General features: G+C 35.7%; 1 protein-coding gene across 4 annotated transcripts; it reads left to right on the top strand.

Annotated features, from left to right (window-relative positions):
• The first annotated feature begins 13,576 nt into the window (after nucleotides 1–13,576).
• Nucleotides 13,577–65,433, top strand: LOC115218274 (post-GPI attachment to proteins factor 2-like). 4 transcript variants are annotated; one of them, XM_036508315.1, is made up of 7 exons: nucleotides 29,463–29,781; nucleotides 30,174–30,202; nucleotides 30,447–30,514; nucleotides 31,109–31,367; nucleotides 34,250–34,365; nucleotides 39,680–39,788; nucleotides 48,493–55,079. In XM_036508315.1, the coding sequence occupies exons 2-7, from the start codon at nucleotides 30,187–30,189 to the stop codon at nucleotides 48,639–48,641; spliced, it is 717 nt and encodes a 238-aa protein (XP_036364208.1). In that variant the 5' UTR covers nucleotides 29,463–29,781; nucleotides 30,174–30,186; the 3' UTR covers nucleotides 48,642–55,079. The 4 variants fall into 4 exon arrangements, with proteins under 4 accessions (XP_029643884.2, XP_036364207.1, XP_036364209.1 ...); XM_029788024.2 differs by lacking the exons at nucleotides 29,463–29,781; nucleotides 30,174–30,202; nucleotides 30,447–30,514; nucleotides 48,493–55,079 and adding exons at nucleotides 13,577–13,799; nucleotides 64,622–65,433; XM_036508314.1 differs by lacking the exons at nucleotides 29,463–29,781; nucleotides 30,174–30,202; nucleotides 30,447–30,514 and adding an exon at nucleotides 13,577–13,799.
• Nucleotides 65,434–68,446: the final 3,013 nt, after the last annotated feature.

Raw genomic sequence — 68,446 nt, 5'->3', positions numbered from 1 at the left:
TTCTACTGATATTAACCCTCTTCCACCTTCCTTTCTAGGTTGGTATAATCTTGCTACTCCTGCCCTTGGGTGGAGTCCTCCATTCATATTGAATTCCTTCCTGATTCTTCTGTCTAGTTTTGCTAATTCAATTTTTGGCCAATCTACAAAAGCTGCTGAGTATCTTAGTAATGATACTACCCAAGTATTTACAGCCTTCACTAGATTCAGATCATTTAGCTTTGACTTCATTAGCTTCCTCACCCTTCTGATGTACTTCTTCTCAACTTTCATTTTTATTTCTGTAGTTAGTAGTCTGTCAGATCCTAATACTCCTAGATACTTATAACTCTCTCCTCCATCCAATGATTTTCATGTCTGGCCATCTTGGTAATTGGATGCCTTCACTGTTGACTACCTGTCCCCTTCTCATGACTAATATTGCATGCTTATCTATGCCAAATTCCATGCCTATATCTTTGCTGAAGAGTCTCACAGTTTGTATTAAGGAATCTATCTCTTTTTCATTCTTATTAAAAAGCTTCAAATCATCCATGTAGAGCAAATGGTTAATTTTTCCGTTACTATTTCTGAACAGATACCCTGTCTTTGCATTCCTTAATACTGAGGGGGATCAAACATAGGACAAATATTAAAAGGGACAATGAGTCCCCCTGGAAAATTGCTCTTTTGATATTAACTTTTCCTACGAGATACAAAGGACAAAAAGTTGTTGAAGAGGTCACAGAATGTGTGATGAAAGAACTCTGACAAATAAACTAAAAATAATAATAAAGCTAAACATCAGATAAACAGCGCATGTGTTTACTGGCAAATATAACAATATAACAATATACATTCTAGAAGACAATATAGACACAATATAGACACTTTCTCACAGAAAAATGTATTTGAAAAGAAGTAACACTAGTAACACTCTAATTATATTCCTAGTAATATATCATATAGTATATGTTATATAGACACATATGAAGCTACGAATATGTATTGAAATGTAAGAATTGCTGAAACTTAACATGAGGAAAATAAGTCATATATGAACAAGCACAGGAGTGGCTGTGTGGTAAGTAGCTTGCTTACCAACCACATGGTTCCGGATTCAGTCCCACTGCATGGCACCTTGGGCAAGTGTCTTCTACTATAGCCTTGGGCCTTGTGAGTGGATTTGGTAGACAGAAACTGAAAGAAGCCCATCGTGTGTGTGTATATATATATATTATATTATATATATGTATATTATATATATATATATATTATATATATGTATATGTATATATGTATAGTATATATGTATATGTATATATGTATATGTATATATGTATATGTATATATATATATATATGTATATGTATATATATATATATATTATATATATATATATATTATATATATATATATATATATATCAAACCAAATCAAAATAGATGAACATCAATGGAATTTGTATCTTGTGGTTCCAGTACCGTGGCACACAAGAAAACCATCCGATCGTGGCCGTTCGCCAGCCTCATCTGGCACCTGTGTCGGTGGCACATAAAAACACCATCCGAAGACCCGGCGACGTAGTCAGTCCACCTGTGCATACCTTCCTACTTATGACACTTGTGAAGACCTGTTGAGGCAAGTGTGTGACACTTGTGTAGACCTGTTGAGGCAAGTGAAAATCAAATCAAATCAAATGTGTCGGTGGCACATAAAAACACCACCGAAGACCCGGCAAGACTAGTCAGGCCATAACCCGTGGCCCCTACTTGGGACGTAGTCAGTCCACCTGTGCATACCTTCCTTCCTTCTTGTGACACTTGTGAAGACCTGTGAAGACCTGTTGAGGCAAGTGAAAATCAAATCAAATCAAATCAAAATAGATGAACATCAATGGAATTTGTATCTTTGTGGTACACAAGAAAACCATCCGAACGTGGCCGTAGCCAGTACCGCATCAACTGGCCTCCGTGCTGTGGGCACGCAACAAACACCATCCGATCGTGGCCGTTCGCCAGCCTCATCTGGCACCTGTGTCGGTGGCACATAAAAACACCATCCGAAGACCCGGCAAGACTAGTCAGGCCATAACCCGTGGCCCCTACCTGGGACGTAGTCAGTCCACCTGTGCATACCTTCCTTCTTGTGACACTTGTGAAGACCTGTTGAGGCAAGTGAAAATCAATCAAATCAAAACAAATCAAAATAGATGAACATCAATGAAATTGTATCTTTGTGGTACCAGTGCCGGTGGCACACAAGAAAATCATCCGAACGTGGCCGTAGCCAGTACCGCATAGACTGGCCTCCGTGCTTTGGGGACGTAACAAACACCATCCGATCGTGGCCGTCCGCCAGCCTCATCTGGCACCTGTGTCGGTGGCACATAAAAACACCATCCGAGCGTGGCCGTCTGCCAGCCTCGTCTGGCACCTGTGTCGGTGGCACATAAAAACACCATCCGAGCGTGGCCGTTTGCCAGCCTCGTCTGGCACCTGTGTCGGTGGCACATAAAATCACCCACTACACTCTCGGAGTGGTTGGCGTTAGGAAGGGCATCCAGCTGTAGAAACACTGCCAAATCTGACTGGCCTGGTGCAGCCTTCGGGCTCCCCAGACCCCAGTTGAACCGTCCAACCCATGCTAGCATGGAAAACGGACGCTAAATGATGATGATGATGATGATGATATATATGTGTGTATGTATATATATATAATATATATATATATATATATATATATATATATAATATATATATATATATATATGTATGGTTTGTGTGTCTGTGTTTACCCCCCAACATTGCTTGACAAGCGATGCTGGTGTGTTTACGCCCCTGTCACCTAGTGGTTTGGCAAGAGAGACTGATATAATAAGTACAAGGCTTACAAAGAATAAGTTCTGGGGTCGATTTGCTCGACTAAAGGTGGTGCTCCAGCATGGCTGCAGTCAAATGGTTGAAAAAATAAAAGAAAGATAAAAGAAAAAAATTAGAACAGATTTTAATTTATATACACTTCGTATATTTATAGTATGTGTATACTGTATAAATTTAGTTTCCTTGCACAAAGAAAAATGACAATGTAGTAACCCAGTTTCAATTCACTTACTTTACCCTTAAAATGCCTACATATTACAATGTACAAATAGGTTTGTGACCAGGGTCAAAATTAGGGGTAGATCATCAAGGATTCCCTTTGGTTGATTAATTGGAACAACAAAACAACAAACGACAACGATGATGATGATGAATTGTTAATAAAAGCAATAAAAATATTGATTTATAAAAGAGTGACTTACCTGCAACAGGAATCATAGTGTCTTAAGTGAATGTTCTATAAAATATTAATGAAGTCCACATAAACTATTGATGAATGCTTTATGAATTGCTGTGTACAGAGACATCAGGTACAACATGATACTGTAGATGAGTAGTAATAGAATTTCTACTTTCAAATGATATGCTATGTTTACTGTGCTTTAGTGAGGGTAATGGGTCTATTATTTGGAAGTTTTTTTAAGACAATAGGGATGTCTCTTTTAAGATAGTTTTGGAACAATTTTCAAAAGGGATTATGAATATATGTAAGTTTTATGGTTGTTGTTTGCATTATGTGTATAGAGAGAGAGCACTCCGTCGGTTATGACGATGAGGGTCCCAGCTGATACGATCAACGGAACAGCTTGCTCGTGGAATTAACGTGCAAGTGGCTGAGCATTCCACAGACACGTGTACCCTTAACGTAGTTCTCGAGGAGATTCAGCGTGACACAGAGTGTGACAAGGCTGGCCCTTTGAAATACAGGTACAGCAGAAACAGGAAGAAAGAGTGAGAGAAAGTTGTGGTGAAAGAGTACAGCAGGTGTTTTCACTCAATAAACACTCACAATGCCCGGTCTGGGAATCGAAACCGCGATCCTACGACCGCGAGTCCACTGCCCTAACCACTGGGCCATTGCGCCTCCAATTATGTGTATAGGCATAGGTGTGACTGTGTAGTAAGAAGTTACTTCCTGACCACATGGTTCAGGGGTTCAGTCCCACCACATGGCAGCTTAGGCAAGTGTTTACTACTATAGCCTGAGACTGACCAGAATCTTGTGAGTGGATTTGGTAGACAGAAACTGAAAGAAGCCTGCTGTGTATATAAACAGTAGCGAGCAAAAAAAGGGAATGATTAATATTTTTTTTTAAATCAGAAAAGCTAGTAAACGTACAAATTCACAATTGGTTTCATAAATACGGTTAACAATTAACTAAATTCTCTGAAAAACCTAAGTTTGTACAATGGTCTTAATAAAAGTTAATAACACTAATACTAGTTTCGTCCAAATGTCTCATGTACAAAATTAAAGAACGATCAAACCAAAAAATGCTTCAATTAACTCAAAACCATTTTAATGATGGAAAGAAATGTAAATATAAACTTAATACAGTTAGTATGATGTTTGTGGACCTTTGTTGGAGATCACCTCTGCACATCGATTGCCACAGGATATTCTCTCTTTTACTCTCTTTTACTTGTTTCAGTCATTTGACTGCGGCCATGCTGGAGCACCGCATTTAGTTGAGCAAATCGATCCCGGGACAAACACAAACACACACACACACATACATATACATATATATACATATATACGACAGGCTTCTTTCAGTTTCCGTCTACCAAATCCACTCACAAGGCATTGGTCAGCCCGGGGCTATAGCAGAAGACACTTGCTCAAGATGCCACGTAGTGGGACTGAACCCGGAACCATGTGGTTGGTTAGCAAGCTACTTACCACACAGCCACTCCTGCGCCTATATAACAAGTTTCCTGCATAAGTCAGGTGTTACTTTCTTCCATTCCTCTTCTAATATCTCCCATAAATTCTTCATAGTTGGTGCCCTTTGTGTTTCTTTGTTTCCAAGTATCTTCCAAAGGTTTTCAATTGGATTTAAGTCTGGACTTTGTGCTGGCCACTTCATTACTTGGATATTTTGTTCACTAAAGAATCCGGTGACACGCTTTGTAGCATGACATGGGGCATTATCTTGCATGAAAATGCATGGTTGATTCGGAAATACTCGTATCGAGGGATTACATGCTGTTTAACCAAATTCAAATAGATATTAGCATTAATAGTCCCTTTAATCATCTGCACTAGAGGGCCAACTCCTTCAGAAGAAATAGTGAGGCCTAGAGTTCGAAGGTCGTGCTTCACCACCTCGTCCCAGGTTTTCCTGGGTCTACCTCTTCCACGGGTTCCCTCAACTGCTAAGGATTGGCACTTTCTCACACACCTATCTTCATCCATTCTCGCCACATGACCATACCAGCGCAATCGTACACTGGGTACATCTTATAGAGTTTCTACCTACACCTTTTCTACAGATCGAGCAGGGCCATCTTCCTGAAGACATTTGTGGATTGTCTACCTTCCTACTTATTAGTACTTGAGGTTGGGGTCCACCAGGGTTCAGTACTCAGACCCCTCCTATTTATCATAGTCCTCCAGGCAATTTACTTTTATTTTATTAGAAATTCCAGCCGCAGTTTCAAAAGGATCCTTCAGTGTGTACCATTTCATGGCTTCATCATCTCACATGGTGGTTTTGCGTGGTCTACCAGTTGCCTTTTTCGGTTCAAAACCTTTAGTTTCTTCTTAGAGCTTAAAAACACATGAAAACTACACTCTTAGATCTCCTTATAATATAATAAAACATAATATAATATAATATAATAAAACATTGTATACAGTGCTCAGGTGCACTACAACTCATCTAAAGTGTATGTATAGTACATAGGGTAATGTACAAGCGTCAGGAAAAGAACAGTGCATGAGTCATGACATACACATATGTGTATGAGTATGGAAGGGGGACAATCAGGTGTAGTCTCAGCGGATTTCGGAAAGCATGAGGGCCTTAAAGGATGCAGTGTCATGGCAGTCAACAACTGACGCAGGCAGTTTGTTCCATGCTTCAGCAACTCTGAGCGTGAAAAAATGTTTCCGAAAGTCATAGGAGCTGTGCTGTTTTCTGACTTTGTAGGCATGTCCACGTGTGTTGGACACATGGAGATCAAAAAGGTGTTCAGTGTTGTTGTTGGTGAGGTGGTTGATAACTTTGTGGGTGCTTACCAAGTCCATCGCCAGATGCCGGAGCTTCATGGAAACAAGGTGCTCAGAGTATGGTAGGTGTCTGATGGAGGGTATGCGTTTGGTTGCACGTCCTCCAGGAGGTCAATGTTCTGAGCAAGATAGGGGTTCCAAACTGATGATGCGAATTCCAAGTGTGGTCGTACCATAGCTGTATACACCTTTAAATAGATGGCTGGAGAGCGGCTAACAAAAGTCTTGCTGAGTGATGCCAAGACACCCTCAGCCTTCTTGACAATTTTAGAGATATGCTTTGTCCAACGCAAATCGCTGCTGACAGTGATGCCTAGGTCGCGCTCGCAAGAGGATTTCTTGATATCAGTGTTGTGGAGGGAGTATGTGGACGCAGGGTTTTTTCTCCCAAAATGCATGGTGGTACACTTGTCCACAGCCAGTTTCAGTTGCCAGTCTGTGATCCATTGCTGCATTGTGTCCAGGTCTGATTGCAGGAAAGAGTTGTAGACATCAGGATCTGTCCTCTTGATTTCAAGGTACAGCTTGATGTCGTCTGCATATTTCAATATTTCAATACTGTGGCATTCTTTAAATTGGCATCTATGTCATTAATGTATGCCACAAACAAGAGGGGACCAAGAACAGATCCCTGTGGTACACCCGATGACATCTCATATGGTGTAGAATGCTGTCCTAGAACTGTGACTACCTCCTTTCGGCTGAGAATGAAGGATTTCAACCAGTTAAAAAGATCATCCCTCACACCCATTGCAGAGAGTTTCACCATAAGCCTTTTGTGTGGTACAGAATTAAAAGCCTTAGCAAAGTCAAGGTAGACAACATCCACCCATGAGCCACTGTCAGTGATCTGAGTAATGTCCTCAAGGAACTAGACAAGCTGATCACTGCAGCTGGAGTTAGGGACAAATCCATATTGTGAGGGTCGGATGAGACTGTGAGAGCTCCAGAAGTTCCAAAGTGTTTCTCTGACACACGATTCCATCAGTTTTGCAATACAGCTAGTGAGACTGACTGGGCGATATGTCTCGTGAAATAGCCGAGTGAGTTATTCTCGAAATCTTCATCCTGACAATTTCTTTTCGGAGGCCAAGAATAACTTTAGCATGGTGTGCCATGTTCAGAAGCTAGCACAATACTGAGACAGTAGTAACGTTGAGCCTGCAAATGTAAACAGTGCTTGAAATTTTCAGAAATTTCTGAAGGAATCTAATCGTTCTCTTATTTTGCACATGAGACATTTGGACAAGACTAGTGTTGGTGTTATGGCGAAACTCTTAGCGGTATTTTGTCTGTCTTTACATTCTGAGTTCAAATTCAACCAAGGTCGACTTTGCCTTTCATCCTTTCGGGGTTGATAAATTAAGTAGCAGTTGCATACTGGGGTACTACAAGCAATACTCTGCATTGCATGTGTTACTAGAGAGTATTATTACATAGTAACACTAGAGACAGATCAGTTTGTCCAGAGCTTATTTTTTATTTATAATATAGACTTGACTTAAACATTCAGTAAAATTTCATATAATATCAACTTTTGAAAGTTATTGGGATTTAAAAACTTTGAATCACTCAAATACATGTAATATTACTCACATAATAAATGCAATTTTCAGAATTATTATATATGGGAAGGTGTGTTAAATATTATTGATAATGACAAATATTTCACAGACATGCAAGAATAATATTTAAGTATATTACTTTAGCAAAAAGTCTAAGAAATGAACAAAAATTCATATTTCTGAGCATTGTTACTATTGAAAGGCAAGAAAACATAAAACATAAATATTATATATATTTAGATTCCCTGAGTAAAAAATTTTGGGTATGGCAAAAAGATGTCTAATAAATTTGCTTTATAAAACATATTTATTTTATATTAAACGGTGGCAGATCCTGTGGGTTTGTTCATCCTTAGAAGGGAAACTTCCCCTGTTGCTCTGGGTTTTTGTGATCTCATGTGATATGACTAAGTTTACCATGGATATATTTGGGGATGACTTCACACATTCATATTCAAGGAGTTTGCCTGAAATAGTAGAACCATTATTATTATTTACATTTGATGGATATTTGTCCTCATCCTGTTTGTTGTTAACACAACGTTTCGGCTGATATACTCTCCAGCCTTTATCAGGTGTCTTGGTTCTCATTCCTAAGGTATTTTTTCAAAGTTATTATTATTATTATTATTATTTAGGTCACTGCCTGGAATCAAACTCGGAATCTTGGGGTTAGTAGTCCACGCTCTTAACCACTATGCTACATGCGCGTGGGCAATTATGGAATGAATTTTAGGGCTTATAAATCTAATATTTTCCTATCCTTCCTTAATTCCAATTTGCATATACTACTCATAACTGCTAGTTTTTCTTGAATCACCAATAGTGCTTCATTTGAGTTTAATGACTGTGATGTAAAGGATGAATTAGAAAAAAAACAAATCAAAAAACAAAACAAAATCAGATAATTAAAGTCATGGTCCTTATATATGTGCAGGCAAATGATTCTGTGATTAGAGCATTGGGCTCACAATTATGAACTAGTGAGTTTGATTCCTGGACAAGGCTGTGTGTTATGTTTTTCAGCAAGACACTTTATTTCACGTTGCTCCAGTTCACTTTGCTGTAGAAATGAGTTGTGATGCCACTGGTGCCAAGCTGTATTGGCTTTTGTCTTTGCCTTGGACAACATCAGTAGCACAGAGAGGGGAGGCGGTATGCATGGGCGACTACTGGTCTCCCATAAACAACTTTGCCAGGACTTGTACCTCAGAGGGGAACTTTTTAGGTGCAATCCTATGGTCGGTCATGACTGAAGGGGTCTTTTTGACCCTTATATATAGTTTACATAGTACTAAAATTTCAACCCTGTCTTCTTTATTTAAACTATTTCTATCAATGTGGCTTCTATATTAACAGAATTTATTATTCTATTACATACTGTATTAGTTATCACAGATTTTGCCTTGAAGTTTGGTGACTACCATTCTCCTCAAATCTCAAATTTTTTCTTTTGATTCTTGCACTTTTCTGTAGGTTTACAGTGCAAGCCTGTAACAACAGCAATGACAACAACAATAATAATTATTATTGTTGTTAAGGTGATGAGCTGGCAGAATTGTTACCACACCAAGCAAAATGCTTAGTGGCATTTTGCCTGTCTTTATGTTTTGAGTTCAAGTTCTGCTGAGGTCAGCTTTGCCTTTCATCTTCTTGGGGTTGATAAAATAAGAATCAGGTGAGCACTGGAGCTGATGTAATTGACTTATCCCCTTCCCCCAAATTACTGGCCTTGTACTAAAATTTGAAACGATTATTATTATTATTATTATTATTATTATTATTATTATTATTATTATTATTATTATTATCATTATAGCTTTTTGGATTTCAACTTTCATAAGGGTTGATTTTTCTTTTGTTAATTTTTCTCTTCTGGTCATTATTTCCAGATCTTTTAAAACTAAGTATCTGTAATTTACTGCTGTAAAACAAATTAAATTAATTCTTTTCTCTTCAGTGTGTCCTATGAATTCTTTAATTCAAATTTAGCAAATAAATAAATAAATATATGTGGCTTTGTGCCGAAGTTAGTGTAAAGCAAGTAATCAATAGCAACTAAAATATTGCAACCAAATTTGACTGAAAGCCAAGACAAAGAGAAAAGTGAGTCAATGTAATAATGCAAACTAGAATAATAAAATGGAAGAAAAGCCATCAAATATTTAAAAATAAAAATGCAACAATGATTTAACATAGATATACAAGGTTTCTTATTTGGGTGAATGGTGGGAGGTACAGTCAACTATATTGCGGTCAGGCGGCGAGCTGGCAGAAACGTTAGCACGCTGGGCGAAATGCGTAGCCGTATTTCGTCTGCTGTTACGTTCTGAGTTCAAATTCCGCCGAGGTCGACTTTGCCTTTCGTCCTTCCGGGGTCGATAAATTAAGTACCAGTTACGCACTGGGGTCGATGTAATCGACTTAATCCGTTTGTCTGTCCTTGTTTGTCTCCTCTGTGTTTGGCCCCTTGTGGGTAGTAAAGAAATATATATTGCGGTCAGGCTTGAACAATGTTGAGTTTATTGACCTTGATATAGAAGAAGGGAAAGTAAAAGCTGACTAATTTTGAATTTAGGACATAATGAACGGTAAAATAAATATGACTGTCACAAGGCCAGCAATTTTAGGGAAGGGAATTGTTGATTACATCAACCTCAACACTCAACTGGTTCTTATTTTATAGTACCTAAAAGGGTGTAAAATGAAGTTGACCCCAGCTTTGTTTGAACCTGGAATGTAAAACCAGAAAAAAGATACTAAACATTTTGTCTGACGTGCTAATGCTTCTGATAGCTCAACTCTCTCTCTCTCACACACACACACATGTGTGTATACATGCATATTTTGGCACTCTCTCACACCAACAAGGGTTCCAGTCGATCCGATCAACAGAACAAGCAGCTCATGAAATTAACACGCAAGTGGTTGAGCAATCTACAGACACGTGTACCCTTAACATAATTCTTGAGGAGATTCAGTGTGACACAGAATGTGACAAGGCTGACCCTTTGAATTACAGGTACAACTTATTTTTGCCAGCTGAATGAACTGGAGTAACATGAAATAAAGTGTCTTGCTCAAGGACACAATATGCTGCTGGGAATTGAACTTGCAACCTTATGATCGTGAGCCAAATACCCTAACCACTAAGCCATGCACCTTCACGGGCATGGCTGTGTGTGATTAGTTTGCTTCCTCGCTACATGGTTTTGGGTTCAGTCCCACTGCGTGGGACTTTGGGTAGGTGTCTTCCACTATAGCCCTGAGTCGACCGAAGCTTTGTGATTGAATTCGGTAGGCGGGAGTTACTGCCGTGTGTGTATGTGTGCGTATAGCTGCTCAGTGCCTCTCCGAAAGAGAGAGAGGGATATCATCATCATCATCATCATAATTTAACTGGCAAAGGTTGGATGGTTTAACCAATGTTGGCAAGCTGGAAGGTTGCACCCAACTCCAGTCTGATTTGGCATGGTTTCTATCGCTTGATGCTCTTCCTAAAGTCAACCACTCTGAGAGTGTAATGGGTGTTTTTACATGCCACTAGTATGGGTGCCAGTTGCATGACACCAGTATCTGCCACAACTGTGATTTTACTTGGCTTGATGGGTCAAGCACCACATCATGCCAAAGGTCTCTGTCATTTGTCATTGCCTCTGTGAGGCCCAACACTTGAATGGTGCTTATTATGTGCCACCAGCATGGGTGCCATTTATGTGACACCAGCATTGGCCATGACTGTAATTTCACTTGGCTTGACAGGTCTTCTCAAGCACAGCATATCGCCAAAGGTCTCAGTCACTAGTCAAAGATCATGCTTCACCACCTCATTCCATATCTTCCTTGGTCTTCCTCTACCACAATTTCATGCACCAAAATTACTGAATGGATCCTTATGATATTTGGAACTTAGCTTCAATGCATAAGGGTGGGTATAATGCAATATGTTTGGTTTGAATTTGAGATGGTTTAAAGGGAGCAGATCTCCCATGAAAATTCATAAATTTTTGATGTTGATGAAATTTCAATCATGGGTAATTGACACACACCAAGAAGTGTTCTCAAAGTTTCCACTTCTCATGAGGATTCTAAGACCCCCTATTGGGGGCCTTAACTCCGAAATTTTTTTTATGATCCAAAAGTAGGTCAAAAGTACTGAATGGATTTTTATGAAATTTGGAAATTATATTCTATGCATAAGGGCCATAACCCCCATGAATATTCATATATTTTTGCTGTTGATGAAATTTTAACCATAGACATTAGACACAAATGAAGTAATATTTCTAAAATTTCATCTTAGAAGTTAGAAAGACCCCTTCATGGGGACTTAACACCCACAATTTAATCATTTTATCTAAGCAAAAACGAATACAGTTGTACTTTTGGAAACTGTAAGGTCATCTGAGCATAAAAGATGAGCATTATTTGTAATTCAATGGTACAACAGTGTAAGAGTTTACTTTCAGATATACTTAGATTGTGATTTCTGCAATGTGGTGCATAAATTGTCAAGAAATGAGAGGCATCTTTGCCTCCACTGAGTCAGTTGCAAAGTGTCTTTTTATTATCACTGGGTCACACATAGTCCTCAGATAGTACCATTGATTTCAAGGCCTTCCCAGATGAGTGAATGGTTATTCAAAGACATTCATAGATTGTAAATTTATTCTGTCCAGTTACGTATCAGTATAGTGGTGATTTGCAAACTCCAGAGGTGATACTTTCATTTCTCTTTAGCCCTCATGTCACACAGTTGTTAATTTTTATTTGAGTTGGGTCACACCCTTCCAATTGCTATTTTCTGAAAACTATTCACAGCTTTGTATTTTTTATCTCATTCTGTTAATTCATATACACACACACACACACACACATATATATATATATATATATATATATATATATAGCGTTATATATGTATATATATATATATATAACAATACATATATATATATATTATATATATATATATATATATATATATATATATATATATATACTCTCTCTCTTTTACTTGTTTCAGTCATTTGACTGCGGCCGTGCTGGAGCACCACCTTTAGTCGAGCAAATCGACCCCGGGACTTATTCTTTGTAAGCCCAGGACTTATTCTATTGGTCTCTTTTGCCGAACCACTAAGTGACGGGGACGTAAACACACCAGCATCGGTTGTCAAGCAATGCTAGGGGGACAAACACAGACACACAAACACACACATACACACACACATATATATATATATATATATATATATATATACATATATATATATATATATATATTATATATATATATATATTATATATATATATACGACAGGCTTCTTTCAGTTTCCGTCTACCAAATCCACTCACAAGGCATTGGTCGGCCCGGGGCTATAGCAGAAGACACTTGCCCAAGATGCCACACAGTTGGACTGAACCCGGAACCATGTGGTTGGTTAGCAAGCTACTTACCACACAGCCATTCCTGCGCCTATATAGAGTTATCCACATAGTGGATAACTCTCTAATAATTATATATATATATATATATATATTTTTATTTTATAGAAGGAGCTTCTACAGGACTAGAACTGTTTCATTCAAAAGAAATCATCGATTTCTTTTGAATGAAACAGTTTTAGTCCTGTAGAAGCTCCTTCTATAAAATAAATTAATTTACTCTATGTATTGAGTACCTTATTTACTGTGGTTAACCCCGACTCAACCCGGGACCTACATATATATATATATATATATATATCGTGTAAAATTAAAAATAAGTACAAGGCACCAAATATAATTGTGTGTGTCTGTGTGTGTACGCATGTATATGAATGTGTAATGTATGAATGTGAAACCAAAAGTAAAACCAAGGGACATAACCTCTACGTTAAGCCATTATTCTCCTTCTCCGGTGTGAGAAACCAGATAAAACCTCGAGAAGTCGGTTTTGAGTCAAAAATGGCAGACGCTACAATTTTAAGCCGGAATGATAGATACCAACAACAACAACAACAGCCACAAGTTTACATCAGGTTGACGGCACCGGTTATTGCCAGTGTTGTTGCATTTCTACCGGTCTTTGGAATAGTATTTTCTGTCACTTGGTCACTCTTATACGACTTCGAGCGATCGACGCGCACCCATTGCGGAGTAAGCATTGTTATTTAATTTTTTGGCCAATATTTTGAAATAGTTGTCCTTCGAAGTCACTTATTTCATGGAAGAAGGGAAGGAAAACAGTACGGAATTAGAGAGCAAAAAAGTGAAAAAAACTGAAATTTTTGGGAAAGATTTCTTTTTCAGTATCGTAATTTCGATTGCATGAATAAATAAATTAATAAATAAATAAATAAAACTTCGAAGGCAGCTATTCCAAAACCCCGCCTTATTTTTTAATGCATATAAAAAAATTTAGAAGAAAACTGCTGAGATTCTCTTAAGAACACCCTCCCACTTCACTTTCGCGCGCGTGTATATATATACATATACATATATATACACATGTGTCGGTATTTATGTAACGATCTTCCCACATATTTCTGTTTCCGTCTGTAAACCTCAGAATATTGTATTTCGTTCAATGTATGTAATGCCTTGTATATCTTTCTCACCTTTTTCCTTAAACACACACACGCACCCACACACACTGCTATATGATGGCAATGATATGGCCCTCTTCATGATCACTCGAGCGTTAAAAATAGCAGCCAAGTCTCTTAATAATACCCTACCGCTTAAAAAACATAATAAAAAGAAATATGCTTGATAATGTGTTCCTCTGTTCCGTGCACACAGGGCAAAGGCGGGTGGTCACGGTTGGTATGTCTTTCATCTCTCTCTCCACACCCACACACACACACACACACATATATATATATAATATATATATATATATATATATAGATATACAGACACACATATACATATATATATATATAGATATACAGACACACATATACATATATATATACACACATACATATATATATATATATATATACACACGTATATATTGTAAGAAACAATTATGAACTTTTTTAGTACACTTGACTTTTAAAAATATTTTTGATAAGGTTTGTTTTTTCAAGAAGAACCGAAACATGTAAAATCTCTAAGAAAATTAAAATTTATCTTATATAGTGGCGTTTTCAAACTTATATATATATATATATAATATATATATATATAATATATATATATATATATATATATATATATATATATATATATATATATATAGAGAGAGAGAGAGAGAGAGAGAGAGAGAGAGAGAACAATAAGAAAATGGAGGGGATCAATAGGTGGTTCATGAACTTTTAGACATTCTATTATGTCAACTTATATATATATATCTGGATGCTTTGTTGTCCCATTTTTGTATCACCTAGCTGTCCGGGTGTTTGCGTTCTTGTCCCATTTTGTTATATATATATATACATACATACATACACAGAGAGAGAGAGAGAGAGTCTTTCGGTTTTAGTAGACGACATCATTCATCCTCTTTCCCAAGCCTAGCCTCTTAATCTGTCATGAAGGAACGTTGTGTGGATGAATGACGTCGTTTACTAACACTGAAAGATTGCTTATATATATATAATTTCATTTTAAAAGATACCAATTTTTTAAAGTCGACTTTTAACGAAGTTGATTCGTATAAATTATCTTAAGCTCTCCTTCCCCACCATCAATTTTTTTTTTCAACAGATTCCGATACAATCGTAATCTATACCATCTGAAAGGTATTTGTAGAAAATTTTATGAAAAATCCATTTTTCTAAACGTTATGAGGAAACAAATTCGGAATAGTGGGAGGGGTAGTACTTGCGTTGGCATACCTCTCTCTCTCTCCGTATATTATATATATATATATATATATATATATATATATATAAAAAGTTTGTTATGTTTCAGAGTTACTTTTCATTGATTTGTGGTGATCCTTGCATGTAAGGGTCCACTTTCACTTTTACAAACTGCTGCTGCTCCGTATCGTTTCGTTTGGCGGCCGGCGACCCGGCCTAAGCAGTTAAATATTACTATATATATCACCTGTAATAAGGTGGCTTGCTGGCAGAAACGTTAGCACGCCAAGCGAAATACTTAGCGGTATTTCGTCTGTCAAATTCTGCTGAGGTCGACTTTGCCTTTCATCATTTCGAGGTCGATAAAGTAAGTACCAGTTGCGTATTGGGGTCGATCTAATCAGCTGGGCCACTCCCCCCAAAATTTCGGGCCTTGTACCTAGAGTAGAAAAGTATATACCACCTATGTTCATTTAGTGTTGAATTTAAAGAGTGATTAAATTAAAGTCTACGAAAAACTAAGCACATATGAGCAATAATTCTTCTGTAATAACAAAGCAAAAGCAATGGTCATTCATTCTTATTACTTTTGTAAAGAGATTTTTTTCTTTCTTTCAACAGTTAGCTTTTAAAAAGCAACAACAATACTAACTGGTGTTTAAGCCCATAACGCCAGTCGTCAAACGAAGTGGTTGTATCAGCTGTTTGACTGAATGGGGCCTCTGTATCACTCAGTATATAAGTTGTTTAATATTATATAATATATCTAAGTATCATTATCGGTTGTTTGAGGAAAATTAAAACGATTTGCACACCTTTCATACATACATTTACACATATACACACACAACCAGTTATATATATATATATATATATATATATATATATATATATATATATATATACAAGATAAGAAAATGGAGAAATACATCTAAATCAAATATCAATTACCAGATAATACTCAATCACATACTTTATTAGATCACCACATAAGAGACTGTAGGGTTAAATATAAAAAGCAGAACAAATCAGTGTACATAAAGGAATGTACATAAATTGAGGGAGGGGAACAGATAAAATCCAGGCTACCTACGTTTCCTATCTAGCAGATCCTATCTCAATTTGTATATATATATATATATATATATATACATACATTCACACACATGCTTGTTAGACATGCATGAGTTACTAATTCCGTGCTAAACGAGTAATCAACCCAATTAAACTATTAGCTCTAATTATAAATAATAGCTAGAACTCTCTCTCTCTCTCTCTCACACACACACACAAATGTTATGTCCAAACACGTACATGCTTGCATATTATATGAACATTCACTTGTGTATTACACATGAATGCATCCACTCAAATACAGGTCACACACAAACATAATCAGGATATTTCAAAAGTCATCTTTAAAACCCCCAGTAATAGAAGCTGTAAGGATATCTTTCTTTTGATAAGCAACCAATGAAAAACCTTTTTGCAGTCCCTCAACCTACTAGAAATAGCAACCAAATTTCTCTCTAAAAAAACATCCTACAGTCTTCAAAGGACCAAAAACACATTGGATAATATGGTCCTATATATTAAAAAAAAACCCAAGAATGACATTGCTTGAACGTCTGCTCTATCAGAAATGTGTTAGGCTGAAATATATATGAATAAAGCTAACTTAAATTGTTGGTTTTCTTTTTTTTCTGTACTAAAATTGCAGATATAAACTAGATTCTTCTCGTCTAGTATAGTGTGTGTGTGTGATTGGATGTACAAAATACTTTTAGCTCTAAGAAAGAATTCTACTCTTAAGATTCTCCCTCTGAGTTGAAACTACTGTTCACTGTCAGATTTTGAACCCTCCTTTACTTATATATATATATATATATATCCAAATTGAAGGAGTGGAACAGATAAAATCCAGGCTACCTACATTTCCTATCTAGCAGATCCTCTGATGTAATTACTCAACGAGGAGTACCCAAATAGTTACTTATCAGGTCGAAAATACCCTAATTATATGAAGGTTGATTGTTGTTAAAGAATCCCAAGTTAATTCAGCAAAGATATAATGTAGACCCAACAGAGGAGCTATCCATCCAAGTTGACAGCTGTATTGTAGATTGAGCAATCAAGAAGATGAAGATAGAGAAAGCTGCTCGTCCATCAGGGACTGTTGCTACAATGTTTGAAATATCTGGTGATGTAGGGAATAGGTTAAATACTTGAAGAATAAATATAGATAGTACAGAGGCATAAAATTGTTGGATCAGGCAATGAAGGTCACAGAAATGTAGCAGAATTGATTTGGAGAAAGCCCAGGTGAGATGCAGTTTATTTGATGTCCACTTTCACATGAAACATTTAAAATACTTAGGAGCAGGCCACTATACCTAGCATTTGCTGACTTAAAGAAAGCATGTTTCACTGGATGTACAGTGTTAACCTGCATGGACAGTGGAGTTCAAATGAGCTGAGAGAAAAACTGAGTATAAGAGGAATCAGATTTAATGTAGAGAAGAAGAGATGGTGCTGTTATGTGCCTGTAATGCATGTGAAGGAGGCTGATAGGCTATGTATGGAAATGCTGAGCACTCAAAGTAATGAAAGCTAGCCTGAGGAAGATATGGAGTAAAGTGATAATGATTGATCTTAAGATATATCTCAGCAGAGATAACACAAAGCCATATTGACTGGCAATATGTAGTGCTGGAGAAGACTTGACAATCTCTGAAAGCTTGGTTAAATGTACATTAAAATGAGGGGTGTTGCAATGGCAGAGGTTGGAATTTATAATACATTTATTTGGGAGTTTCTCCCTTTTGTACCTGGAATCACCATTTATTGACCCTCTTACCTATTTGATGCCCTCTCATCTCTCTGTCATCCCTTCTATTCACTGCAGTATGCTACCTGTGGAGTGATGTCCATCCATATTTAATTTCCCCTCTATCACTACTCGTATTTATCTCTCACTCTTTCCAAATCATTGAGTAATGAATAATTGCAATGGATTTTCTGACATCCTATGGACAGCTATTAGATCTCTCTTACTAGTAAACATGTAGCTCTCCTTCATCTCCATTCCTCTCAGTCACCATTTTATTATCCATCACTCTCTTACCATACTATCTCACTTTTCATCATTTCATATCTCTCTCTTACTTGCGAGCATCATCCTTCTATACTTCCTAGCCATCACTCATTCTTCTCCAGGACACTAATTCACATTTATTACACTCTCTTACCACCAACCAATACTATATCTACCACTAGTTTTCTCTCCCTCTTATGCCCTACGACTACTACTACTATCTCTCTTTTATCACTCCTAGCATTGTCTCTTTCATCACACTGCCATTAATGTCTCCTTTCTATCACTTCTGGCACTGTTGCTCTTTCTCTTATTTCTTTCTCTTCTTTCCACACTCTTATACCAGTCACTGACTTCCTCCACCATCCAACCTTCATTCATCTTCTATAGTCATCCTCTATCTTGCACACTCTATTGGTCATGTTGCCTTGAATTGAGAAACATACTGGGATGATGACGGCTTTTGTTTTGTTGGGTACAAGGCAACAACTCTGATGTTGGTGCCATGATAAAATTCATGTTGCACTCTTAATAGTGAACAAGTGGGGACAGTAGGGTTGAGAGGTCTCTTGAGTCCTGTCTTTTAAGTGTTAGGTGGGGGGGGGGGGCACGATAAAATGCACTCAGTACATTCTGTAAAATGGTTGGTATTAAGGAGGACATCAAGCCAGAGTAACAACACCAGAATAAAAGGTACAAGTGGAAAGTGGGAAGTGCAGTAGCTTGAAATATGAACTGACTTGGATGATAATGACCTTTCTAACCCATGGCAGCTTAGAAAGTGGATGTATAACAAAAATGAAGTGTGTGTAAATATGTGTACGTACGCACGCACACACACACACACACACACACACACACATGTATGTGTATACGTGTGTATGTCCCATTTGTGAACAAGTTTTACTCTTTAGTAAAATACATTAACTACTTAGCTATTAGCATTACAAAACTCAAATACCATATTAACACTAGTTGATATAATCGTTGCATTATTGATCATTCACTCACCTACCTAGCTATACATGAGTAGAAGGTAAAAGAAGTGAATGAATCACAAACTAATGCTGTTAGTGTTTCCTCTGACCTGTTTGTTTACATAGCAACATGACATGACCTTGTGGTGCTAGTAAATGACATTGATGCTACTTTCTGTACACAAAGCATTGGAATTTATGGATATGACAGAAACAACAGGTAGGAATCCTCTGTTGTAAGAGGAACCTGTTTTGGTTTGATGACCATGATTATTGTAGTTCTTCAATTAACTGCACTGCTGACTCATTGAATTATTAACTAAGTGACTGAGTATCTCACAGACGCCTGTAACAGTCTGACATAGCAGTATGTGTAACAGTGTTGACTGTATAATCCGCAAGGAACTTGCTCTGGGTGCTGTGTGTTGGCCTCATCATTATGAAGTGACTTTCTTTATCAGTTGGCCAGTGATACATAAAAGGCATCTGGTACATTCTGCATTTGGAAGGACATTCAGCCATAGAAATCAAGCCAAAACAGACTGGAGCCTGGTGCAGCTCTCTGGTTTACCAGTTCCAGTCAAACCGGCTAACCCATGTTAGCATGGAAAACAGATGCTAAATGATGATGATGATATATGTATGTATGTACACACACACATACGGAGGCGCAATGGCCCAGTGGTTAGGGCAGCGGACTCGCGGTCGTAGGATCGCGGTTTCGATTCCCAGACCAGGTGTTGTGAGTGTTTATTGAGCAAAAACACCTAAAGCTCCACAAGGTTCCGGCAGGGATGGTAGTGATTCCTGCAGTACTCTTTCACCACAACTTTCTCTCACTCTTACTTCCTGTTTTTCAAGGGGCCGGCCTTGTCACTCTCTGTGTCACGCTGAATATCCCCGAGAACTACGTTAAGGGTGTACGTGTCTGTGGAGTGCTCAGCCACTTACACGTTAATTTCACGAGCGGGCTGTTCCGTTGATCGGATCAACCGGAACCCTTGTCGTCGTAACCGATGGAGTGCTTCCACCACACACATACATACACAAACATGCAATACTTTCTCTTTCCATCCTTTCTATCTGACTATGTGTCAGCTAGAAGGGGTTATAATCCAAGCTGTATGCTCATGATGGACATCTACACATTCCAGTAATAAAATGCATGTATGTAGGATGTTTTACTTTAGATGAGTCATCTATACTAGTTGAAAGTCCTGATGAATTATAATGTCTGTAGAGTAAGTATATATTAAAACAATGACTGGAAAATTTGGTATATTTTTCAATTCCATGCTATACATGTTTCATCACAGTTAGAAACTATATTATGAATATAAAAATAATATGAATCATAATGATAACATTATTATTATAATAACTAGTAAAACGCCCCCCCCCTCCAATGAACGGTGCTGAGTTGTCAAACATTTAAACCAAATTTTCTCAAAACAACTTGTCTGACCGTCCCATAGGCCTCCCCTTTGAGAAACACTGATTTAACCAAAATTTGGGACACCAGCAAAAGAAGAAATAAAGATAGGCTTTTTTTCTATCCCAAAGTAAAACAATTTTATTCACACAAATAAGCAACCAAAGAGTTTAAAGTACCAGTAATGATAAGGCTGTTGACTGGGAGAACACAAACATGGTTTAAACAGTAAACTTGGCAGGAAAGAAATGTACCTTTAAGCAGTGCAAAAATGACAAAAAATGGAAGGTGTAGTTATGTACAGGTTGACAGAAGAAAATCAGGACAAAAACGGCTTTATCGATCACATTCTCACCTGGAATCGATTTTTTCAAGACTTATACATACCCTGATACATATTAATACATATTAAAATTTGAGCGCAATCGGATGGAGGATGCCCAAGATCCGAGAAGACACACAGACAGACAGACAGAATGGATTTTATATAAGAGATGATATAAATATAATACATTCACAATAGTTATATATATGTAATGAACATGTATAGGACCTTTAACAGACTACATCAATTTAAAATGTAGAGCAATCTTCAGTGCCTAAAATTATAGAATTTAGTTAAATTCGAAGGACTCATATGTATAATTTTTTTATCCAAAATCACCAAGAGGATAAGGAGTTACAACTGTGATTTTGTTGGTAAAACATGTTCTTTGTCTATTTCCTTATCCTCTTGGATAAGGAGATAGACACCAAATGTAACAAGTACTTTGCAACTTTGCAAGAACTTCTTGATATGCCCTTTTAAGTAGTGCCATGGATACTGCCTCACTTCAGCTAGCAAAAATATCTTCCTCCCCACTTCAGCCTAAATAATGGTGACCTGCCTTTATGCCAAGTTGCATCAGATTACCATTCTGCAGCTATGGTCCTAATCCCTCTCTATATTGGTAAAACATGAGTAAGCCACATCACAGTGTATCCGACTCGGAGTCAATAACTCTGAATACGAATTGATATGTAGAAGGGACTCTGTTGTGGTTGGTGATAGAAAGGGCAGTCGGCTGTAGAAACCATATCCCAAAATAGAATGAATGAGTGAAACATTAAATCCACAAGCTGCATTAGTGAGTACTTGTCTAAGAGGACAGTAATTCCAAACAGGAACTCTGTAAGAGTAGAGGAATTCTTTAGTTCTCTTGTAATGGGACTACCTCTCAACGGCTAGTAATGTGATAAAATACATCCATGAGACATGCAAGACTAGTTTAAACTCTGCTCAAGCTGATTTTACTTCTTATTTGTCTGGTGTTAATAAAATAATTATCAGTCACGTACTGAGGTCAATACAATCACCTCGTGTATGGCATTGAGCCATGTGAGAATTCAATGTTGAAAAGATACCTAAGATGGTATGTTTTCTTCAAATGATTCCACTTGGAATTATGGGAACAGTTAGTCAATATTTGGCAAAATTTCCATATGATTTTCTGTTGCCAAAATATTTCACTACTGTTTGTGTTGATGGTGGAGAGCTTTGGTGTCTTAGTCTTGAGTAGGTCCATGTTGGTATCTGATTCTTGGGATTATCAAAAGTAGTGTCATGTAGTTCTGATATTAAGTGTCATTGAGATCAATGTTTTTACTTTCAATCCTTTCTGGGTTTGATGAAATTAAAACAGTTCTGGTAACATGCAAGGAATTGAACTAACTAACTCTGTTGTCTTATACGTACAAAATAAAGCACAAAGAAAAATTAAGAAAACAAATTTTGCATTTATTGTTTGCATGGTACTTTTTTCCCTGTTATATTAATTGTTTTTGTAATAAATATATTGAAAGAGGATAGAGAGTATGAAACCTGAATTGAAACAGTGTATGTTACAATCTGAATAGAGATAGTATATAAGTAATAGATTGCTGGGATGGAACTAATTTTTCATCATTGAGCTCAATATTATCATCATCATGTTTTTGTTACAGTTGATCTCCCTTCAAGGTGCAATGTCAAGAGGGCTCATAAACCCTGTTTGCTCTCAAACTCTGGCCCCACTTGTCTGGTAGTTGAGCTGCCCTTGTGAGAGTGATCCATTGGGAGTGCATATCTTGTGGACCCAAAAGAAATAGACAACATGAGGATGAAATATCAGGGGTTGCTCAAAGATCAACTGCAAATCATTTAAAAAAAAATTCTTCTCTTCCTCCTTCTTCTCCATCACCACCACCACCACCATCATTACCTATTTATCTATACTGGCATAGTTTAGATGGATCTGCAGTGCAGCTTGTTGCCTGTTTTCTTTATTCTGTGTCATCACGTCTATGAGGTCAACATCCTGAGATCTTACCTTCACCACTTCCTCCAAAACTGCAAATTTTCCCCTTAATTTCATTTTGAATTCTAGCACCTCTCTCTTCTCATAGCTAAAAAAAAAAATACTTAACTCTTTGATTATTTCCTTTAGGTCTGATTGATTATTAGTTGGATTTGGAAGGCCACTGCTTTCTCTCCCTCTCTACTCCTGCCTATCTCTCACACTGTCTTTCCTTATCTATTTCTACCTCTACCTTTAATTTTGTCTCTCCACCCCACTCTCTACCTTCCTCCATCTCCATTCTTTCTCTCTCACCACCATCTTCATCATCCCAAAGCTCAGTCTGAAGCACTGACTTGACTAAGTCTAATGATAAGTTGGTTAATTTCCTGCTATTCCAACCAACAAAGTGATAAAAAATAATTCTCTTTTGTTGTAGATGCTGAACAACTGGAATCATTCCAACCATTACTCTGATTCTTTTTCACTTCTTAAAAAGTCCTTCCTTCCTTCCCACCCTTGCTTTAACTACTCCATAATATCTCATAATGATTTCTCTCTCTTCATCAATTTATTATCACTAATAATAATTATTCAATTATTCCCAAAGTAGACATGTCTAAGCTGTTTTTTTCACAGAACACCTCTCAGTGTGCTGTAAATATCTACTGTAGATTTCTATGCATAATGCTATAAAATATGTATGTGTATATATGTGTATATTTATGTATGGATGGACAAATACCATTGATTCTGGATATTAGTGTTGGTGAAAGACCAAATGATGCCATTCAGCTGCACCATTAGTGTTTCTCTTGGGACAGGCTACATTTTTTTGTGTATTTTTTTTAATAGGGTCCACATGAAGTAGAGCAACCACAGCATTTTTTAGTCAATAAGAGTGCCTCTATGCAGTTATTCAGCCTTATAGAAATAACAGCTACATTTCCTTCAAATTACACTCTGTCAAAGGAATGATACATTCAATAATGTAATCCAAGATGCATTATGCCTGAAATGAGATAGGATGGTCATGGCTAGATTGCCTTTTATCATAATTCTACTTGACCAAGGCTGACTAGAAGTTAAACAGCTACAACAACCGTTACATTTTTATCTACTTTGGCTGATGCTCCTGTTCGTCGTTTAACCCATTAGCATTCAGTCCAGCCATATCTGGTTCAAATATGCCTCTTGTTTTAAATTCATACTAGCCAGGTTTAGCCTCTCGCACCTACCTACCTTGCAATGTCTTCCTAAAAATAGACAATCACATCATCATCATCATCGTTTAGCATCCGCTTTCCATGCTAGCATGGGTTGGACGGTTCAACTGGGGTCTGGGAAGCCAGAAGGCTGCACCAGGCCCAGTCTGATCTGGCAATGTTTCTACAGCTGGATGCCCTTCCTAACGCCAAGTGTCCTTCCTAATGCCATCGAAATCTCAAAACTGAGACAATACCTAATTCAAAACAATATGAATAAATAAGCTTTACATTTGACAGGGTAATTTAAATTAAAGAGTTAAATTGTATCCTCGTTAGTCAGAGTTGTAGATATATTTCCTAAAGTTGGAAATTTACACTACTTCAATTTACAATTCCTGTTTCTTATACAGTTTCTTATAATTATGCTAATTCATTATTGTATTACATGTAGAGCACCCACTACACTCACGGAGTGGTTGGCGTTAGGAAGGGCATCCAGCTGTAGAAACACTGCCAGATCAGACTGGGCCTGGCGCAGCCTTCTAGCTTCCCAGACCCCAGCTGAACCGGCCAACCCATGCTAGCATGGAAAACGGTCGTTAAACGATGGTGATGAGGATAAGACTAACAGAATTGGTAGAGGAGTTACATTTCTTGACATCCTGGACACAGCTGCTGCCAAGATAATTTTTGTCATTCATCCTCTTCCTGGGGCCAATTAAATCTAATATTCTCTTCCTCCAAGTTTGTCTCAATGTTAAAAATTGAGTGAAAGACAGTGGTAAAGTGACAGACACACTGGTACAAAAAGCTTTAATGCCTTACACTCTTAGTTTTGTCTGGCTAGTTTCAAATCTAATCCTGCTGCATTCAGCTTTTATTTTGTATTCAATGAACTAAGTCCATACTTAGCTTAACTGATTATATCCCCTTTCTGTTTTATGGTCTACATCAGGGGTTCTCAACTGTTTTTTGTCTATGAACCCCTTTGATTACTATTTTATTCTGGTAGACCCCCCCACAAACATTTGATGTCTAAAAACTAGTCTCATGGAAACTTCTTTCCAAATTCATATTTTGTTTTTCACACATGAATTTGTGTAGGTTAAACTATGTAAAATGTTAGAGAAAGAAACCTAGCTGTTTCTTGCAATACATACATCTAAAGCAAAATTTTTTCAGGGACCCTTAAAATACTATTGTGGATTCTTAATTTACTATTTTGCTGTGTGGACCTTCAAAAAATCTTATATAGACCCTCAAGGCCATATAAATCCTGGTTGAGAGCCACTGGTCTTCATGGAAAGCAGGAATTGCATACCTTATACCGTCTTGTTTAGTACCTTAGTGTTCTGAGTTCATACCACCACAGGAATTTTTAATGTGTCTTTATTGGTAAAATAAATAGAAGCAGGAATAATATACTGTAACAGTCTGTTCTGTTGACTGTACCTCGCTCTTAAAATGGATGGCCTTGTCTTTTGGCAAGTGAAAAAATCCTCATCTAAAATGTTCAAAACTGAGGACTGGAATACAATACGCTTTTATGTACTGTACACCTGTACAAAGATGTGTGTGTGTGTGTGTGTGTGTGGCTGGTTTCTGTAGCTGGATGCTACTCCACAGAGTGTACTGGATTATTTTACAGGCATAGCTGCCTTTTATGTTTCACCGTCACTGGTGCTTTTTATATGTCACTGGCACAGGTGTCTTTTTTTATTATATGTCTCTGGCACTGGATATAACTCTGTTATAGCCTGGAGGACTATAAGGGGGTGTTGAGAACCAATCCTTGGTAAACCACCTCTAAACTGAATTCATTGCTACGCACGTTGCCAACTTTCACCTTATTGACAGCATCCTTGTACAACTCTCACCAACTGTTCGTCTATCCCTAGTTTCCACACTGATCACCAGATATGGGAGCAGGGGACCCTATCAAAGGCTTTCTCCATGTCAAGAAAAGCTAAGTGCAGAGGTTTATTTTTGGCTAAGTACTTCTGAAGTTCCCTTACCAGGAATATAGCAACAGTAATGCTTCTCTCTGGCACAAAATCAAACTGCATCTCTTCTAGATTAACTCTCTTCCTAATTAGTTGAACTATGACTCTCTTGGTAATTTTCATCCCTGGTCCAACAATTTGATACCTCTGTAATTATTTCTGTCCAAGGCGTCATCAGTTGAGTGAGTAACTAAAGTTTGTTGACGTTTACTTTCATTCTCCAGGAGTTGATAAAATAATGAGAACTAATTGACTGTACTCCTCTTCTCTCTGGCCAATGTAAGACATCAAACTCTTTAAACATTATTATTCTTTGGCAGAGTTGTCAGAGCACTGGAGAAAGTGCTTTGTGGCATTCCTTCCAGTTCTTTACATTCTAAGTTCAAATTCTGTTGGCGGTCAACTTTACTTTTTTGCCCTCTTCATCATCATCATCAGTATTTAATGTCTGCATTCCATACTGGCGAGTCAATAAAATAAGAACCCGTCAAGCACTGGGATTAATGTAATTGACTGTTCCCTTCCCCTAAAATTTCAGGCCTTGTGCCTATAATAAAAGGATTATTATTATTAAGGCAGCAAGCTGGCAGAATTATTAGCACACCAGGTGAAATGCTTAGCAGTATTTCATCTGCTGCTATGTTCCGAGTTCAAATTCTACTGAGGTCAACTTTGCCTTTCATCCTTTCAGGGTCAATAAAATAAGTACCAGTTGTACACTAGGGTCGATGTAATTGAATTAACCCCTTCCCCCAAATTGTTGCCCTTGTGGCAAAATTTGAAACCATTATTATTATTTATATGTAATAATGATAATAATTAAATCCTCAGAGCCAACTTTTTTAAACTGCATTAGTAAATACAATTCCTTGAACTTAGAGTGCGAAGATTGAATATTTGCATTCATGTATATGTGTGTATGAATGTGTGTGTGTGTGTGTGTTGTGTGTGTGTGTGTGTGTGTGTGGCTGGTTTCTGTAGCTGGATGCTACTCCACAGAGTGTACTGGATTATTTTACAGGCATAGCTGCCTTTTATGTTTCACCGTCACTGGTGCTTTTTATATGTCACTGGCACAGGTGTCTTTTTTTATTATATGTCTCTGGCACTGGATATAACTCTGTTATAGCCTGGAGGACTATAAGGGGGTGTTGAGAACCAATCCTTGGTAAACCACCTCTAAACTGAATTCATTGCTACGCACGTTGCCAACTTTCACCTTATTGACAGCATCCTTGTACAACTCTCACCAACTGTTCGTCTATCCCTAGTTTCCACACTGATCACCAGATATGGGAGCAGGGGACCCTATCAAAGGCTTTCTCCATGTCAAGAAAAGCTAAGTGCAGAGGTTTATTTTTGGCTAAGTACTTCTGAAGTTCCCTTACCAGGAATATAGCAACAGTAATGCTTCTCTCTGGCACAAAATCAAACTGCATCTCTTCTAGATTAACTCTCTTCCTAATTAGTTGAACTATGACTCTCTTGGTAATTTTCATCCCTGGTCCAACAATTTGATACCTCTGTAATTATTTCTGTCCAAGGCGTCATCAGTTGAGTGAGTAACTAAAGTTTGTTGACGTTTACTTTCATTCTCCAGGAGTTGATAAAATAATGAGAACTAATTGACTGTACTCCTCTTCTCTCTGGCCAATGTAAGACATCAAACTCTTTAAACATTATTATTCTTTGGCAGAGTTGTCAGAGCACTGGAGAAAGTGCTTTGTGGCATTCCTTCCAGTTCTTTACATTCTAAGTTCAAATTCTGTTGGCGGTCAACTTTACTTTTTTGCCCTCTTCATCATCATCATCAGTATTTAATGTCTGCATTCCATACTGGCGAGTCAATAAAATAAGAACCCGTCAAGCACTGGGATTAATGTAATTGACTGTTCCCTTCCCCTAAAATTTCAGGCCTTGTGCCTATAATAAAAGGATTATTATTATTAAGGCAGCAAGCTGGCAGAATTATTAGCACACCAGGTGAAATGCTTAGCAGTATTTCATCTGCTGCTATGTTCCGAGTTCAAATTCTACTGAGGTCAACTTTGCCTTTCATCCTTTCAGGGTCAATAAAATAAGTACCAGTTGTACACTAGGGTCGATGTAATTGAATTAACCCCTTCCCCCAAATTGTTGCCCTTGTGGCAAAATTTGAAACCATTATTATTATTTATATGTAATAATGATAATAATTAAATCCTCAGAGCCAACTTTTTTAAACTGCATTAGTAAATACAATTCCTTGAACTTAGAGTGCGAAGATTGAATATTTGCATTCATGTATATGTGTGTATGAATGTGTGTGTGTGTGTGTGTGTGTGTGTGTGTGTGTATATATATATATATATATATATACATACACACACACATACATTCATTCCTACATGTGCGTATATTGATGTTTTTGCTGCTGTTATTCCTGCAGTGTATGTTTCAACAGAAATAGAAATGTGTGAATCCAATAATATTTCTCATCTTCGGTTCTCAACTGTTATATTTATTGCTACATCAATAATATCTGACGCAGTGTACTGCAGTCTGCACTTGCTTAGCTTCTCTGTTGCCTAAAAACCTGTGTATGTGTGTGTGTGTGGATATATGCTTGTGTGCATCTGTGTATATATGCATGTGTGTGTATTATATTCATGGTGTACGAAAGTGTTTATGTGTATCAGAGTATAAATAAACATGCCAGTTAATTTTTGTTTAGTGTATAGTTATGGATATGTGAGCATGTGTGTCTATGTAAGCCTGTGTGTATGCATGAGTGTGTATGTGTACATGAGTGTATGTATGCATGACTGTATGCATGTATGTAGTGTGTGTGTGTAAATATACACATAATGTGTGTATGTATGTATGTATGTATGTATGTATGTATGTATGGGTGCTGGTGGAATGGTATTACCTTTAGTAAAAGGAAGCTGTGTATTGCAGTCTCCATAAATACACTGGTGCATTACACTGCACCCAGTTTGTGCTTCTATCCTGATGGAGGCCACTAATGTATGGTGATGGATTACACATAGGTAATGATCTCAAGTGATCAGCTAAATATTGAACTAACAGCCACCGATGATGTGGGCATGTTCCATCCCCCACACAATAACAAGTGGTCAGAGGTGGAATTCAAATTGAAGTTGGCGGACTGTGATAATTGATGCAGCCAGCTATGAGAACAGCCAACATTTTTTGGATGCTGGCCAGCTGTTGCACCTGTATCTGTCATCTGTATGTTGCAGCTTCATAACTGCAGTTAGCAAATGATTTTTTCTTGTTTGTGTTGGCTGTTGTAAATATTGTGAGTGGAGGCGCAATGGCCCAGTGGTTAGGGCAGCGGACTCGCGGTCGTAGGATCGTGGTTTCGATTCCCAGACCGGGCGTTGTGAGTGTTTATTGAGCGAAAACACCTAAAGCTCCACGAGGCTCCGGCAGGGATGGTGGTGATCCCTGCTGTACTCTTTCACCACAACTTTCTTTCACTCTTACATCCTGTTTCTGTTGTACCTGTATTTCAAAGGACCGGCCTTGTCACTCTCTGTGTCATGCTGAATATCCCCGAGAACTACGTTAAGGGTGTACGTGTCTGTGGAGTGCTCAGCCACTTACATGTTAATTTCATGAGCAGGCTGTTCCGTTGATCGGATCAACCGGAACCCTCGTCGTCGTAACCGACGGAGTACTTCCAAATATTGTGACCATGGATGGAAAGATGGGTTAAACTGTTTCCTTTCTTGATGAAACCTCATCAGCTTTGCTTTTAAGTGTCCATTAAACTGAGACACTTAAAGATTGGGAATTTTGTATTGATATAAATTTAATGAAATTTAGGTGGGAGTTGTTGGTTTGTTGGCTTGATTTGTGTTTAGGGGTTGACTCCTCAGTATTGCACTGACACTGTGGTAGTGGTGGTGGGGGAATGGTTGTTTGAGCAAGAATAGTCTTGGGAAAGGTTTCAGGAGTTGGTGAGACAAACACCACAGAGGAAGAACAAGGTGGCATGTCTTAAGAAGAGGAAGAACAGGATGGTAACATCTTAGGAAGGTTTAGTTCTTCATGTGTTAGTTGTTAGTTGGAGTCTCTTGTTTGCAATTTCTGTTGTATGTAGAAACCATGCCGAAACAGACATGGAGCTCAGGTAGCTCTTCAGCTGGCCAGCTCCTCCTGTCAAACTGTCCAACTCATACCAGCATGGAAAATGGATGTTAAACAATGATGACATTCATCATCATCATCATTTAACGTCTGCTTTCCATGCTAACATGGGTTGGACGATTTGACTGAGGGCTGGCGAACCAGATGGCTGCACCAGGCTTCAATCTTGATCTGGCAGAGTTTCTACAGCTGGATGCCCTTCCTAATGCCAACCACTCTGAGAGTGTAGTGGGTGCTTTTACGTGCCAGTCAGGTGGTACTGGCAACAACCTCGCATGCCCCCTGCACAGGTGCCAGTAAGGCGATGCTAGTATATGTTTTATCGTTGGGTACCCTTATGTTTATATATAAAGGCGGTGCTCCAGCATGGCCGCAGTCAAAAGACTGAAACAAATGAAAGAATAATATATATATATAATTATCTTACATGATTAAATTGTTTTTTAATTCTATTTTTTTCTTTTCAGGTTCCCAACTACTTGCCTTCTATCAGTGCAGCTATTGGTGGTTTTACTCCTCAACGATATGTGTGGCGAGCATGTATTGGGCTTCATTGTGCTCCTCGCTTTTTAGTAGCATTTACATATTATAACTTCCACATGTCTGTCAGGCTGGCTGAGAAGAACAAACTGTACGGACATTTAGCAGCCATTGCATGTGTGTTGCACATAATTGAAAATTTAGCTTTATTAGGTCTCACTTATGTAGCATCAAATGAAAACCACTGTAAGTACACACTTTTTGATAATTACTACAATGATGATAATGATTTTATTATCTGACAGTTGTTTGTTTTTGTTAATGGATTCATTTGTGTGAAGATTTTGAAGATTTATGGCTACTGTTCTTTTGAAAGCTATTTTATTTTTATACTAGCAGAATTGCCCGGCGTTGCTCGGGGCTGAATTGCTTGAAAGTACTGTTAATGATTGCACTGAATTATGATGATTATTCAGGCAAATATTGAAATAAGCTTACGGTGGGAGATAAGGACTTAACGCCAAACGTGTGCCATTGCATTGTTTTGGGGGAACCAAATTTCTGATGAGCATTATAGGGGCACTAACTTTAAGTTTGAGAAAGTGTGGTGGTAGTCCGGGGTGCTCAAAGGAATTGAGTACCTCTATTGGATAGTTGATGACGTCCTCTGGGTCAGGAGTTGTATCGATAGACTGATATACATCGACTTCCCCAGGAATGAGTTTTAGCATTTCATCATTAATATGGTGAACAGTTTTATTCCTCGGGGCCAGTATAGCCTTTTTGCCAATCCAATCCATATTCTGATAATTAGCTTGTAAATCTGGGAACACTGCATCTCTGAGATCAGAAGGCGTCTTAACAATGGTACAAATGGAATCGATGGCAATATTACCATTTTCATCCCCTGGTATTTTGCCTTCGCCAAGTGCAAGGAGGGTGTGAGGAAATGCTGGTGATGTGATATTACGTCGCATATGAGCACGCATATTGGTGTGAAGTTTGAGAGTTACTTCCGTTTATTTTAAAAAATATGCATTAAAATGGAAAAAAATGATGGTAAATTATTTGTAAAATCATAGACTCATCGTAGACGCGCGCTAATACCCAGAAGGGCTCGATATGAATCACGACTATAAGATACCCGGTTTTGGTTAAACTGCATCGCAAAATGTGGGAGTAGTTAGGAATCTAAATCGGAGTAGACAGACACACAACCTTTCTTTTATATATAAATACATACATACACACACACACACATACATACACACACACACACATACATGCATACATACATATACACATAAACCGAGTAAAAAATTTCAGTTATCTCTCTCTTTCACACATTACTCTCTCTGTCTCTTCACACACTCTAACAGAAGCACTTCACTTACACAACATACTGTCTGTCTCCCACACTCCATCAAACACACACACACACACACATGTACATCAATGAGTCCCATGCACGGTAACTTCAAAGGAACTTCCCTCGTCATACAATGGCTTTCTCTTAGTCTCTTTCGCTCTCATTACTTATGTAAAAAAATAAAAGTTTTTTCTATGTGTGTAATTAGGAAGTGGGAGGCAGAGTGAAAGAATCACTCACTACAGTAAGTGAATTACTTTCATTTTATTCCTTGCCCACTGTGTGTGTGCGTTTGCGTGTGCTGTAAACCAGACTAAGAAAAGCATTTGACACACACAGCAGAATGTGAGTTTTCTGTAAATTTTGCTTAATTGGAGTTTAAATTTTAAAAACTGGACCTGGCATGACGCGATGCATTGTACTCTCAAAACTGCTAGGTAAATTGTAATTGAAGAAATCCTATATTGTAGATTTGTATAACTCCCAAAGGGAGGCAGATAAAATCTGCCTTTTATAATAAGAGATTCATTCCTCTTTTCATCATTATTATTACACCATTGTCTTGTTTTCATCCACTTTACTGCCTTCTTTATCATTATTACATGCTGGTGCATCTGATAAGGTGACTCACTACTGAAAGGAGAGTCAAATCTATTGTGAAGATCTAGTTGATTGGGTTGAATTAGCCAATAGGTAAAACTTGAAATCCCAGTCAACTTCAAATTTCCTTGTTGAATGTATTGCTTATTTATTCACATCGTTTTGAATTAATCATATGTTATCTTGTAGCTTCAAGATTTCAATAGTATGTTTGTATATATTCGAGAATGACATTGTAGGGTAGGTGTGAAAGGTTGTATCTGGTCAGTCTTAACATAAAACAGATCGAATACTTGGGCGGGATATGGCTGGATAAAATGCTAAAGGGCTAAACTGTTCTCTCTTTCTATTCATAGTTTACATTGGGATTGTAGAAACAGATGTAATCATTGCTTTGACATTAAATGATGTCACTGTGTGTATGTTTGAGTATGTGTGTGTATATATATATATAAAATCAAAATCAAAATAGATCAACATCAGTGGAAACTGTAGCTGTGATACCAGTGCCGGTAGCATGTAAGAGAACCATCCGAACATGGCCGTAGCCAGTGCCGCCCCGACTGGCCTCCGTGCCGGTGGCATGTAAAAAGCACCATCCGATCATGGCCGTTTGCCAGCCTCGTCTGGCACCTGTGCCGGTGGCATGTAAAAAGCACCCACTACACTCACGGAGTGGTTGGCGTTAGGAAGGGCATCCAGCCGTAGAAACATTGCCAGATCAGACTGGGCCTGGTACAGCCTTCTGGGTTTCCAGACCCCAGTTGAACTGTCCAACCCATGCTAGCATGGAGAGCGGGTGCTAAACGATGATGATGATGATGATACACACACACACACACACGGTGAGGCATACATATAGTGAATGTGGAACAGCTATAACAAAGAATTCAATATATTCATAGAATAACAATGATATTGTAGGTGTTTAAGTTCATTTGTGAATCATCATATCTTTTTTTAAAGGCAGGAGTATTACCCTTGGAAATATATGTCTATGTATTCAAACAACAGTGTTGTTGTAATGTATAATTCCTAAATGTCTGTGTGTGTATGCATAAAAATAATGCAGTTAATTTTAAGAATTTTAAAATAAAATAATATTCAAGATTTGATTTTATATTCACTTTTTTTTCCTTTTTTATTTTTTTTTTTTCAGATGCTCATGAAAAGTTTTTCATCACATTTCTTGTATCTTCTTTGTGTTATATGCTGTTGACTATAATTCTAGTGAAATGGGGCCGCACATACGATGGCAGGACGATGTCTGCAAGAGTAAGGACCTTATTTTATATTAATTTAAGTAAATAAAGGAAATCCTTATTTTAATAGATTTTTTTAGGCAAACAAAATTGGAAACAAAAATCAGAAAAATATAAAATAATGATAGGCATGGATTTGGGTGTATGGTTGAGAAGTCTGCTTTCCAACCACATGGTTGCAGGTTCAGTTGCACTGTATAACACCTTGAGCAAGTGTCTTTTACTATAGCTTAGTTGTATGTGTGTATGTATTGCTTGAGAAGTAATGCCAAGCTTAGTGAGTTGTGGTCATTGTCAGTACCTGATGACATGTAAAAAGCACCCCTGCTGGTAAGACAGAAAAAACACTCAGTACACTTTGTAAAGTAGTTGATGTTAGGAAGGGTATCCAGCTGTAGGAGCCTGGTGCTGCTATCTGGGTTACCAGTCCCAGTCAAACTGTCCAAATCATGCCAGCATAGAAAATTGACATTAAATGATGATATATATATATAATATATATATCTGTCTATCTGTCCATCTATATGTATGGGTGTGTGCATGTTTGTGTCTTGATCACACATGATAGTTGTTAATGAGCTTCACTGTTATACATGTGGTACCACTAGTTTGTAATCTTCTGTAGAAAACATTTCTGGCCATGGCAAAATATTAGTTTACTTGGAAACAGGTGAGGGTTGGCAACTAAGAAGGACATGCAACGATAGAAAATCTATCTCAGTGATTTCTGCCTGACCTATGTGAGCATGAAAAAGTGGATGTTAAAAGATGATGGTATTCAAAAACATTTTTTATGTGTAGTATGTTCTTATTCTAGATTTTAAAAAAATAATTTTTGCTCTTTGGTACTTAACTATTGTTAAAGAGAGGCTTGGAAAAGTTGTTATGGCTAGGAATATGGCAGAACAGAATTCATAGATCCAACTTTCAATGATGATGATGATAATTTCTAGCATAGGCAGACAGTCACGTATTTTGTGGGGAGGAGTGAATTGATTAAATTGATTCTCAGCATTTATCTAGTACTTAATGACCTAAGAAGGGTGAAGTTGATCTCAGCAGGATTTGAACTCAGAACATAAATTTCCAAACTAAATACAAGGTATTTTGTTTGATGCTCTAACAATTCTGCCAATGCACTATCAACTGGTCTTATATTTTTTAGTCTAATTGCAGCCTTGTATGTCCACCTTTTTGAAGGTTTGCTTGTGAACAGAATGACGTGACCAGTAACTATGAACCTTTTCCCTCAAAAACCCTTTTTAATGAATTTTCCCCATGAACTCCCAGGCTTCTGAAATGTCCGTAGACTCAGTGAACCAGTTTTATCAACTTCAAACAAACTTGTTTTTCCTGTTTCATCCCTTAGTGGAAAGATATATATATAACTGGATACTGGATATGCAATTAAATAGATATAAAAAATCAAGACAAAAGATGCTTGTTTAATGAGCTGGTTGATGCTGTTTTTGATTCTGTATTCCACATTTCAAATTCAATGGTCAACTGGTTTGAGCAGTTTCCAAATTCTGCTCTCTTTTACTGTTTTTAAAGCAGTTGTAGTGCACCTGAACTCTGTATTTAGTATTCTTCTCCTCCTCATCATCATCACAATAAGTAAAGGTTTTGTTGGCAGAATTATTAGCATGCTGGGCAAATTGCTTAGCAGCGTTTCATCTGTCTTTATGTCCCGAGTTCAAATTCTGCTAAGGTTGACTTTACTTTTTATCCTTTCAGGGTCGATAAAATAAGTATTTGTTGGACCCTGGGATCCATGTAATCGACTTGCCCCTCCCCCAGAATTTCAGGCCTTGTACCTATATTAGAAAGGATTATTATTATTATTAGCATTGTTAATCCTGTATTATATAAAACAGCTAAGGGAAAGTGTGCTCATATAAATATGTATTGAGGAATAGCATTAAATATCTCAGTGCTTTAAATATTAGTTAGATAGGTATTCTTTTTGAAGGTAACTAAAAGTTTGAGAAGCCATACTGAATGAAGTATAACTTCTGTGAGGTTTCTCAAAAAGACGTTAAAGTTTGTTTTCTTCATTTGAAGTTAAATATTTGATGGTATTTACAACTACATGAAATCTATCCCTGATTCACTTATTATTAGTATCAAGAAGTGGAAAAATAATCCTTAAAATTGTCCTTTAAATTTTGCAAAAATTGATTTTAAAGGTTTCTTATTTCTTAGGGGTTAGACTTTGCAAAAAAGTCACAGAATGTCCAGAAAGTATTCAAAGACTTTTTTGACTGATTTTCAACCACAAATCTAATTTCCTGACCAGGTCTTCTACTTCAGCCTTAAAAATACTTGGGAGTCTACCTTCAAGATTCTGTTTTAGGCCGTTCAAATATGTCAAAATGTGAGACGTATAAACCTTAGTAGTTAGCCATGAAAAATTGAAATATTCACTACCATGGAATAATTTATGAAGAAATATTGTATTTCATCATGTAACTCAAGTATGCAAGTAAGCACCTAACCACCTGAGAATCTGTGTTTGGAAGCACTGCACATATCTTGCAGCAAACACTAAAAATATGGCAATTTAAAGGACATAAATAAAATCAACTACATTCACTGCCTCATCCAGTATTATCTTCAGCTTTGTTTGGTACTTGCTATCAATTCTTCATGTCTGCAGCAATGTCCATTTGGCACTTAGTATCATAGCTTTAATAATGAGCCTTCAGTCTTGTATTTTCCTGATATTGAAGAAACCCCATCAGCACTGATCCCTACAGGTTTTAACCACCCAGTTTCATTTGCAATTATAAAATAGTTTGAACTATTAAAAATACTCAACAGGAATTGGTAAAACAGAAAATCATTATTGTATTAAATTTTTATTCTGTGAATGAATTTGAGTAAATTGGCCCCATTAGAAAGGTCTGTTTACATCATCATCATTTAACATCAATGTTCCATTTTGGCATGGGTTGGATAGTTTGACAAGATCTAGAGGGTCCAAGTGTTTGCTTCAGCATGTTTCTGGGGCTGGATGCCCTTCTTAATGCCAACCACTTTACAGCATGTCCTGAAAGATTTTTTTGTGCCACCAGCACTAGTGAGGTTGCCATGCGAATTGTAAGTCTATTAACTCTAAGTGAAGTCAGCTTTATGCTAGGAGATGATGGGTTAAAGTATGTGAGAAGTGGGCGACAGGACTGGTTCTTGTAGAAGAGCTGCATGGCTACTCACATTAAGTAGAGGAGGGAGAGAATGATCAGTAGGAACTGTGATGAGATAGTAAAGATGAGGTATCTAGGTGATCCCCACAATGTATGAGAGGAATAGAAGTCAGCAGAGTGGGGGTTTGCAAGATTTTATAGGAAACAGGAGAGGGGAGGGGATAAAGAGGCAGCCTACAACTGTAAAAATTGGGTAGGATTGAAGGGTGATATCACAGTCAAGAGCTGGGCAAGGTAGAAGGATGCAGAGGAGAGCAAGGTGGAGGAGTGGCAAGAGAGTAATGAGAAATAAGGTGGGGTAGATTGCAGCATGGTAGGTTGTAGGCATGATGAGAGGTAGTTTGGTTCAGTGGTGGTGGTGGTGGGAAGCTGTAACATGTGGATGAAGAGTGCAATAAATACAGTGCTTCCAGAATTTAGTTTTGATGAGGTGAGTGGGTTTCTTTGAGAACCTCATATGGCCAGACAACCCTGTCCTTTGTCATCTCCCTTGTGGGGCTGAGGGTCCCAAGGTGAGTCTTCACTACATCATCCAATTTTTACTGGATCTCCCTTTTCCACAAACTCCAGCCACATTAAGGGATTAACACTTTATACAGCTGTCCATATCATTGCAATCATCTTTCTTGCATATTACAAAACCCCTGTGTGGGCAAACAATGGTTGAAAGCTCTCTGAAGAAGACCATATTTGGGAGACAATTGTCAGGCATCCTGATAATGTGGCCAGCCCATCTCAGAAGATGGTGTTGGATGTTGGCTTCAATGCTGGATATTCCTGCTTGCTGGAGAATTTCTGTGTGGGGGATCTTATCTTTCCAAGTAATATGTTTAATTCACTGGAGACAAAGGATATGAAATGACTCTAGCTTCCTCACAGGGATTATCTTAAGCTTGTCCTCAAATCCTGCAACATTCAACTGGCACAACTTGAATACTTTGTTTGGAACTGGCAAACCTGGTGCTCCTCTGTAATGAAGGAGCTGCATGCTTTGAAATAATCCGATGTCAGAAACTTGAAGAAAAGAGATGTCAATGTCATCCCAGACTCACCAACAACGTAATGGGCAACCTCCCTTGTCAAGGACATGCCATTCCAGGATTGGACTATTTTCACCTCATGCCTCTCAGCTTCACATTGCAAGACATGTACAAATCTCCTCTTCTCTGTTTTACCCTTGGCTAAATATACCTATCACCTAGCTGATTTTCTAGCCATTTGGTAATGCTCCCTTTTTCTACATTCTCTCCTGATTTTCCAAACCTGTTTACCATATTAGTTTTTTTTTGTTGAATGAGATTTAAAAAAATTTTATTTGAACATACTGCACTGCCGTCTGTCTTATTACTATTTGTCTTTTATTTATTTATTTTTTCATTTTAATGTGCTTCCAGTTTTAACCCTTTAGCATTCAGATTGCTCTGCCAGATGTAATGCTTACATATTCACATTGTTTTGAATTAGCCATGCATTATCTCACAGCTTTGAAATCTCGATGTGATTATTTATTTTTAGAATGACGTTCTAGGGTAGGTGTAAGAGGCTGAATCTGGCTAGTTTGAACATAAAACAGGTAGAATATTTTGGCCGGATGTGACCGGTTAAGATGCTAAGGGGTTAAACTGTCAATCTATAATCATCAGTAGGTCACATGATCAAATATATAACAGGAATTTTTTGTGACTGATTTAGTTAATACAACTGAGTATTAAAGTTGTACAGACATGTAAACACTGTACACTAGAACTTGTCATTTAATGTGTGGTTGTCACTTGACATTACAAACGTTTCTATTCTGTGACGTAATTTGGTCGAAGATCACTCTCATGCCAGTCGTGCATAAAGTGGTATGAGGGAGATTTGGTTGCTATGTCTAGCCACCATAATTATCCAAGTGAAAGAAATGGTGAATGACTTTGAAATTAAGTTATACATGAAATAATATTGTTAACACAAAACAATAATAAAATGTAATGTAATACTGTGTGTGTGTTATTTGGTTTATTGACTCTACCAAGATGTATTGTTATATATTTGTGAATTTACATAATTGCATTAAAATGAATTTTTATAAAACATTCTATAACCATTCAGGCTTGTTATTTTTGTTTTCTATTCTAGGAAAGGAAATCTTATTCAACCAAATTTACCTTATTTGTGTTCAACATATCATGTTGTTTCATTGCTGCTTACGTGTATTGGCGACATAATAAATACTGCGAACCAGGAGGTAAGCATTTATTTGCTTTCTGATGACAGCTTTTATGTCTCTATCTGTTTTCATTTTTTTTTTTTTGAATACTTGACAGTTTTGTTAGAGTGAAGATATAGGAACTTCTCACAAATTTAGTTGAGTTAATTTAAATGAAGCTAGTAATTCTTATTGAGAGAGAAATTTGGTGCTATCTTCATGAGGAATAACAATGTGAAATTTAAACAAGGTTAAAAATTTGCTTTTATTCTTTTAGTCAGGAAGGAAATCCATGCTTGTGACCCTTTACAAGGCCTTTAAGATTGGTGGGAAGAAAGTATTCTCAAATCAGTGACATGGCCTGAGTGCTTGCAACTGTAAAAACTCCATTAAAGGTTCTCAGGGTGCCAGGTATTGGTTTTCAACTGAGTGACAGATTAACTCTATCACACAAGTAAGACAAGATGGGATTTGAACTCTGATTGCAAAGAACTGGAAAAAATTTGTAAGGTATCTGACTGTAGTTTTGCCCACTCACCATCCATCCATCCATCAAAGATTGGGGCATTTTTATCAACCCCAAAAAGGATGCAAAGCAAAGTTGACCTTGGTGGGGTCTGCACTCAAAGTACAGACTCAGAGCAAATACCAGAATGCATTCTGTTTGAAACTCTAGTGACTCTACCATTTCCCTGCTCTGTCTTACTAAAAAACCCTCTACAAGAAACATCTGTTTGATAAATTTAATTAACAAGATACTTTTAAAAATTATCACTAAGCACAGACATGGCTGTATGGCTAAAAAGTTTGCTTCCCGGCTGCATGATCTGGGGTTCAGTCTCCCCAGCGCCCCTGACCAACAAAGGCTTTTTTAGTGGATTTAGTTAGCAGAAACTGAAAGAAGCTCATTGTGTGAGTGTGTCCCTTTGCCTTTACATCATGTGTTAGTTGTCAATGAGCATCGCTGACATGCAAGCATTGTTGTTCACTTCTAATTTTCCATAAAAACATATCCGTTGTGGGGAAACAGGTGAAAATTGGTGACAGGAATGGCATCTGGCCATAGAAAATCTGCCTTAATGAATAGGCCCATGCAAGCATAGAAAGGCTGATGTTAAAACAATGGTGATGATGATGATGTTCACATGGTGGTATTCGACAGACTTGATAGTGTTGGATAAAATGGCTTGTATTTGATTACGTCCCTCTATTTTCTGAGTTGAAATCCTGCTCAAGTCGGCTGTCTTTTATAAGTTACGTGGCAACTTCATTAGTGGTGGTGGCATGAAAAGAAAAGGACCCCATACACACAGCAGAGTGGTTGATATTAGGAAGGGCATCCAACCTTAGAAATCATGCCTAAGCTGACACTTGAGCTCAACGTAGCCCTGTTGTTTGCCATACCCTGTCAAGCCGTTGAGCCCATGTTAAATGATGATGATGGTAGTGGTTGTGTGTGTATGTCAACATAGAATAGCAGATGGTGATATATGTATGTAGGTTATATTTAAGACATGTTTATGTGTGAGTTTATTTTTATTTATAATTTTTTTCACAATTCCTCATTAATGTTTTATGTTGAACAGTAACAGTTATAATACGTTAAAAGTTACCAGACCTTCTTTGTCTCATCTTCTAATTGAAACTACAGTAATGGTGTTTTGCTTTTATTAGTGGGTATTCAAGATAATGAGAATGCTGGTTTATCCAATAACATAAACCAACACTACAAATATTTAGCGATTAAACAATGCCACTACTGTCACTTCATTCAGAAGATGAGACTGTGAAGCTCTAGAAATGTCAATGGATTTAGGAATGCTATAGTTCCTGGCTGAACAAAGATTTAATGAGAAAATGTAAAACATCATAAAAAAAACATTATATTTGGACACACACACACACATGCATATGCACATATCTATGTTCTTGTTGCTTAGCTCAACTTAGTCATGATTCCAGCCAAGACTGTTTCAATATTTTAATATATAGTATGACATTGTCCAGTGTAATCTTTTTTTTCTGGAGACAGTAGGTATGATTTAAAGGAATTTGGCTGTGATTTCTAACAGCTCAAATGGTCATAGAAAGCTCCATGATGGCCAATAACAATAGAGGCAGATAGTTGCACCTGTAAGCAATAGGATCACATGTGGTCGTATCGTGTAGGGAATACGATCGCACGTGGTCATATTCTTAACAAATTACTACAAGCCATAAATATATGCAGTAACAATAGAACATAAGTGAATTGACGACAAGTCTTGCTGTTGAGATATAAATATTATTTATTTCACGATCGTGTCAACGTTAGGAGTTTGTAAGCGTTCGCATGTCTTGTGTCTGTGTGTTCGTGTGTGTGGCAGGACAATCAGGGTGAATGCGGCTGGCATAGAAGGTACATGATGGTGGCGACGGGGAAGATAGTAGGCTTTCTATGATTGTGTACATTAGCGTAGCCGGTAGTAGCCGGAACAATCGTATATCACTTGGTTGAGTAACGCTGTGGCCTAAAGTTAGTTCTTAGAAGAACTGGAACTAAAAGACGAAAAGTGTCTGAAAACACTCCTTTATATACCGGTTGGTTGGCTCAAACGAGCCTCAAAAACGGAATCTTAACCAAAGGCCATGATTGGTTATTTCGGGACATTGCCTCGAAATAAGTAGAGACAAATCGCGTCACGTGTCAACCAATCAGGTTAGTGTTTACAACAGGAACTAGTTGGCCAAAGATGGCTGTAACCTCAAACGAGATCAGTTCTTGCCTTGCCTTTCAACAGTGACGATATTAGAAATCGCTATAGTCATATTTCAAAATGGCTGAAACTGCCATGCTACACACCCATTGATGTGTGGTTATGGCTTCCTCAGAGCATAGTTTGTCTAACTGGGTTCTGATGAAGCTTGGATTTCTTTGTAAATTTTGTGGGATTCTGCAAGATAAAGGATTAAAATGTGATAAAATTTAATTTTATGAACAAATTTTATTCAATATTTTCAAACAAAATTTTTTTATATGATTAAAATTTATCCAATTTTTTGTTATATTTCAAAGTCTTATAAAAAATTTACATGACAGATTATTTGTAAAATGTGGATTTGGGTTCCATGATTAAAATTGATTGACATGTAAACAATATGATGAGATATATTGACACATATGTGTATAGAGCTTTATAAACTGGTACAAAGAAAAGGCGAGATGTCTAAGGGCGAAATGTTTAGATGTGAGAGAAATCCCTACAAATGTGTTGAGAGTTGGTTATGGAATTTTGGTTGTTTTGCCAAGTTTTGTAAGGAGTAAAAATGCAGTTAGAGGTTATGATTATATGACTAAATAGTAGAAAAAGCAGTAGAAAGAACCCAACTTGGAAACACAAGGGCTGGGTTGTTGCAAGCTAAACTGGTAACCCCATCAGATTTGCTCCTTAGGAGGGTTGAGGGAGCCCAGCAGTGCTAAAAATAACTGCTGTGAAAGTGATGGTACAAGCTATCATTACTCCTTGTGGACTGAGAGAAGGTATCAAAGCTTTATGTTAATGGTGACAATGGAAGAGGTTAACAACTGATCTACAATCAGGGGCTAGACATCCTTCAATAACATCAGAGGAAACAGTAAGTCTGTATAGATAAGTGACAGAAAACAGTAGGGTGTAGCACTTATGTAGTGGGAGTATAGGGGATAGTAGCCCCTGATGACAATAGATTTGTAGTAATGGTTATAAGTAATAGATTACTCATAACCTAGTGAATTATTCTGCTAAAGACACCCAGCTTCTTATCATCCTACCCCTTCTGTTGGCTGATGATGATGGAGCCTGCTCCAAGGAGTATTTAGAGATGATAGTTATCTCAACTTTTTTTTAAGCTTTTGTACAAGTGAGAGAGAGAACTCAATATCAATAACCATCTCCCTCTCTCCCATCACAGGTAAATCGAATCCATCAAAAGTAATAGCGGCAGTGTAGGAGTTAGAAAGAATACCTTAGACCAACACAGCCATATCAAATACCATGTAACATAATTTTTTGATTCATAAAAATTACTGCCACCTGTAGAGGATGTATCATAGGGAAGATAATCTCAAGATTATCAAAAATTCTCCAAAGTCTTAATTATGACATATCCTCTAGAGGTGGAAATAATTTAAATAAATCTAGAATCTGTGTTGGATGTGCCTGTATTTGTCTATGAATTTAGAGCTCTTATCCTGGTCATTCAATACCATATCTTACACTAACCATTTCACTTTTATAAATGATGAAAAATAAAGCTGAATTATGAAAGTCTACAGTTTACAAAAGTTGTATGTTCCTGTGAATGTGATTTTTCCTAGATCCCAGTCTGCCAGTCATTGCTTATCTATAGTAAAGATTATCTGGCTTGTTGGTCCCAGAATTTTGGTGGTGCTTTGTGGAAGATCTCCTCCTGAAATGACTAGTTTGTCAATCCCTTTTCAGACAGAGCATACAATCAGTTATCTCTCTTTAGATGACTTTATAACCAAGATAGAAGGAATGAATGGTGATGTAGATGCATTGATGATGACTCATTTTGGAAGACAGTATCTGTTAATAAGAACTAATAGAGGGCAGATGGGATTGTTTTAGTCTTGTCACAAACAAAATCTCCAGTGTTGGTAGAACCAAATGTATGTACCCAGTCTGGTGGTTGTTGGTAGGAAGGACATCCAACTGTGAAACATTGATGTATATCGAGGATAAAAGGGGTTATGACAGTATACGAAAGCCATCCAACCCATACAAGTATGGACATAGAAAGGATGTTGATGGTGGTGATGATGATAGCAGTAGTGATGATAGTTACAGAATCACAAAGAAAAACAGTTTAAATCCATTTCAATCTTCAGCTGTGTCCATTTACTCAAAATTAATCTTTCACATAAACAAAAATTATGAAACACCAAAGGATTATTGGATTAAAGGCCGAATCTTAAGACAATATATGGCTACACGTTTGTTTGATTTTTTTTTTTTTGTTGGAGTAAATGTTGGCTGCTTTATGTTGTAATGAGGTTGTAAAATCAATTAATAGTGTTAGATGTCTTTTGTAAGTGGAGCTTATTTATAACGATCAATAAATAGAATAACTAATAACTCACTAGAAAGGATTATTGAGGATTAATAGCATTAATAATAATTGTAGTAGAAGTAGTAGTAGTAGTAGTAGTAGTAGTAATCATTATCACCACCACCACCACCACCATCATCATCATCACCATTATTATATGCAGTATTAATAATTTTTCATTGTATGCCCTAGAATTTGTAAAAAAAAATATATCATGTCTTTTGAAGTATATACATATATTTTAAATCATCTTCCCCTCTCTCTTTCTGTTATACACACATACAAAAACAAGTATGCTAGTCATAGTGTAAATATTGTGTTGTGTGGCACCTTAGGCAAGTGTCTTCTACTATAGCCTTGGGCTGACCAAAGCCTTGTGAGTGGATTTAGTAGATGGGAACTGATAGTTGCCCATCATGTATATATGTGTGTGTGTGTTTGTCTCCCACCACTGCTTCATAACTGGTCTTATGTTTATGGCAAAAGAGACCGATAGAATAAGTATCAGGCTTAAAAAATAAAAAAAAACAAGTACTGAAGTCAATTCATTTGACTAAAATTCTTCAAGGTGGTGCCCCAGCATGGCCACAATCTAATGCCTGAAACAAATAAAAGAATAAGTGGAAGAGTTGATGTTTTCATTGGGAAAACGCACAGAGTTTATTACATTTACTTCATTTGTTTGATAATATATTTTCAGTTAATATGAAATGTCAAAACCATTTGTGACATTATTTACATTTGACGGATATTTGTCCTCATCAGGTGTCTTCGGGAAATTTCAAACCTGGGTATACCAGCTGAAACGTGTTAACAACAAACAAGATGAGGACAAATATCCGTCAAGTGTAAATAATGTACATAATTCCTCATCTCTTAAATATAGAACTGCATTTGTGACATGTTCACTGGCACACTTCTACTGCATCTGTTGACAGAACAGCCCAGTTTTTATAAGCCTCTATTGTGACAGTAGTAGTGGCATTTCCTTCTTTCTCTCTCTCTCTCAGTTACTTCCAATTATAAGCATGCCAATGTAATCTATATTCTTGTATGTGTTAGTTAGTTTGGGTCTGTGATCTACAGTGTTATTGCTGTTTGAACTTCCCTCATACAAGTCACTAGTTACTTTCAGATTTCATAATCATAACAACAAGCTTAATGTTTCCAGTGCTCAGGTGCACTTTGGCTCATCAGAAAAGGGTAAATGTGGAGACAGAAAAAGCAGTAATAAGTAAAGAAAGATGGCAATGATGTCTCATACATGTATAGTATTAGTGGCTTGGCAAAAGAGACCAATAGAATAAGTACTAGACTTTGAAGAAATCAATACTTTCGACTAACAGTTCTTCAAGGCAGTGCCCCAGCATGGCTGCAGTCTAATGAGTGAAACAAGTAAAAGAGTAAAAGAGATAGAGAGCAAAAACAGAGAATTAAAGACTTTCAGAAGTATTTTTTCACACTCAAAGCATGAAATGAATTATTAAATTACTTGTATTTGCTGCCTGCTGTTAAAACATTGCATCCTTCAGAAAGTCCAAGTTTCCTAAAATTTGGGGACACCACTCTTGATGTACCTATGCACCCTACCTTCTTTAAAGTTTACTTGTATGTCTTGTGTTTTGATTCCTAGTGAAAATTATGCAGAAATTAGGTTAATGGAAAAAAAAAAGAATTTATTTGTTGTTGTTGTTTAACTCTGTCAGTTCTGGTCTCCGATGATTGGTAAACCAGCTGTAACCTTTCTATCATCTTAGTCTTTTAGCATTCAAACCAGCCATATCATATTTTATTGGTTTGATGTTCAAACCAGTCAGATCTGGTCTTTCACTATCACATCAAAATCTCGGAGCTCTTAGATAACACATGATTAACTCAAAACAAAGTGAATAAATAAGCCTTACATGTGATGGAGCAATCTGAATGTTAAAAACATTAGTGTGATTTGATGCAGATTTTACTGCTACATCTAGCAGGTTGAACCACCGTATAGGACTGTCCATGTTTATATATATATATATATATATATATATATATATATTTATTATATTTAAATATTATTTTTTAGGGAATAAAAATTCCGGCATGATAGAGGTTCTAATTATTCTCAATGAAGAAATATATTTTAATTTAGAGATAGTAGACCCCTACATCTCACCATATGAAAAGAATTTTTATTTTTATTTTAAATACCTACTGTTTTATTACTTGGTAACATGTGTTGCCAAGTAATAAATCAGTAGGTATTTAAAATAAGAATAAAAATTCTTTTTATATGGTGAGATGTAGGGGCCTACTATCTCTAAATTAATATATATATATATATATACATATATATTATGTGGGTGTTTGGAGCCACTTGAAAGTTTTTATATAAAGTTAGAGTTGACAGTTTGTATTACATTTAATAACTATAAAACAGGCCCCTTTTTTATGTCATTGGTGTAAAGTTGTTCAGATAGGTTTTTATGGTAAAGGTTTAATCACAGCATTACATTAGAATCAATTGAATAAATTTCTGTCACTTTGTCACTTTTTTATGTCATTGGTGTAAAGTTGTTCAGATAGGTTTTTATGGTAAAGGTTTAATCACAGCATTACATTAGAATCAATTGAATAAATTTCTGTCACTTTGTGAACTGAGTCTCTGCCTAGTATCTACTGACACACCCCACCACACCATCCATAGTACCCTTTGTTCAGAAGTTTTTAAACTGATCAATAGCAGCCCTGGCCACACACTTAAACTATTAGTAAAACATTTTTTGCTTGTCTTCCTCATTTATTAACGATCCAACAAAGTAGAATTTACATCCATAAAAATCTTTCTTCATAACGATGTTGCTGAATAAGTAGAAACTGTTTTAAAACCATATTATCTTTAAAATAGCATTCTGTATAGCTTACTTAATGTAGATATATCATAGAAAGTCAGAAAACTGGAGTATTCATTTCAAGAAAGTATCACTTATAGACATATAAAGCACTACCATACAAGATGATTTCTTAAGATGAATACTGCAGTTTTCTGACTTTCTACAGTATATCCACATTAAGTAAGCTATACAGAATGCTATTTTGAACTAATACTATTTCCATTGCTAATAACGAATACTTCTGAATTTTATTAAACATCGCAATTTGTTTTCCCCCTTTTCAGTCTTTACTGACACCATTGAGAAATAATGACTTTGTTTATATGTAATACTAATTACAACCCCTCAGAATTAGTGTTATGAATGCTAATAAATCATAAATATTAATTGAGGAACAGGTTTATATTAAAATTATTTTTCTGATTTCTCTACTTTGAATTCAAGTTATATTTTCTCTGAAGACAAGTTTTTAACTTGGATTATTAACCATTTAGTTACCATATTTCTCTTCAAATACACTGGCCTTTGTTTCAGTTAATTTTGAAAGTAATGAAGTATTTCCTAAATTAACTGTGTCTTTATAATGCTGGTATTAGGAAAAGCAAAATTTTGATGGGGAAGCTGCTATCATAGAACCTGGGATGGTTTCAGGTGGATTCGTATCAAAAGGTTTAAATTTCTGTGCACATGTTAATGTTTTAAATTATTGTATTGGCACATTTCTCTGTCTGTCTCTGTCACTCTCTCTCTCTGATACTGATTTATTCTTCTTTCAGTGTATTCTATCTTTGCCTTGATTGAGTATCTGATGGTATTTTCAAACATCACATTCCATGGCTACACTTGGCTTCTTGACTATAATGGTTATAACCTATGCCTCATAGCAGATGGTAGCCTGGTGGAGAACAAGGAAAAGAAAACTTGATTCCTTTACATGCACACATGCATGCACATAATATATGTACCACTTAAGATATAAGGAATTTTAGTTCAGTGTTAATTAGCTATTTTCATTAGTTATTTTTCTTCTGTATTATATTTTCTCTCATATAATGCGTGTATATGTATATACATATATATATGTGTGTGCGTATATGTATATACATGCATATATATGTGTGTGTGAAGAAGTAAAAGCTGTGATTCTACACCTCTCTACACCAACTTTTACATCTCCAGTTTCTATAGCAACTGACTTGTGACCAAAAGTAGAGATACAAAGCTCAAAGTAACAATTATGTAAAATCTCACTTTAAAAAAAATTTATTTATTGTTGTTGTTATTAACTCTGTTATGTATTGACTAATCTTGCTTCCCATGTATATTTGCACGTGCACACACACACACACACACACATCAGGAAGAATAGCAGGCAGCTTCAACTACTATGAAATATGTATCGCATTTGTTTTGGCAAATATTTTTTCATTACCATTTAATTTTTTTCAAAAATGTCAATGGAAAATTGCACTCATCATTACATTTTAAAATAAACATCTTGTTATTAATTCAACATTATTGCATGCATACATGCATACATAAATATATATATATATATATATATAAACTCAATTTTACAGTAAGTGTATTTTACTGCCAACAAATTGTTGTGCTTTTCTCTCCACAAAGAAATTTATTTACTTGTCAATAGTTGTTTTGACTATTATTATAAGCTTGTAACGTTTTTACTAAAACTGTTATAATAATGCCTTTATTATATTTGTTTTGCAAAAGATCTGAACTGATGTCACATATTGAAACTATTAAGTTACTAAAGAAAGGGGACATATACTATGTGGAAGTTTTATATTCAGTAAATGGATATCTCTTTTAGAATACCATTAATTCTGTTTATTATTTTTTTTACTTTGAAGTGTTGTAGTATAGAAATGTTGCTGGGTTTAGAAAGTATTGTCTTGTTAAAAAGCAAACAAACCCAAAGTAAAATCCTAATTTACATATGAATTAGAATATTTCAGTATTGAAAATGTCAACATGTTTTATAATACAAGTGTCACAGTCGAAGCTGTTGATGTTACCAGCAACTCAAGTAGTTGCCTGGGATGTGATGTGCTTAAAGAAGCGTTGTGGTTTGGGTGCTATGTCATGTTTAATATGTTTCAAGAAATACACAGGGAAAAATATGAAAGTAGAAAAATGAAATAAAACATTCTTACATTTGATAAATCATTAGAAATTTGTTTATTTCTAGTTGTGAGGGTGCTGAAATTCAGTTTACTCAGGTGCCATCATCCTAGACCTGATCATGTATACAGGAACTGATAGGTATTATTGACAGGGATGTCGAGCCAATGAATCCATATCCACTCTTAGGTCAGTTTTAGATGATACAACTGCAGCAGCTGCTGCTACTACTAAAACCATAAAAACCATAACCAATAATAATGGTAATAATAATCCTACCATATTTGTTTTTTTTTACTCTGGATTGTTGTACACTTGTGTAGTTCCTCTCTATATATGTGTATATTTGGACACACACACACGTGTGTGTTGTGTGCAGAGACAGGCATGGCTGTATCGTGAAGAAGTTTGCTTTGAAATTGCATGGTTCCAGATTCAATTTTACTGCATGGCACCTTCAGCAGCTGCCTTCTACTTTAGCCTTGGGTTGATCAGTACTTTGGTTGATGGACATTTTGTAGAAGCACATCAACTGTATGTTTGTGTGTATGGCTGTATGTATACATATACATATAGGCCCCTTGTTAATGTCAACAGGCTGTGAGTTCAGTCCTTTTACTTTTAGAACAAACCATGCCCAATTGTGACAAACTGGCCCAGTGGTTATTGTACAGGACTACTTAAAAAGTCCCCTGTTCAAATCTACTGCTTGCATTTCATTTGTATCATTGGATAAAACTTATAATTTTGTACCCCTTGGTTTACCTAGCAGATAGAAATATATGCAAGACATTCTGGGAATCTTATTTTTGAGAGAATGCCGTCTTAGTAGGGGTGGTATTTATCTCTCCCTCACTCACTTCACACCCTGCAATTAGCACTGCTCACTGTTCTTAGTGAGCTTTTTTAGGCTGGCTTTGAAGATATTTATTTATTTTTTTATAAATTCCTTCCCCACCGATTGTCCTCATTCCTTATCTCCACCATATTATTCACTAATGATTCTGTGAAGGGTCAAAGCTTTATCTAAATCTGTGTGATATTTACTGTAACATTATTGAAACAAACAGGAATTTAATTCCAGTTTTCTTCAAAAATCTACAATAAACTGTATAAATCTATTATTATTATTAAGAATAAGTATTTATCTTTGCTTGAAGTTTTTTAAAATTGCTAAGATGAATAGCATTTTTACGGACAGTTTGTGCTTTTGTGTGATACTAGATATTTTTACAAGAATATGAATTCTAATTTTCATAAGAAATGGGTAGAGTTGGGTGGAAAGTGCTTATATATTTATCTTTTTTTCTTTTTTTCCATAGATCATAATTTGATATTTTTAACATCTGAATTATAAGAATCACAAAAGTCTATCAGATTGCTTTTTTCGCCCCCTTTCTTTTGCTTCCATTAAATCTGAACTTTTGAGTCTATTCCAAAAAATTGGTATGCAGTTCAATTTATTATTATTTTTTTTTGTGTGTGTGTGTGTGTGTGTGTGTGTGTGTGATTACTATATTTGTGTGATGGCATGATGTTTTACTTCATATTATTACTAAACAGTTTAAAAAATTAATAAAAACCAAAAAAATAACAGAGAAAAAATTTCAAAATACCATATCTGTTGGGTGCCACCTGATTGGCATCCTGAATCAGGTATCCTGCCATTTCTTGATATGTTGTTGTCTTGGCATTTTACAGATTAAAAACTGTCTGTACCTAACTGAAAATAGGTTCCATTGAGAGGCACAGTTAACTGGATTATTGTTTTCGAATACAATGATTATCTCAAATCCTCCCATAAGGCTGGAAAAAGGCAACTGAAATGTTCTCTGCTGTGTTCTTTTCCCTTGAAATCACCATTGCACAAAGACTATACTCTCAAGGATGTACTAACATATCAGTGCAGAAGAAGAATGGTAGGATGGATAAAATTATTGCATTGCCAACTCAGAAGTTTGGAGTTCAGTACATGACACATATTTCATTGTATTTTGGCAGTTGGGGAATGGGTTATCGAGGAATGTTGACTGTGTCAGACTTACATTGTATCCAAGGAGAGATTTATCTCTTTAGTTAGTACTAGTCCTTGCAAGCCTCTTCATTTTGGGTGGGATATTTTTAGCATTTTACTACATTCCAGAAGGCTACTGGACATTACTTTAACAAAAAGGAGACAAATAATCTCTGATAAACATTTTTTACATATAATCTGAATTTAATAATTCTTTAATTAATAAAGCATGACCATCAAAGTCAAATAAGTATGGATCTCTTCATTAAATTTGTTTCCGTTTTATATTTTTTTAAATAGAAATTATGTGTATTGTAAGACAGTATTATTAATTTTCAAAAAAATAATTTTTTTCTATTATTTATAATGTATCTCTGTAATCATGTTTGTGGTTAACTAATTATTGCAATTAATGTTGATTGCTGTAAAGTTCCATGTTGAGTTAACTTTTTCTAACAGTGTCTGTATATATAATGAGCAATGTTTACAAATGTTTTTTTTTTATTATAAATAATATTATGTAATGATCTTAGATTGATTGCTATATCAACTCCTACCTTCAGATCTGTCACTTTGACTAAAGTATCTTTTTTTTTTATAAATCTTTATTCACAATTTATCACCATTTAATCTGCCAGTTTGTATACACTCTATCACATGTAAATAGCATTTTTTTCTTTTTATTCCCAGTCAGTTTGACAAAATCAGAGAACCGTGAAAATGATTTAAAACAAATTGTTTATTTATTACTATTTTAGTACATCATTTATAAAAAAAATACTTTATTTTAAAATTTTGTACACATTTTATATTTTGTGTGGCATATATGTGAAACATGTTTTGAAGAAGAAAATCTCTCAATGTTTTATTCTCCTTTATGTTCTACACTACCATTGCATGTGAAACACAGTTATGATGAGAATATGACTAAGGTACATCTAGAATATATCTATTAAACATAATTACCAGCGAGATTGTAATTATGGTGAAATATAGTTACAGTGAGAGCTTGACATGTGAGTACATGTTCATAGACATACAAGTAAGTTCCATGTATGTCTATAAAACATAGTGAGACTATGATTTTTTTTTTTGGTAGTTTTTTTTTTTTGTTGTCTTAGTGAAGGACCTGAGACACAAAACCCATGACATTTCTTTTACAAAATCTCCAAGATGTTTGGAGATAGGGAGGAAGAAATCACTTCTATGGGTTGCTGTAGTAGAAAACAGAGTGTCAAGGTATGGAGTTTTTCTCAAACATTCAGAGCTGGTCTGATTGTTTCCAGCAGAGTGGAAACGCCCATGGTGGTGTTAAACTAATTAAGTCTACTCCACCATGTATTCCATATCTGTGAGATTGTGTGGTATGTGACTGTAGAGATGAGATGATTAAATGGATAATTAAGGGAGATCGAGTCTTGTAGGAGATAAGAATAAATCTCCTTTTGGATAGGACATCAAACTATCTCACTATGAATTATCTAATGTAGCCTTATGAATAATTGTTGATGGTAAGAAACAGGTGGAACAAGACTGCTAGCAACAGTTGAAAGCACCTGATAGAAAAAGATCTTTGTTCTGTATTTATTGAAGTTATGATTATATTTATTGTACTGTTGTAACATTTGGAAAATATAAAAAAAGTGGGGGAATGGTGAATATACAGCTATTATTTTGAAGTGTCTGTTTCTATAGTTAAGATCAGCGGTTAACTTGGAGATAACATACTTAGGAGTTACCCACAGTAACTCACAATATCACTAGAATATAAGGTTTTTTGTGTAAGCAGAAACTTACAGTAATTCGTACTACAGGTAGTTATGTAAAAGCAAGGTAACTGTACTGTTATATAATATTATATACTATATAATATAGTAGTGATATGTGTTATAATAATAACAGAACTGTAACTGTAATATAACTGTATCATGAGAAAACTAAAATTCTCTTAACTGTTCCTTGTTTAAAATTTCATTTCATTAATTTTATTTGGTTGAATTTTTAAGAGTTAAATTTTAGTGATTGTAGAAATGGGTTTTGAATAACTATTTTGGTTGTTATTGCTGTGAATGATATTAGTTTTTCTACATTATTGAAATAGTTTTGTAGTTACTGAAATGAATGAAACTGTGTATGTATTATTTTGTTTGGTCTATTTGCTTCCAAACATTTGTTTTTCAATTAATTTTTCTTCTTACACTGGCATGAGTTGGATGACTGTGCAAATTTAAACCTCTTCCTAATGTAACTAATATTGAATATCAGCTTGAATAACACTTGCAGATCAAATTTGAGTGGCACTAGCACAGCAGATCGAAGTATATGACCTGATATTTCAGGTCAACATATATTAACATGAATATGCTGTTTTGATTTTTAAGTAGCCTTCAATTCACTTAACTGCAGCTTTCCCCTCTACAAATCCTAAGCTTCAAAAGATTATATTTTATTTAATGAAAATATGGTAATGTATATAAGAATTATTCTTCCCCACACTTGTTCATATTATCTTATATGTATCTAAATAGTATAGTATATACATTCATACACATCCATGCACTCATACATACACACATATCATAATATCATCTGTTAAGCAACTGAAGATGGGATATATTTGTTATTTGTGTGTGTGTTGTTAATTGTGAACCTTTTGTTCTTAGGGTTTTAGAGTTGTCCTTTATTGAAATTATAGTTCTTGTAGGGTAAACTTGTTTACAGGTCCTTGGTTTATGGTGTTTTTGATTATATTAGTTCATATATTGACATACATTAATATTGCATGATTGTCTCTCAAAGGGATTTTAATTTTGGTAAGGGTTTTACCTGTTGAAGGGTTTCTAGTTTATGGAAGTTTTGTTGTTAAGTGTGTAACTAGTCAGGTATTTCATTAATTTACTATTGGTCAGGCTAAGAAGGGAGTATAATCCTGTTCCTCTGGCAAGAGATGTGTGAGTGCACAAACACATTTTGTAAGAATTTCACCCCAAAACACTATTGTTCTATTGCTTATAGACACTATTGTGATTCTGGTGTTAGTTATATTCACATAAGTTTTCCTCACATTTACCTGTGACTATCTTGATGGGATTACTTGTGAATATATTTATAGGCTTTCATATAACTCTCCCAATATATATATACGCACACTGTGTATGTATTATATATATAGTGCACTGTTCAGTTACTGGTAAAAATCAATAAGTACTCAATCCAGTGGGAGATGAATATAATTTGATAAGACATGGGATTTAAATGTGAGCTCCTATACGTTTCATGCTTGGATAGTACAATAATCAGATGGGCCTGATATTATCCTGCAATCATTCAAGTTGGTATGCTATACACGCTAACCCACTTACTGCACATGAAACATAGAAGCTCACATTCAAATCCTGTGTTTATTAACTGATTATATATATATCATCATCATCATCAAGCGTCTGCTTTCCATGCTAGCATGGGTTGGACGGTTCAATTGGGGTCTGTGAAGCCAGAAGGCTGCATCGGGCCCAGTCTGATCTGGCAGTGTTTCTACGGCTGGATGCCCTTCCTAACGCCACAATATATATATATAATATATATATATAATATAATATATATATATATATAATGTATGTGTGTGAAGTGTGTATGTGTTCTATTTTAATATAAAAAAGGTGTTGTTGCCTTTATGTAAATTGTTTGCTCTTTAGAAAGGGATGAAGATGACTTCAGTATGCCATATAAATGCATTAATATCAAGCAGCAAGTGCAGTAGTAATAGTATTAGTATTATTAGATCTAGTAATAGATGTAGACAGTTTATTTATAGCATAGTAATATCAAACTTTGCAAACAATATTTGAAGTCCTAATAACAAAGTTCTTGATGTACTGACATGTAGGACTGATTTAATGAGCAGTTCTTTTATGAGTTTCTGACAATGAATTCTGGCCTTGTTGATTGATGCTTTTTCTAACATAATTTCTCTTTTACTATAGAAAATTAGAAGATAAAAAACAAAAGATGCACTCTAAACTAATTAGTTAATGGTATTTTTAAGAATCCACATATCTGTCTGTGTGTTGCTGTGTATCTAATAAGTCAAATCAGTCCGAAATATTGAAGGAAATAATTGTGAGTTTTCTTTTGTTATATAATCAGGTCTATAGATCTCATTGATTCTTCTGTTAATTCTATCAATATTACTTTCTGCATTTCATTTCTGATGGACCAAATCATAGAGGACATTGTGTGAGTGTGTGTGTGTGTGCTTGTGGAGTGTGTGTGTGCATGTGAGATAAACAAGATGATACATTATCTAAACCATGGTTTCATTCAGTTGGCTTTTTGGTCAGTTGACTATACACAGTGAGAAGAAATTTCTTCTCAGTCTGCTGCTAATATTTATAACACCCAGTCAAATGGCCATTTAGAAGAAACCTTTAGATCCATTTATGTAATCCTGTCACCCATATCATAATACTCTACATCAGACTACATATTTCTAACATAAGGATGTGCTGACCACTTATATATGAATTGTACTTGTTTTGCAAGGGACTTGACTAGAGTCTAAGTGTTGAAACTAAAGCAATTACAATGTAGAAGCCACATATTAGCCATTATTGACTTCAGTTAATCATTAATTAATTTGCTGTCAAAATTGACCTAAAGTGATATATGATTTAAGTAATGTTAAACTTTTGAATGTTTTCCAATGACTAAAATCTGTCTTCTATGCTGTAATTGCTATATATAAATATATATATATATAATACACACACACATAAATTCAAGTAGGTATATTTCAGTATGTTATCATTAATTAAATATTAGCCAAAAGTTTTTCTTGATTTAAAAAAAAAATTATATCTTTTATCTCATATCACCCACCAAAACAAAAATAAGTACATAATAGTATTATTATTATTATTATTATACCTAATTTTTGTAGTTTTTAGTGAGAAATGTTTTACTTTTCTCGGTTACCCCTGCAAACAATGAATTCCAAAGACCTGTTTGAGATTGTTGTTGTTTTGTATTGTTTTTAAGAATTTAATTGCCCATATTCTTATGTTATACCAAATTTTATTGAAACGGCATTTAAATGAATAAAAAAATTAATTCCAAGTTTTTTCAGATAGTTTTATCTTTGATTTAGTTCCTGTTTTTCTTTTTTTGTACTCAGGAATTTTTTTTTCTGTATTCTATTTCACAGCTTGTTTACAAAGTTATGTTTTTCTGTTGTTTTTAAATAAGAAAATGCACAAATTGCAAGAAAAATGTTTGTTAATGGTAAGAAACAATGAATTTAGAGAAAAATTTATAAATTTCTGCCAATAAAATGGAAAAGCAATGATGCTAATTACTGTAATTGGTTGTTTCAAAATTATTTCGAAGATGAGATAGAGTGAAAACATTTCATTGTTTTAAAATCAGAATCAGGGAAACTGCTAGAAGACACAGAAATAGCTTTCTGCCTGAAAATGTTGTGAGTTTATTAATTATTACTGATCATTAACAATAATTAATCTTTTTTAGATTAACCTTCATCTTTCATGTTTTTGTGTTTTATGGCAGCTAAAATCCCTCAAACCACATCCAGCCATCTTAAAACAGGAAGGCTACACTGAACAATGTGCTCTTAGGTTTATAAACAGATTAGAAACATGTTAGGTCATGGCTGGAATTTCTTTCATTGTAGGCCAGTTCAGTCAGGGCTGGTCCAAGGCAAAACATGGTTAACAACAACAGCTGTTATATGAATGGAAGAGGAAACTTCTATATGGTCACTCAACCAGTTTAGAAAAACCATCCACATTTCTGCTAAACCTTTAGCATTCAAATTACCAAGTTAAATGTAATGCTTATCCATTCACATTGTTTTGAAATGACCATGATTTATCTTGTGGTCTTTGAGATTTTGATGATGTCATTGATTATTTTTAGAATGACATTGTAGGATAGGTGTGAGAGGTTAGATGTGACCAGTTTGAGCATAAAATAGGTAGAATATTTGGGGTGAATGTAGCTGGTTTAACTGTTAAAGGGTTATATCACACTCTTCTGCCTTATAAAAGGAAGAACACATTGTAAAGAATAATCCTTAGTATGCTGTGTCTTAATAAAAATTGGAACACTTTTAATCATAAATATGCTGGATCAGGTTTGTCCTGGGGTTAATCAACTAGGTATTTTTTTGTGTTTCAATAAAGCTGGGTCTGTAGTAGTGTCTCTATGAGCTGAGTATAATCTATTTTGTGTGCGGAAAGAGCAACTGTACATGAGTGGAGCAACCTGGGAATTAAGAGAGAGATGGTTGTGATGGTGTAAATGGATATGTTGAGTAATAGTTTAAGGTAGAAGTGACAGAAAGCTGAAGGAACGTGATTGGGCTGACTTCACTGAAAAAAATGATGCAGAATTAAGAAGTGTTTTGAAAATATATCCAACCAATGTCAGGAGGGAAAAACAAACTATTAAAACAACAATAGTAACTATGATGTTTAGCCCAAGGTTCAGTCTGATTGAGTAGGCATCTGATCAAAGGCATTTTGTGACCAAGTCATCTTTTTTTTTCAGACATAGTATATCAAGGAATTCATTATCCAATGTGTCTTCCTTTTTTTAAAACAAATATCAGAGTTATTCAATGTAAATCTGGCTGCTATTTCTCACTGGTTGAGTGACTATGTAGAGGTTTCTTCAGCTTGAAAAACAACAATGATAATGATGTTGATGGTAATATGGGTTCCTTATGATTTTCCTTGTTGCATCGATGAAATAAATTTGAAAATGTTTATTTATTTATCATCACCATTTTAATGCCCACCTTTCCCTGCTTGCATGGGTTAAAAGGTTTATTAAGGCAGATTTTCTAGAGATGGATTCTCTTCCTGTTGCCAACCTTCATATATTTCCAAGCAAGTTAATATTTCCCCATGGCCATATATGTTCCTGCAGTATATTGACAATAAATGGCATCGCCTGTGTGACAGTGACATTCATTTACTACTATATAAACTACTAGCAGTATCGCCCGGCGTTGCTCGGGTTTGTAAGGGAAATAACTATATAAGCATTTTTAGAGAGTTATAATCCCAAAAATAGCAAAAAAATGCATTAAAAATGGAAAAAAAATTATGGTAAATTTTTTTTTTTAAATCGTTGACTCATCGTAGACGTTTTTAGAGAGTTACTTCCCTTATATAATAGCGAAAAAATGCATTAAAATGGAAAAAAATGATGGTAATTTTTTTTTTAAATCGTAGACTCATCGTAGATGCGCACTAATACCCAGAAGGGCTCGATATGAATCACGACTATAAGATACCCAGTTTTGGTTAAACTGCACCGCAAAATGTGGGAGTAGTTAGGAATCTAAATCGTAGGAGACAGACACACAACCTTACTTTTATATATAAAGAAGATATGACAGGTTTCTTTCAGTTTCTGCCTACCAACTCTGCTCACAAGGCTTTGGTCAGTCTGAGACTATAGCAGAAAACAGTTGCCATACCGGTGCCACACAGTGGGACTGATCCTAGAACCATGTGGTTGGGAAGCAGATTTCTTACCACAGCCATACCTGCATGCACACATGTATTTATGTATACAGATACACTTACCATACTTGAAACTGAAACAAGCCAATTTTGCTGTTTTTCATTTTATGGACAAAGTCTTTCACACCCATGCAATGAACACCTCAACAATTATGTAACAATGTACAACAATGTATATGACACATCTCTCTCCAATATAATTTAAGTCTTCAAGAATTTTGTTAAACCCTACCTAGAACACTTTCTTTTACAGACCAGGAGTTAATTATATAAAGCTGTAGAGAATGAATATCAGGAACTACCGTGAAAAGTTACTTGCACTGAACTAAAAGTATTATTCTGGGAAAGAATATTTCTCTTCCACCACAGCAATTGGAATTTATTACTAACTGAAAGATGTTTTCATTGTGGCTTATTAAAAAGTGTTATGCTTATGAGAAAATTTTCCAGTTTGTATGGCATTAAGAGTTTGATCTAGATCCCTTTCTGCAAAAACATTGTGACACCAATCTACTAAAATAATTATATTCAACCGATTTTTATCCATAGAACACTGAATGAACTGCTAAAAATGTTATAGTGACACACCAACTCTTTATAAGTTTTGCTTTATAAAAAGTATTAAAATTGCTTTAAAATAGAGATGGGTGGATACATTGCATTTTAATGCAAAGAAATTCACTTGCACTAGAATAGTGCATTGGAAAGTTATCTGAATATTTTGACATTTTCCAACTCACTTCTAAAAGCTTTGGCCCATTGGTGACACACTTGTAACATACAAGTGTGCAATGGTACAGTGGCTGGAAACATTTGTACTAAAGGTTCTTCTCAAAATGCAAGTTATAAACAGTCATAAATTGTCCCCTTACTAATAAACATAGTGAACTGTGCCTCTTTATGAGCCTTACTAGTTTAGTTTCTTCTAATGACATGGTCACAAGAGGAAGGATGACAAAGATATTTTACTACATTCCTTAAAATTCATCACCATTTTCAAAGTTAATTGAAAGTGATAATATTTCACGAGAAAAATGGTCATGAAAGGATTAAAGGGTTAACCGTTTAGCATTTAAACCATCCATGTCTAACCCAAATATTGTACCTGTTTTACATTCAAACCATCCAGATCTGGCATCTTACATCTACCCTATAATGTTATTCTAAAAATAAACAATCACATAATTGAAATATCAAAGCTACAAGATAGTGCATGATTAATTCAAAACAATTTGAATAAATAAGCATTACATTTGAAAGAGTATTCTGACCGCTAAAGGATTAAGCTTACCATTTATAAGCTTGGTGCTCTAAACTGTTCAATATTAAGTGTCTTTGACAGTGTTATAGCTCTTTGTCAGTGATAACATACTAAATGTTGGTTTGTACACTAGTAGTCAGTCTAGTGTCCTTGATAAATAATAACTCTCATAATTTGAAAACTAGTGATACCAAACTTAACAATGATGTACTGACAGATAATATTTTTATGTTGTTAGTCTTAACTTACATTTTTTTTTGTATATGATTTATTATGTTTTAATGTTTCTCACCATCTACCAATATATTAGTAGATATGATCAGACAGGGCTTGAACTCATGAACCTTTATTTTATATGCCTGCACTTAATACATCACCCTGCTTAACACCATCACTTGCCCATGGGTAGCTTTAATGGATTACAGTTTGTTACATGTATTCAGGTGAGGTGTCTGGCCTGAGGATAACTTATTTCCTTCCCCTAACCAATCTTAGAGACCCTGAAAACAACCAGAAGAAGAAAGATAGGATCTGTAACCAAATTTTCAAGACATAATTTCATAAGAAATAACTAAAAGCAAGCAAAACTGGTTCAACCAGGAATTGAAGCTGTATTGCAGAATTCACTTACCAGGAGTCTAAATTAGTGCACCAGCAATCTTAAGACAGTCTTCTAGATATGTCAGTACTGAACTGAAGATACTTTAAACAATGGCTATCAATCATTAAGAAAATTCTAGAGAGGAAGCAGAAGAAGAAGATATTGATGTTTGGGCAGCTGGTTTCTCAAACCATAAAGATCCAAGAGATTGATGCTTATTTCTGCTTCATGTATCATCAATCAGATCAAGCATAAATTCCTATCCCGTATATATCATCATCATCATCGTTTAGCGTCCGCTCTCCATGCTAGCATGGGTTGGACGGTTCAACTGGGGTCTGGGAAGCCAGAAGGCTGCACCAGGCCCAGTCTGATCTGGCAATGTTTCTATGGCTGGATGCCCTTCCTAATGCCAACCACTCCGTGAGTGTAGTGGGTGCTTTTTACGTGCCAGGCGAGGCTGGCAACGGTCACGATCGGATGGTGCTTTTTACATGCCACCGGCATGAGGCCAGTCGGAGCGGCGCTGGCAACGGCTACGTTCGAATGGTTCTCTTATGCACCACTGGCACTGGTATCACAGCTGCAACTTCCATTGATGTTGATCGATTTGGATTTGGATTTTGGATTTATATATATATATATATAATGTGCTACTGATCAATCAAAAGAACTTTTTTCTCATGGAAGGGATTGGAACTTAGTGATGTAAATCAATGAAACTGAACAGTTTTATAGTGCTGTCACTCCTTGCAGCCAGTTATGAACACATAGTTGTGACTATATACAAAACATTAAGCCTCTGATTATCTGAGATCCAGTCAATTTGGTCATTGATGTCTTCTCACAGAAACTGTTACACTTTGCTAAATTGATAACAAGTGTCATGTTTTGTATTTTTCTTTTTGTTTGTGCATGTAATATTTGGATGTGCATTTATATTATATATGTGTGTTGGTTGTATATTATGTGTGTTAGTTTCTGTATATTATATGTATGTGCCTGTGTGTTGGTTTCTGTATATTATGTGTGTGTGTTGGTTTCCTTCACAATGATTCAATGTGTTTACCTTTTATCATAGGCAATGCTTTGAGTAAAGTACATATTACCTGACTGGAGTTTAACCCTTTTGTTATTAATCCACATGATATTCCTCTGCTTCTATAAAACAAACTCTCTCATCTAAATGCATTTCTATTAAAACCTTTCATCATGATTTTATATGAAAACCATCCATGTTCCAAACACTTTTTTAATTATGAAAAATTTGATTATTTAACTAAATTCATTTAAATTAATTATTTTCAAAGTTAATTGAAACATGTCTGCAGTGTATGTCAGTGGTAATGATAATGATTAAATTGTAAAGCTTTCAGAGAGACGTTATAAATTTCAGTGACTTTGAGTAAGAAATAAATCTTCTGTTTATGGTGCAAGTCTGTTTCATGTTATACTCCCAGATGACCTGATACGTGTTGCTGAGTTAAGTGTCCCCTAAATATAGATTGATATACTTGCAGTAGAATAATTAAACTCAAGTTTTGTGAGCTGGCAATCCTATACCATATTCACTCAACCACTTTACGCCTTTGTGATTGTAAAACATCCTACAAATATTTGTTTCAACTACATTTAAATTACCTACTCCATTTGACTAGACATGAAGTCATATTTTGTTGGTGGGTGAATTTGCTGAGTGTCTCTACTCAATCACCTATATTAATTGCATCAAATCTAAAGACATCAGAGCTCAATGTTGTCCTCCAGTTCATCAGATCTTCCAACTGTGCCAGCAGGTTTAAATGATGATGTTGAGGATGTTGATGATGATGATAATGATGATTAGTGATCCTGCAAAACAGTCAGTGTGACTTGAACTCAGAACAGTGAGTACTGAGCTTGATAACTAGATACCTATGTTTGTTTGATTGTGATAAGTCTGTTCACCAAAGTCCCAACTGGTGAACTTAGGGAGACCGTACATGTGTGGTAGTTTACTGTAGTGTTGAGTTAGTTGCCTGTACATCAACCCACCATGAAGAAATGATCAAGCTAAATAACAATCTATTAACAACTACCCATTCCAATTATGAAGAGAAGAGAGAATGAAACCAATAAACTGTCCACAGTCTGTCTATCCTATGTGAAGGGCCTCTCCAAAAAGATACAAAAGATATGTGGCCAATATGACATCAGGACAGTATTCAGGTGGCGAGCTGGCAGAAACGTTAGCACTACGGGCGAAATGCTTAGCAGTATTTCGTCTAGCGCTACGTTCTGAGTTCAAATTCCGCCGAGGTCGACTTTGCCTTTCATCCTTTCGGGGTCGATAAATTAAGTACCAGTTACGCACTGGGGGTCGATGTAATCGACTTAATACCTATGTCTGTCCTTGTTTGTCCCCTCTATGTTTAGCCCCTTGTGGGTAATAAAGAAATAAGTATTCAAGAGTAATACAACACTTTGCAAATATCTCCTTCAAGTGAAACCACCAATTGAAGAAAATATGACCAAAGGTTGCATGTGCTCCATCCTATGCAGCTGTGGTAGGTTATGCAAAGGTGAAACTCAGTATATATACCACACACCATCATGCACACTCCCATACACTCACAAGCACACAATACCTGAACACAATATATACTCCCACGCCTACACAAGCACATATACTTGAACACAGGATATATATACATTCACACACAACATACATAGACAAAAATAACTTTCACCCACGTATATACACCATACACATGCACATTTTGGGTCACAGACACACACATGCACACACTACATGAGAAAGCACACATCAACTGCTACACACAACACACACACGTTACACATGCACACATACATCAGAGTCACACACATATATGCGCACCTTCTCTTGTTGGGATCGCTAGCATTTATTATCTCCCTTTCATTTGACCTCTCTTTTTTTATTATTATCTCCCTTCCTTTCAACCTCTTTTTTCCCAATCATTTGCCATGCTGGACTGCTGAAATCTACAAGTTTTTTTTCACTCTCTCCCTGTTTATTTTCTCTTATTCCTTTCTGTTGAAGAGCATAGGCTCGAAATGTAAAAATCTTTTTCATTTTTCCTGATCATCAGACTAATACACTTGCTTGTTGTTCATACACCTGTCTTCGTCTTTTGTTTTTCTATTAATTTAAACTATATATATATATATATATATATATATATAGTGTGTGTGTGTGTGTGTTTTTAGACAGATAGATAGACACCTATACATGTTCATGTTTTAATAATAACTACGATGGTAAATGAATTAAATTGTATTGTTTATTTCTTTTATTTTCTTTTCTATTTTTCAGTTTTCACTATGTTTGCTTTGTCAGAATATCTCATTGTTGCGACGAACATTTGGTTCCATTACAACTGGATGAGTAATGATTTATCTAACTCTTTATGGATAAACATTTCACTTGAAGACAGGAAACACTACTTACCTGTCTAACAAGATTTTCAAAAATATTTTTACTGGAACAAATAAGTTGAAAGGCAAGCTTGGAATTCACAAGGTGATACTTTAGATAAAACAGTTTAAGGAAGAGCAAAAGTCTTTTAATGATCTCAAATCATTGCTTATGGAATGCAATATAAATGTGCTATACAATTAAGCAGACTCCAAGGAGACAGGATTGGTCTGTGTTGGCAAGACTTGTTATTATACAGTAATATCAATAGAGTACAGTAAACTTGCTGTGGGGAGTGAAAATCGATGGTTCAGATAGAGTTCTTCTTCAGTGCAATTTACCATTTTCTTTCCTTTTTGCAACTTAGAGGATGTCAAATTCTTCTGTATTTTTAAAATTTTACTCTTGTCAACCTTTTCCTGAAAAAGACTTTGTCCAAAATATTGGATTTTCCACTGTTCATAGCTTGATCACATACTATTTTTGTTGATTTTACAAAATAATCATACATGCATACAAGCATGCGCATATATGTATATACATGCATGTAAATGTGTGTATATATATATAACACCAAACACGCATACACAAGGTGTGCATGTTAGTTCAAAATACAACTGCCTGACAAACTAACAACATACATACCTTGTGTGTGTTCAACTTTGTTTATATACCTCAAGCTACTTCTAATTCATGTTTATATATATATATATATATATAATATATATATATATATATAGTGTGTGTGTGTGTGTTTTTAGACAGATAGATAGACACCTATACATGTTCATGTTTTAATAATAACTACGATGGTAAATGAATTAAATTGTATTGTTTATTTCTTTTATTTTCTTTTCTATTTTTCAGTTTTCACTATGTTTGCTTTGTCAGAATATCTCATTGTTGCGACGAACATTTGGTTCCATTACAACTGGATGAGTAATGATTTATCTAACTCTTTATGGATAAACATTTCACTTGAAGACAGGAAACACTACTTACCTGTCTAACAAGATTTTCAAAAATATTTTTACTGGAACAAATAAGTTGAAAGGCAAGCTTGGAATTCACAAGGTGATACTTTAGATAAAACAGTTTAAGGAAGAGCAAAAGTCTTTTAATGATCTCAAATCATTGCTTATGGAATGCAATATAAATGTGCTATACAATTAAGCAGACTCCAAGGAGACAGGATTGGTCTGTGTTGGCAAGACTTGTTATTATACAGTAATATCAATAGAGTACAGTAAACTTGCTGTGGGGAGTGAAAATCGATGGTTCAGATAGAGTTCTTCTTCAGTGCAATTTACCATTTTCTTTCCTTTTTGCAACTTAGAGGATGTCAAATTCTTCTGTATTTTTAAAATTTTACTCTTGTCAACCTTTTCCTGAAAAAGACTTTGTCCAAAATATTGGATTTTCCACTGTTCATAGCTTGATCACATACTATTTTTGTTGATTTTACAAAATAATCATACATGCATACAAGCATGCGCATATATGTATATACATGCATGTAAATGTGTGTATATATATATAACACCAAACACGCATACACAAGGTGTGCATGTTAGTTCAAAATACAACTGCCTGACAAACTAACAACATACATACCTTGTGTGTGTTCAACTTTGTTTATATACCTCAAGCTACTTCTAATTCATGTTTATATATATATATATATATATATATATATATAGAGAGAGAGAGAGAGAGAGAGGGAGAGAGAGGGGGGAGGGAGAGAAAGGATGTAAAGAGTCTGGATAAATATTTTTTAATGAAACTACTATAAAGATTTTAAGATGAATATCTCTGAAAAAATTCCAAAGACTTGTAAATAATATTTTACTCAAAGGAAATATTTCCTACAAGAGTTGACCAAAATATTGGTGACACTATATTGATATTTATTGAAAATGTATTCTTATAAGTTTTAAATATTTTGGGTCCAAATATTGTCTTTCCTCTTTCTTTGCTTAGATCTTCTTCATTTAAGATATTGGAAACGATTTTTATAGTATTGATCAGCTGAGTTTGAACAGTTCATTTTTGTCCTTAGTTATGCCAAAGTTTGGAATCAGTAAGTATTGATAAGCTGTCAAAAGAAATAACATTCTTGAACAGCTTTTATTTATTACTGGCAAATGAAAAAATGTCTACAAATATTAAAATTTATGTTTGCAAATGTCTGTAAGACAGAATAATAATGGTAGTGGTTGGTAGATTTCAAGATGGCTCCAAGACGACAAAGAATTAAGGTATTTATCCTTGTTCTATAATGCTACATAAGATCCCTTAGTTTAACAAGTACACAATGAATGAAGTTGAAATTAATAGTGTTTTAAGATTTTTTTTTTAAGTTGTGAAATTACAGAGGGAATACTTTTAGTTATGTCACTGTATGTTCTGAGTTCAAATACCCAAAAGATTCACTTTACCTTTCATCCATCCAGAATTTGTCACAGTGAAGTTGATTTAATTGACTCAGCCTATCACCAACATTTCTACTTAATATTGTTATTATCATTATTATTATTTAATGAAAACTCTCAGCTTATTTTGCTGGGTTTGATGGAAAGTGTTAGCTGTCTACAGCCAGCAGACTGAGATGACACTTGTTTACTGGTCATGCTTCAAGAACCCTGTGAAGAATCCTTGCAGTTCCAAGCAATGCTGGGTTTTGTAGGTGTTCTGTCTTTACATTTGTACCGATCTTTTTGAGCCATGCTGGTAGTTGAGTGCTGATACTTCCAAGTGTGCCAATTACTATTGGTATCACATCTACTCTCCTCATTGACCATAACCTTTGTATTTCCCTCTTCAAATCATTGCAGTTGTTCAGTTTTTCTTCTTTCTCTTTGATCCTGTTGTCACCAGGACATGCTATGTTGATTTTCATGCAAGTTCTTTCTTTTTTATTCACCACAACAATGTCTAGTTTCCAATGTCTGGTCAGGTGATTTCACTGAATCATTGCATCCTACAGGATTTTGCAATCTTCATTTTTGGTGACTTCTTCTGGGGTTTGATCATACCACATCTTAGCTCTTTGTATGCCATAATTTCCTTAGAGCTCCCAATGGATTATTCTTGCCACATTGTCATGTCATCTTTTGTACTTGTGTTGTACCAATTCCAGGCATTCACTAATAGTGTGCCATACTATTTCATCCCTCTCACCACACATTCTGCATTTGTCTATTTTGGTAGCATTGTTGATTCTGCACTTCACATAATTAGTACTTAATGCTTGTTCTTGTGCTGCACATATAAGTGCTTCTGTCTCTATCTTCAGGTCACTACTCCTCATCCATAGCCACCAGTCTTCTGCATCTGTCTGTATTTGGGTGTCTTTGGTCATTCTTATTGTTAACTTGTAGGCCAAAAGACTTTTTTTTAATTTCTGATTTAGCTTCATGACTGAAGCTTGTTTGGAATCTTCATGCTTCAGTGCAGTTCATAAGAGCACATCACTTGTATTAAGGTACATTTCAAGGCCTATTATTGCTGGTTTGAAGGATTGTTTGAACTGTATCAGGCTTCTTCCACCTATTTTTCTTGGGAGATAAATCTTGTCTACATCTGATTTTGGATGGTGCATTCAGTAACTTGTAAAGATTTTACAGATCTTTCCATCCATATTCTGCATGTCAGTGAGACTCCACTTAATGATACCGAAGCTATATGTGGTTACTGGTATGGCCAAAGAATTGATCGCATTAA

The sequence above is a fragment of the Octopus sinensis genome, linkage group LG13 (assembly GCF_006345805.1).
Source record: "Octopus sinensis linkage group LG13, ASM634580v1, whole genome shotgun sequence".
NCBI lineage: Eukaryota > Metazoa > Mollusca > Cephalopoda > Octopoda > Octopodidae > Octopus > Octopus sinensis.
This window is presented reverse-complemented; position numbering and strand designations above follow the sequence as displayed.

What these genes read in the sequence shown, in the direction of transcription:
- LOC115218274 (XM_036508314.1), top strand. Translation starts at nt 13,608, where the DNA reads ATGGCAGACGCTACAATTTTAAGCCGGAATGATAGATACCAACAACAA. An exon ending in AGCATCAAATGAAAACCACT is followed by an intron (nt 31,368 to 34,249) that starts GTAAGTACACAC and finishes TTTTTTTTTCAG; the next exon opens with ATGCTCATGAAAAGTTTTTC. An exon ending in GCAGGACGATGTCTGCAAGA is followed by an intron (nt 34,366 to 39,679) that starts GTAAGGACCTTA and finishes TTTCTATTCTAG; the next exon opens with GAAAGGAAATCTTATTCAAC.